The sequence below is a fragment of the Notolepis coatsorum genome (genome assembly GCF_963971535.1).
Source record: "Notolepis coatsorum genome assembly, chromosome: 16".
In the NCBI taxonomy this organism is placed as follows: domain Eukaryota; kingdom Metazoa; phylum Chordata; class Actinopteri; order Aulopiformes; family Paralepididae; genus Notolepis; species Notolepis coatsorum.
In genome coordinates, this window is record NC_140180.1 from 111,176,451 (window position 1) to 111,228,285 (window position 51,835).

At 44.6% G+C, this 51,835-nt stretch overlaps 1 protein-coding gene across 1 annotated transcript; it reads right to left on the reverse strand.

Moving 5' to 3' along the window:
• Positions 1-10,713: 10,713 nt before the first annotated feature.
• rnf103 (ring finger protein 103) lies at positions 10,714-51,419 on the reverse strand (the record flags this gene model as incomplete). The annotated part of the gene is made up of 7 exons (XM_084331223.1): positions 10,714-13,901; positions 15,019-15,105; positions 16,333-16,465; positions 24,227-24,649; positions 27,620-27,735; positions 33,609-33,769; positions 51,194-51,419. 7 exons carry the CDS (start codon positions 51,417-51,419, stop codon positions 12,819-12,821), a joined length of 2,229 nt encoding a protein of 742 aa, XP_084187349.1. The 3' UTR covers positions 10,714-12,818.
• Positions 51,420-51,835: the final 416 nt, after the last annotated feature.

The window sequence follows — 51,835 nt, forward strand, 5'->3', positions numbered from 1 at the left end:
TGGTAATAGGCCCTTCTGTTCCCGGGAGGACGACGACGACGGGGGCCATAGGCAGGCCCCCTCTCTGTCCAAACATGAGAAAGCTATGGCCCAAAGGAGGGGGCTATTCACACCACCCCACTTGATGACATCACACCAACTCCCCACCCGTGGGACAAGACCCAACCCCCAGAAGAGGATGCTGGATTGGATCAACCATGTGCTAATATTGGCTAGAAATAATAGGATATAAGGGGACACAAAGTGTTAGTCTGGAGCCCAGATTTCCACCCGAGATCTGCATGCTCCAACCGCTCTCCACCATCGAGAGACTACTGCTGTGCTGTTTTAATGTGAGTAAGCCGAAAATGGAACCACCCTGTTTGGTTAAGAATAGAATGTCTTAGAAACCAGGCTTACTTACATACAAAAAGGGCTTACAGTATTGTCAATGTATGTTCAAATTATGTTAACGAGTGACTGTTTCTGTACATATTGGGGTTTGAGATGCAAACCTGATTGTGATTTCTGTACACGGCAGCCCTGTTAATGTTTTCTGATAATCTTTTGTATGCAAAAGGCAACTTCTTATTCACCTTGGCCTCTGGCTCAAATAAATGTTGAGTTGAACTATAGTTCATGGGTTGTCTGGCTACACGTTTATTTCTTCATCTGCTTTAAGTCAGACGAAGAGACCAACAATTCTATCAATATGATCCCTTTCTCCTCCTTCCAGATAAGCAATCTCATTGTACTGTACTACAATAACCTTAGATTATTGTAGGATTCTGTAGGAATTTACTACAGTTACCTTAAGTGTTCAGGCGACCTGCGTGTTGCCGTTAAAAGGCATACTGGGACCCCGGTGGCAGTATCGAGAGTGCAGTAAACCCTGTTCCAGACCATGTGTTACATTTAAACCCCACCGGGCGGAGATTTTTAGTCCAGGGAAGCCTAGAGGTTCACTCGATCACATTGAAAGTGTCCAGGACACTCAATGCATGTGTTGTGCCGGATTATGTCGTGGACCAGATGGACACCAATACTGGAAATCGCGATCAAACAATTGGAATATTCTTTTTGGAATAGCCCCGATCAAAGGTAAGGACTATCTGACGTCAATTCCAGCTTGATCCTGCAATGATTTCATATCGATCCGGCTGATCAGCGTGTGAGGCAGGGACGTGCACAGGACTTTAGAGGGGCAGGTGCTCAAAGGCTGAAAAGGGCACTACACTTGTGTGTATATATTAACCGAGCGCGCGAGCGCGATTTTTAAGGGCCCTTTTCGGGCAGGGGGCCCCCTTTTTATGCTTTTTGGGGGGGTTGGTGATCAAATATTGAATATTGAACTATAATAATCAGTGCAGAAGCTCAATTATCCTTGAAAGACACTTTTATCACTGACTTAAAAGGCCCATACATCTCCATAAATGTTCAGGGGGGAGGAAATAAGTTCTTACCCTATACAGACCCCAAGAAGTGCTGTATATTCTGTATTGTTTAATATAAATGCATTTTTTATTCCAATCCCGATTTGTATTTGAGATTCCCAAATCCCATCGGACTTGACTTCTTCGTGTCCCTCAATGAGTGTAATACCAGCATTCAACTGTATGCGCCACAGCGGTTTCTATCATCATCATCATCACCACCCACGCTATGCATAAAATATATAGGTCTGCGGAGAGGCACGCTGAGGAGGCCGCGCAAACTGCAATGGAATATGGGGCATCGCTCTCTCTTTACCTAATATTTTGATTCTATCCTGACATTTTTCAGTTGGAAGGGCAGTCTATATGCGTAACGGTAAAAAAAAAAAAAAAAAAAAGAATATATATATTTTTTTATTCTTTTTTTCAAAAAGGGCACTTTTTTGATGAGGCTCAAAAAGGCAGGTGCTCAAGCACCCCTTGGCCTCTATGTGTGCACGTGCCTGGTGTGTGGTGTTCAAAACGAATGCCGTTACTGGCAATGAAAGCGTTAGAAACGACCCCCCCCCCCCCCCTTTCACGCATTCATGATGAAACACAATAGCTATTATATACATTTGATTTGGAAATAGTAGCGTGTCCAGGGATGAAACGCCAATGCTTTTAGTAAAATTCACGTAGCGCTCAGCTTTTCAGGAATTAGCCCGGATCACTCTGAAATTATACAATATTCACCGCGGGATAACATGCAAACGTATACATGATTTTTTTTTTAAATGTGCATGTTCGACGGAAGATACTGACTGTCAAATGACCATAGTATTGTCTCCATAGCTATAATATAGAATATAGATATAGCTCTACAAACAAGGTGACACACGCCTAAGGAAGTTCCAAGTCAGTCAGAAGATCCTTAGGAACTTCTACTCATGTACAATAGAGAGCATCCTGACCGGCAACATCACCTCCTGGTTTGGGAATAGCACTGCACAAGACCGTAGCAGACTACAAAGAGTGACACGTTCAGCCGAACGCACAATTAGAGGGGGGCTTCCCACCCTCCAGAACATTTACAACAAGCGGTGCAAGGGGAAGGCTAAGAGAATTATTAAGGACTCGAGCCACCCGAACAACTGCCTCTTTGAACTGCTGCCGTCAGGCAAGCGATACCGGAGTCTTATGGCGAGCACAGAAAGACTCAGAAGGAGCTTCTATCCCCAGGCCATCAGGCTGCTAAACGAACAATAATCGCTAAACGAACAATAATCACTATGCAACAACCATCAAATGCACACAGCACACACACCCACACGCACACACACACTCACTCAAACAAACAACACACTGCAGCACCCACTCTCCACACTTTAGATCACACAAACACACTTACACTTTATATTTATTGATAAAGGATTTGCACTACAACTCGTACACCTACTGTGAATTGTACCTAAACTGCACCTCGTCCATTTATGCCTTGCACTATATAGTATTGTATATTAGTACACTGCACAGTATTGTATATTGTATGGTAACTACGTCTACGAACATTGTACATATGTCTAAACTGAACACTGTGACCTCTTTTTTTTCTTCTAATTTTTACTATGTTTTTATTTCATACTTATCTTGTCATGCACAGTCTCTGGAGCGCAACAGTAAGAAGCATTTTGTACAAAAGTATTCTGTACTTCTGTATGACAACTATTAAAGAAACTTGAAACTTGAAACTATCTTTAAAGCGTGGCCTAGCTAGAACGGGATAAGGATAATGGCCGGCGCTGAATGAGTTAACAATTGTGTGTATTGAGCTGTACTGTACCCATTCTGCAATCTGTTCATTAAAAATGTCAATCAATCAAACCCCCCCCTATCTAATGTCCAGGTCCCATAATAACGCCCCCTATCTAATGTCCAGGTCCTATAACACCCCCCCCCCCCTATCTAATGTCCAGGTCCTATAACACCCCCCCCCCCCTATCTAATGTCCAGGTCCTATAACGCCCCCCCCCCCTATCTAATGTCCAGGTCCTATAACACCCCCCCCCCCCCCCTATCTAATGTCCAGGTCCTATAACGCCCCCCCCCCCCCTATCTAATGTCCAGGTCCTATAACGCCCCCCCCCCCCCCTATCTAATGTCCAGGTCCTATAACACCCCCCCCCCCCCTATCTAATGTCCAGGTCCTATAACACCCCCCCCCCTATCTAATGTCCAGGTCCTATAACACCCCCCCCCCCCTATCTAATGTCCAGGTCCTATAACGCCCCCCCCCCCCCTATCTAATGTCCAGGTCCTATAACGCCCCCCCCCCCCCCCCCTATCTAATGTCCAGGTCCTATAACACCCCCCCCCCCCTATCTAATGTCCAGGTCCTATAACACCCCCCCCCCCCTATCTAATGTCCAGGTCCTATAACACCCCCCCCCCCCTATCTAATGTCCAGGTCCTATAACGCCCCCCCCCCCCCCTATCTAATGTCCAGGTCCTATAACGCCCCCCCCCCCCCCCCTATCTAATGTCCAGGTCCTATAACGCCCCCCCCCCCCCCCTATCTAATGTCCAGGTTCTATAACGCCCCCCCCCCCCCTATCTAATGTCCAGGTCCTATAACGCCCCCCCCCCCCCCCCCCTATCTAATGTCCAGGTTCTATAACGCCCCCCCCCCCCCTATCTAATGTCCAGGTTCTATAACGCCCCCCCCCCCCTATCTAATGTCCAGGTCCTATAACGCCCCCTATCTAATGTCCAGATTATATAACGCCCCCCCCCCCCCCCCCTATCTAATGTCCAGATTATATAACGCCCCCCCCCCCCCCCTATCTAATGTCCAGGTTCTATAACGCCCCCCCCCCCCTATCTAATGTCCAGATTATATAACGCCCCCCTATCTAATGTCCAGATTATATAACGCCCCCTATCTAATGTCCAGATTATATAACGCCCCCTATCTAATGTCCAGATTATATAACGCCCCCTATCTAATGTCCAGATTATATAACGCCCCCTATCTAATGTCCAGATTATATAACGCCCCCTATCTAATGTCCAGATTATATAACGCCCCCTATCTAATGTCCAGATTATATAACGCCCCCTATCTAATGTCCAGATTATATAACGCCCCCTATCTAATGTCCAGGTCATATAACGCCCCATATCTAATGTCCAGGTCATATAACGCCCCCTATCTAATGTCCAGATTATATAACGCCCCCCTATCTAATGTCCAGATTATATAACGCCCCCCTATCTAATGTCCAGGTCATATAACGCCCCCTATCTAATGTCCAGATTATATAACGCCCCCCTATCTAATGTCCAGATTATATAACGCCCCCCTATCTAATGTCCAGGTCCCACAAAAACATGTTCTGTATAGTATAGGTATGTTGTATAGTAGTGTACATAGGACCCATTACCTTTTAATTAGTAAGCTTAGCATTGTATTTTATCTTTACTTTTTATCATGTCTATTTTATTATCTATTCTATTATTATATTGTACTTTTGCACAATCGAAGGCAGGCATGGCCACCTTCATTTCACTATATGTCTTGTGTATGTATGTGACGATTAAACCTCTTGAATCTTATTCTTGAATCACAATAACGCCTCCCTATCTAATGTCCAGAAACTCAAAGTTGAGAGCGATGCACTGCTCTGTTGTTCTATAAGGTAATTTAGAACTGAACTTTGTAAATAAACTCAGTTATGAGCGATGCTCCGTTGTAAATGTTATTGTATATTTCTATCGAACTATTTTATCACACTTTTTTACTCTGTCTATTCTATTTTATTATTTTTAGTATTGCCTATTTTTTAACTGAATCAAACCGCACTTTTTTACTGTCTATTCTATTTTATTTTGTATTAATGAATGAAACCGTAAACAGAGAGGCCTATTGGGATGTTAGATCCTAATGTGAAACACTGATTTACCTTACCTTGCTACCTCTCTATCTTTTTTATGCCCGCATTTATTACCGCTGTGAAGCACTTTGAACTGCAATTTCTGTATGAAAAGTGCTATACAAATAAAGATTATTATTAAAGCTACTATTCTATTCAAACTCCTCTCAGAATGAGACACTTTCATGTGTATTTCATGTGTACTACCAAAAACCAAAGCAGCAAAGAAAACTGTGTTATATAGAGCCATGTCATATTGGAATAAACTGCCAGTACATCTTACTCAGATAACCAGTAAGATAAGTTTACACTGTAAAGATATGACTGTCTGAGAGTTTAATCCCTTTTATTGTATTTTCTGTGATCTGATACTCTGTGTACTGTAATGCTATTTGGAATTATTTTTATATGTAGGAATATTGGAATATATTTTTTAATGTATGCTACTATAATGTTATGTATGTACTGTTTTTGTTGTGTGTGGACCCCAGGAAGACTAGTTGTTGCTGCGTGGTGATGACTAATGGGGATCCGTAATAAAGATAAAGGCATGCGTGTTCATTTCCCAGGCCTCAGAACGTGACTCGACACCCTGCTGTAATAAAAACACACCACATCCAAACACTTTGTTCCAAAACTCAAGTTTTTATTTTGGAGGATTTAATATGAGGTTACAGAATAGATCATCTCTCTTGACACAGAGGAGAGCTGGGGGGGGGGGGATGATGACTCCCACCGACGACAGTCCCGAACGTCATAAATAAAGTTAAAGAAATACAGTGAGACATGATTTCACTTCACCGGCTGCTCGAGACACAAAGCAGGGAGATTAGGTTCCATATTGGCGGTTCTGTTCGCTGAAAAACAGATCGTCGGCATTCAAAGCTCACTTCGCTTGAAATTAGCGCTACCCACTGGAGTGCCATCAACGTAAACACGTGTTTTTAGTAGGAATGGGTGAATAATCAATTATACCATTCTGTTCAGCTCCATAAACTTTCAAATTTGGATGTTGATTTTAGTTTTTTTTTTAATTCTTTCAGACTTCAAATGTATCTGGGTTGTTTTACTGGAAAGAAATGAATGCTTCCATGTTTCATGGTTATTAACGCTAATCGGATTCTTATACTGGTACTGTAGCCAGTCTAAACAACGATAATGAACACTGGCTGTGCTCATGTGATAACTATAAGACAAAATAACTACACACTGACCGACTACGAGAACACGGGGTTGTGCAGATCCCTGCTTTTAGTGTAGCTTCTAAACCACGGTATTGTTTTTGCCACAATATGCCCGGTGAAGGAAATATAATTGTCACTGTATCTCTTTAATTTGTCTTTATAAAACATCGACGAGACATGGACATGCTTAGACAAACGACATATTAGACACATTCAAGTTTTTTTTCTCCCCTTTGTCAGCAACAAACATCAGCTTGGTGGAGCTTTCAGCTCAAGTTGGTCGATTTAAAAGTGTAATCGTCAGCTAGCTAACGTTACGGCATCAAGAGCTATCGATAATTTTAGCTAACTGACTTGCAAAATTATCTTTTAAATTGACAAAACATCACGTGTGTAATTCATGGCACGATTAAAAACAGGATCAAAACAATTATTTGTCTCTCGCCGTCGACTGCCGTACATATCGTTAGTGAAACAAGGTCCCGTGGCAGACGGCGGAAGGGGGGGGGGGGGGGGGGGGTTTGGGGGGGGGACTTCGCCGCTCTTATTTCCCTCCGAATCAACCAGATGTAAATTCCTTACCGGACACCATCGGTGTGGCTGTGTGGGGTCAAGCTAAAGGCCACAGCAAACAATACTGGAGGCTAGGTCACCAGTAAGTCACCCAATGGGAGATGGGGTCTGTTCTGGTGGAGTATTGGGGGCGGGATCAAATAAACGCCCCGCCCCTTCTGCTGGACCACCACGGGAGCTTATTTGGAGTAGTCAACAGTGAGACAAAAAAAATGTTGACCTCATTTTTGCGTAATTGTCAACTAGTGAACGTTACGTTATAGCATCAAAAGGTATTGATAATGTTAGCCAACTTGCTCGTCAATCAACTTCCAAAACTATATTTTAAATTGACAAAAGTCACGTGTATTTCATGGCACAACTCCACAGGATCCAAGGGCTATTCGTCTCTCGCCATTGACTACCATCCTGTGGTGGTTAGTGGACAGGAAGACACCGTCTGCATGATTAACGCCTCGATCTTTTACACAACACAACGTGAAATGACAACAGTGAGTTAATGGGCAACAAAATTAAAGTTGCTCCATCGAGTGAAAGAAATTAATTGTACTTCAGTTCCTTCTAGCTTGCTGTGTTAACAACATTGATATCACTGTGTTAACAACATTGATATCACCATCGCTGTGTTAACATTGATATCACCATCACTGTGTTAACAACATTGATATCACCATCGCTGTGTTAACAACATTGATATCACCATCGCTGTGTTAACAACATTGATATGACCATCACTGTGTTAACAACATTGATATCACCATCGCTGTGTTAACAACATTGATATCACCATCGCTGTGTTAACAACATTGATATCACCATCGCTGTGTTAACAACATTGATATCACTGTTAACAACAATGATATGACCATCACTGTGTTAACAACATTGATATCACCATCACTGTGTTAACAACATTGATATCACCATCACTGTGTTAACAACATTGATATCACCATCACTGTGTTAACAACATTGATATCACCATCGCTGTGTTAACAACATTGATATCACCATCACTGTGTTAACAACATTGATATCACCATCACTGTGTTAACAACATTGATATCACCATCACTGTGTTAACAACATTGATATCACTGTGTTAACAACATTGATATCACCATCGCTGTGTTAACAACATTGATATCACCATCACTGTGTTAACAACATTGATATCACCATCACTGTGTTAACAACATTGATATCACCATCACTGTGTTAACAACATTGATATCACCATCGCTGTGTTAACAACATTGATATCACCATCACTGTGTTAACAACATTGATATCACCATCACTGTGTTAACAACATTGATATCACCATCACTGTGTTAACAACATTGATATCACCATCACTGTGTTAACAACATTGATATCACCATCGCTGTGTTAACAACATTGATATCACCATCGCTGTGTTAACAACATTGATATCACCATCACTGTGTTAACAACATTGATATCACCATCGCTGTGTTAACAACATTGATATCACCATCGCTGTGTTAACAACATTGATATCACCATCGCTGTGTTAACAACATTGATATCACCATCACTGTGTTAACAACATTGATATCACCATCACTGTGTTAACAACATTGATATCACCATCACTGACTCAAGACGGAACACCAGTGTTGGGGGTTACCGTTACAATAATTACATTCCAGCTACTGGTCTGACAAATAGGTTGTTCTGTTCCATACCTTATCACTCTCTCTGTATCGTTGTGGGTTCAAATAAATATAGTGATAATTGCCTCTTTATCTGGATAATAAGCATATCGAATAACTCTTCAAGCTTGCCTGTCCTCGTCCCCTGGCCTTCTTCCTGTCTGCTTCCTGTCTGCTTCCTGTCTGCTCCCTGTCTGCTTCCTGTCTGCTCCCTGTCTGCTTCCTGTCTGCTCCCTGTCTGCTTCCTGTCTGCTCCCTGCCTGCTGTAACATGGCTCAAGTTTAAAGCTGCAATAATTACTTTCCGACAGTATTTTTCAAAAACGTCTTATGACCACCTGCTATCAGAAGGCCTCATTGAGTCATGGTGTCCTACTCAAACAACCCTGAGCCACAAGCAGCCAGTCTGTTGTTATTCCATAATTTATTTTCTTTGTTGACAAAACCTGGACCATGTTTCAGCCTTGCATATCTTTCAATCGGAAGTATCCTTGTAGTTGATACACCTATAAAAGAAATAAAGATCTGTGAATGTCATCAATATTGTGCTGTCAACCAGTATTATGTTTGTAGGTTAAGTATTAAACCATAACTATTAGCCATTGTCACCTTCCTATTGAAGTTGATGAATCTAGTAATCTCTGAATTAATCTTTTTCGGCGAATCTCTTACAGCAAGATTGTGCTAGCAAGGCAGTGTTATGTTTATACAGGATGTATTTACAACACGCCTTTCCTTTTAGGAGAGTGGGAAGATGGGGTCCTTTGTTTATTTATGTGTCCTTGCTGCCCTCCAGTGGTCAGAAAACGATTATTGCACCTTTAAAGTTCACTGGCTGAGAGATGAGGAGAGACACCCTACATCTCCTTGCCCAATTGAGCAAAAACACATCGGAGGCGTTTTAGGGTCTAACGCAAAAGTAATGTAACAAGTAGTGTAACCAATTACGCTTTGCAGGGAGGGAGTAATACATAATTTGTTACGAGAAGAAACAAGAAAGCAAATTACTCATCTTGAGCAAACGACCCCAACACCTTACAGACAAAACAGACAACACCTTGGGGCTAGATCCACAAAGAATGGATTGCACGGTGCTAATTGCACCTTTACTTACAATTCATTATGAATTGAAAATGGGTGATGAATGATGGAGTGCCCTCAAAAAAGGGCCGGGAAAAAAGCTATAAAAAAAAAAGAAATAATAAAAAAAAAAAAAAATGAATTGAAAATGGGGGACCCTGATGTAAACAAGACGAAAGTCTTTCTCTGGTCTGCATCCCCTTAACAATTGTGTGTATTGAGCCGTACTGTATTGTACCCATTCTGCAATCTGTTAATAAAGTTTTCAATCAATCAATCAATCACTGTGCAGGTGATTTCATCTCGTTTACATCAGGGTCCCCCATTTTCAATTCATAATGAATTGTAAGTAAAGGTGCAATTAGCACCGTGCAATCCATTCTTTGTGGATCTAGCCCCTTGTCTCTTCAACAGTCAGCAGACATAGAAAACACCCTGGAACACAAACCTCTCCCCCCTGGAACACAAACCTCTCCCCCCTGAAACACACACCTATCTCACCCCTGGAACACACACCTATCTCCGCCCTGGAACACAAACCTCTCTCCCCCCTGGAACACACACCTCTCTCCCCCCCGGAACAAACACCTCTCTCCCCCCTGGAACACACACCTCTCTCCCCCCTGGAACACACACCTCTCTCCCCCCTGGAACACACACCTCGCTCCCCCCTGGAACACACACCTCGCTCCCCCCTGGAACACACACCTCTCTCCCCCCTGGAACACACACCTCTCTCCCCCCTGGAACACACACCTCTCTCCCCCCTGGAACACACACCTCTCTCCCCCCTGGAACACACACCTCTCTCCCCCCTGGGAGCTAAACTCCTCACCCTCCAGGAGGAGGTCAGACATGTAGAGAGGGTCTCAGTCATGTGGAGAGGGTCTCAGTCATGTAGAGAGGGTCTCAGTCATGTAGAGGGTCTCAGTCATGTGGAGAGGGTCTCAGTCATGTGGAGAGGGTCTCAGTCATGTAGAGAGGGTCTCAGTCATGTGGAGAGGGTCTCAGTCATGTGGAGAGGGTCTCAGTCATGTAGAGAGGGTCTCAGTCATGTGGAGAGGGTCTCAGTCATGTAGAGAGGGTCTCAGTCATGTGGAGAGGGGTCTCTGGTCCAGAGAGAAGGGCGATAGACTCTGAACTCTGCTCTAGGCAACTAGTTTATAGTCCGTCTCACTATCAGAATTAGTACACCTCCACTATCAACTATGAACTAACGGTGTGTGTGTGTATGCATGTATGTACTGTATGCGTGTATGTATATGTATGTGTGTATGTATATGTCTTTATGTGTGCAGGGTGGTAGGCAGGCCAGGTAACAACAAGACGGGTGGTCTCTTTAGGCTTGCCTTCTCTGCATTCTGCTCTTCTCCTCTCTGAAGGGATGTTCAGAGGTGGGAAATGAGGAACATATTAATGATAAGAATCCTTCATCTAGTGTCTCAATTGAAGAAGAAGAAATCCTTTCAGAACATGTAAAAAGACCCAGGACTAGCTTTAAAGAGAAATGGCCATAGTGTGTCCTAAATATCACGCCAGATCCGCCACAAAAGGTCTATGAAGTGACACAATAACAGAATAAGAGTTATTTGTTGATCATCCTGATTGGACCAAGACCAGTGCACTGTATTTTCTTAAAGTGAAAGAAATCTGCCAATGGGGTTAAGGTACTTTCACTTGTTCCAACACAAATAAACTGGTTTCAAGGATTTCCTAGAAAACCAGCAACATTATCCCGACGTGGACAGAACGACGTGCCTAACGTCGAGACACCTTCACTGTGAGTGCAATCGGAACAAGTGAAAGTCTCTCGCCCCGTTGTCGGATCCTTTCTGAAACGTACGTTTAAAACGACTTGTCCGGATGAAGATTTCGCGGGCGGGTTTCCCTCACCGACTTGCAGCGGCGTTGCCACTTGGCTGGTTTTGAAGCTGTTTCAGTTACAGATGCACAGATACCGATACCGGGCCGATACCGGGCTAAAATAGGGCACTGGGAGAATTTCACCAGAACTATAACTCAATACCAGGAGTGTAACAATGTCGGCCACTTGACTTTTCCTGAACTTTTGACACATTAGAAAGATCTATCTCAATTATTTTTGTCCAACGACATAGTCTAAGTCCACATTGTTCTAGAGAGACTAAGGGATCAGAACTTGGTATCGGACTTGTTTAGTACATGATCTGCAGACGAAGCGGTTCTTCCTGGATGTTCTGATCTGCAGAGACGATGCGTTTCTTCCTGGATGTTCCGATCTGCAGAGACGAAGCGTTTCTTCCTGGATGTTCTGATCTGCAGAGACGAAGCGTTTCTTCCTGGATGTTCTGATCTGCAGAGACGATGCGTTTCTTCCTGGATGTTCCGATCTGCAGAGACGAAGCGTTTCTTCCTGGATGTTCTGATCTGCAGAGACGAAGCGTTTCTTCCTGGATGTTCTGATCTGCAGACGAAGCGTTTCTTCCTGGATGTTCTGATTTGCAGACGAAGCGTTTCTTCCTGGATGTTCTGATTTGCAGACGAAGCGTTTCTTCCTGGATGTTCTGATCTGCAGAGACGAAGCGTTTCTTCCTGGATCTTCTGGAAGGAGTCTTACTGTGCTCCCGCCTCCCGGCCGTCTGGTCTAAACCTTCTATCCCTCGCTTCTCAGGAATTAAGCGCAGCCCACATCTGAGACAGGTGTCCGGGTTCTTTTGAAGTTCTCCAGTCGGTGCAGAATGAGGCCTCGGGATCAAAAGAACATCCTCGGCCCTTAAGAAGGACCGGCCGTCACCTCGAGTGAGAACGGGACCATCACTGACACGGGGCTATTTTCGTAACAACAGCAGGGATTTTAAAACCCCAAGTCCTCGCCGAGAGGAGAGGAGAGGAGCCGAGGAGGACAGAAGAGGCCAGACGAGGAGTTTAGGAGAGAAGGAGAAGGAGGAGTCAAACTAAAAGAGACAAGAGACAGTAGAGCGACGCGTCAAGCCATTCCGCGTCAGTCCTGCCCGGTGCCGTCGGCGGCGCCCCCTGCTGGCGGCTGCGGCGGCGGCTGCTCCGCTCGGTTCGGCCACTTCTTCTTCTTGTAGCTGGGCCAGCGGCAGACGGGGCAGCAGTGTTTGCTCTCCGTCAGCCAGACCACGATGCAGTGCTGGTGGAAGGCGTGGCCACACGGCAGGCCCATCAGGAGCTCCTCCGAGGCGAAGTTCTCCAGACACACCACGCACTCCGAGCAGTGCAGCACGCCGCACGGCCACACCGACCAGTCGGACTGCTGCTGCTGCTGCCGAGGCTCCTCCTCCTCCTCCTCCTCGCTCGGCGAGCAAGCTCCGTCTCCGCCGCGGCAACAGGATCGCGAAGAAGCGGCACCGCAGACCTCCTGTTCACTGTCGGAACTGCTTCGGCTCTGTATCACTTTTCTGCTAGTCTGGTCTGGCGGTGAATCGCTCTGTGTTCCGCTAGCCCGGTCTGGCGGTGAATCGCTCTGTGTTCCGCTAGCCCGGTCTGGCGGTGAATCGCTCTGAGTTCCGCTGGCCCGGTCTACAGGTGGCGACTTGCCGTGCGTTGTATTATCGGTGTCCGAGTCCGCGCTGTCCGTCCGTCCTTCACTCTCTCCCGCCGACTCCTCCCCTCCCTGGTGACCGACGGCTCTGAAGCTCCAGGTGGGCAGGGCTTTGATGTAGTCCACGGGCACCAGGGGGCGGAGCCACAGGTCGGGGAACGCCAGTCGCTCCAACAGGAAGTTAGGATCGTCGTCCCAATCCGATTGGTCGACCGGGATCTGCTGCAGCGAGGCGATTGGACGCAGTAGGTACGACGCGTACCAGTCCCAGAGGCTGGTCAGCCACTCCAGGTTGGTGCTGCTCTCCTCCTCGCTCCTCGCCGCGCCGCGACGCCTCTTCTCGAAGTAGTCGACCAGCAGGCCGTGGGCCAGGTACGTGGAGAGGAAGAGGGCGGGGTGGGACGAGTAGAACGTCCAATCGGCTCGGACCAGGCTGGCCAACGAGGTGGTGTCCGCGTAGCGTAGCATCTTCAAACTGTAACCATAGAAACGGTCCAGATAGGGCAGCTGCAGCAGCGCCTGCGGGGACAATCAATCAAGTCATTACGTTTATTAGTTAATAAATACATACATTAACCCTTTCACTACCACACTACAGACAGTTAACCCTTTCACTACCACACTACAGACAGTTAACCCTTTCACTACCACACTACAGACGGTTAACCCTTTCACTACCACACTAAGATAAGATAAGATATTCCTTTATTGATCCCCTTGGGGAAATTCAGGCATCATAGCAGCATGGGGGGGAGGGGGGGGGGTACAGGTAGTAAAACAGACGGTTAACCCTTTCACTACCACACTACAGACGATTAATGATTAATTAATAAGCGTTTAATCTCATTTTATAGGGACTGTTACCTTATCATTTCATTGAGCTGTAATTAACACAACACCTTGTTGATGAACACCGTTATGATGAATTGAAAATGGGGGACCCTGATGTAAACAAGACGAAAGTCTTTCTCTGGTCTGCATCCCCTTAACAATTGTATGTATTGAGCTGTACTGTATTGTACCCATTCTGCAATCTGTTAATAAAGTTTTCAATCAATCAAGTCAAGGGACTGCTACCTTATCATTTCATTGAGCTGTAATTAACACAACACAAGGATGCAATGTCCACGATGACATCACTGATGGTTAGGAGTGTAACGATGCAACGATTAATCGAAATGCATCGATTCTAACGTGTTCGATTCGATGCATCGATTTGAATATGTTAGAATAGATTATAATCGATATTAATTGAAATTAAAAAAAATTAAACATTTCTTTTATGTTTTTTGTTGCGTGTATTGTTTTTATTGACCTATAGTCCATTCATGCTGAGTGAATCAGTTCCCCCAGACACATTTGTGTATTCAAAATCTTTTGGGGAATTAACTGATTTAAATTTATCGAATCGAATCGTGGTCAAATGAATAGATTTCATGATGCATTGAATCGTTGCCTGAAGAATCGTAAACGAATCGAATCGTTGTGAGGTCGAATCGTTACACCCCTACTGGTGGTCATATTCAAACTCATTAACTGCCGTCTCCCAGTAACAAGTACCCCTTTAATGACTCCATTAACTTCTATAGTATCGTTCATTGAGTGTACGTGAAGGAGAGATGAAGGGTGTACGCACCAGCACCGGGAGCCAGGACACCAGCAGCAAGGAGTTGTATGTCCCCAGAGTTCTGATCAGAACCACAAACCTCTTCACCGTCGCTCCCTGACGACAACACAGTAAAAATAAGGTCAATCAATCCACACATCAGTGAAGTCGTACAATCGGTTATTCGTCAGTAAAGCCTGATGCTAACGGGCTCGCGACAGAGCAGCAGGCTAGAACGCAATGGTGACCGCCCTTTGACACAAGGTGACAACCATAGAATAAAAATAAATAAGAAAGGAGGTGCTATAGATAACATAGATGTCGCATTAGAGCATATCAAAAAGGTTGCAGACCCCGGATTAGACAATGTTGGAGATAGTAGTGCTTTTATTAAGGCTGTCAAAGTTAGCGCGTTATTAACGAGTTAACGCAAAATGATTTTAATGGCACTATTTTTTTGACACAAGATTAACGGGCTGTTTTTTTTTCTTTTTACCTTTATTTACCCAGGGTAGGTTCGATACTCTCATTGATACTATGGACGGGATCCACAAAGAATGGATTGCACGGTGCTAATTGCACCCTTCCTTACTTACAATTCATTATGAATTGAAAATGGGGGACCCTGATGTAAACAAGACGAAAGTCTCTCTCTGGTCTGCATCCCCTTAACAATTGTGTGTATTGAGCCGTACTGTATTGTACCCATTCTGCAATCTGTTGATAAAATATTCAATCAATCAATTACCAGCAGGCTTCTCAACTCATAAACCTAAATATTACACTCTGCATATCTGCCTACCTGCTGTCCACACATGGAAATGCACCATCAACTATGAGTGCTGCTATTGAACCTGGACCCAATATGCAATACTGAACCTGAACTGCTAAATATCCCATGTGCAATACTGTTGTATACACTTTTACACACAAATCCTCATTATTAATAATAATAACTTTATTTATATAGCACCTCTCATACATGGATTGCAGCTCAAAGTGCTTCACAGAAAATTGCATAAAATGAACATTAGGCATAAAATGAGCATACAGTTGACAGAATAAAAACAATGCATAAAGTGGACATAATAGATATAAAAAGACAATAAAAGTAGTGCAATGTAGAAAGTGCAGACATAAGAATATACAGTAGGCATAAAATAAGTATAATAAGTACAGTGTAATAATAATCATTATCATATATGATATACTCATTATACTGCATGTATATAGTGTTACATATTATTTATCTTTATACCACGTGTGTTCTCTATATTTTACTCGTGTTATTCCATGTTTATTTACCAAAAAAAGAAAGGTGAACTGGAACACGGCTGGACTGACCTGTGTGATGAATAGGTCCATCCAGGCCAGCAGGTTGACCAGGACCAGACTGAGAACAAAGAGGTCGTTGACCTCCGGCTGGACCGACCGCAGGAACGTATCCATCGCTGCTAGAGACAGAAACTCCCCAGTACTACACACACAGGAGAGGGGGAGAGGTGAGGAGAGAGGAGAGGGGGAGAGGGGAGGGGAGGAGAGGGGGAGAGGTGAGGAGAGGAGAGGGGGAGGAGAGGAGAGAGGAGAGGAGAGGGAGAGGAGAGGAGAGGAGAGGGGGAGAGGTGATGAGAGGAGAGGGGGAGGAGAGGAGAGAGGGAGAGGGGAGGGGAGGGGGAGAGAGGGAGAGGTGAGGAGAGGAGAGAGGAGAGGGAGAGAGGAGAGGAGAGGAGAGGAGAGGGGGAGGAGAGGAGAGGAGAGGGGGAGAGGTGATGAGAGGAGAGGGGGAGGAGAGGAGAGAGGAGAGAGGGAGAGGGGAGGGGAGGGGGAGAGAGGGAGAGGTGAGGAGAGGAGAGAGGAGAGGGGGAGAGGTGATGAGAGGAGAGGGGGAGGAGAGGAGAGAGGAGAGGGGGAGAGGTGAGGAGAGAGGAGAGGGGGAGAGGGGAGGGGAGGAGAGGAGAGGGGGAGAGAGGGAGAGGTGAGGAGAGGAGAGGGGGAGGAGAGGAGAGAGGAGAGGGGAGGGGAGGAGAGGAGAGGGGGAGAGAGGGAGAGGTGAGGAGAGGAGAGGGGGAGGAGAGGAGAGAGGAGAGGGGGAGAGGTGAGGAGAGGGGGAGGAGAGGAGAGAGGAGAGGAGATGAGAGGAGAGGGGGAGGAGAGGAGAGAGGAGAGAGGGAGAGGGGAGGGGAGGAGAGGGGGAGGAGAGGAGAGAGGAGAGGAGATGAGAGGAGAGGAGAGGAGAGGAGAGGGGGAGAGGTGAGGAGAGGAGAGGAGAGAGGAGAGGGGGAGACGAGAGGAGAGGGAGAGGAGAGGAGAGGGGGAGAGGTGATGAGAGGAGAGGGGGAGGAGAGGAGAGAGGAGAGGGGGAGACGAGAGGAGAGGGAGAGGAGAGGTGATGAGAGGAGAGGGGGAGGAGAGGAGAGGAGAGGGGGAGGAGAGGAGAGAGGAGAGGGGGAGAGGTGAGGAGAGAGGAGAGGTGATGAGGAGAGGTGAGGAGAGGAGAGGGGGAGAGGGGGAGGAGAGGAGAGGAGGAGGAGAGGAGAGGAGGAGAGGGGGGGGAGAGAGGAGATGAGGAGAGGGGGAGGAGAGAGGAGATGAGGAGAGGGGGAGGAGAGGAGAGGGGGAGGAGAGGAGGAGAGGAGGAGGAGAGGGGGAGGAGAGGAGAGGATTGTTACATTTTTCACACCATACTATTCTGTAATTAAATGCTTCTGTTCTGTATACAGTCTAACATAATGCACATAAAATAATACTAGGAGTGTAGGCACCATGGTGGTGTGAGTTGGCAGAAGTAAAATAATACTAAGAGTGTAGGCAGAAGTTAAAATAATACTAGGAGTGTAGGCAGAAGTTAAAATAATACTAAGAGTGTAGGCAGAAGTTAAAATAATACTAAGAGTGTAGGCAGAAGTTAAAATAATACTAAGAGTGTAGGCAGAAGTTAAAATAATACTAAGAGTGTAGGCAGAAGTTAAAATAATACTAAGAGTGTAGGCAGAAGTTAAAATAATACTAGGAGTGTAGGCAGAAGTTAAAATAATACTAGGAGTGTAGGCAGAAGTTAAAATAATACTAAGAGTGTAGGCAGAAGTTAAAATAATACTAAGAGTTGTGATGGGAAAGTTTAAAGGTTTCATGTGGTATTCTACATGGTGTATCATTCATCATTACATATATAATTGTCAGTGTGTTTCATAGTATCATTCATCATTACATATATAATTGTCAGTGTGGTTCATATGTATCATTCATTTATCATTACATATGTGATTACCAATATATATATTTCAGATGGACTATAATGTTTGATATCTGACTGTGTGATTATGTGGACGTGGCATTCGTGTGTGTTCAGATCCGAGAGCTGCAGGTCATGGTGAACTGTGTTCACAAATAGGCTGGGGGGGATCATCCGATTCCAGTTGATTGTTTACACACCACAGGATGAACTCCCTTTTCCTATAAAAGATCAGCCTTATGTATCTTTCTGTGTGCGTCGGTTCCCATGCTGTACACTCTTGGTATTTGATGGGAAACGATTCCACCATTCTGATCAGAATAAACCTCTGAACTAAGAAACCTTTGTGACAAAGTTTCCTTTTGTGCACACCCCGGATAAGACGTTTTAAGATTTCCATAACAAACAGAGTGTAGGCAGAAGTTAAAATAATACTAAGAGTGTAGGCAGAAGTTAAAATAATACTAAGAGTGTAGGCAGAAGTTAAAATAATACTAAGAGTGTAGGCAGAAGTTAAAATAATACTAAGAGTGTAGGCAGAAGTTAAAATAATACTAGGAGTGTAGGCACCATGGTGGTGTGAGTTGGGCTGGACGATTAATCCAGTTTAAATTATTCCCACGATCATGAAAACAAGATAATCGAGAGCTCAACCAGTAGTTCCATCTGGTGTTGAGAAGAAGGAGGAGCCACAGCGCGTTTCTACGGTTATTTTTTAAACGTCTTAATGGTAACTTGTGGAATATGACAGAAAGGCAGCCTTTGCTCGAGAAGAAAGGTAAAACAACTGCAGTCGTCGTCGTCGTCATATGATCTAAAATACTAAAATATCGACCGTGTTTTATAATTGTGATTTCAATATCAAATCACTAATGGTGATTATGTTTTTTTTCCATAACGGAGCAGCCCTAGTGTAGAGGCAGAGAGAAGACAAGTGTCTGTCCACTCCTAGTGTAGAGACAGAGAGAAGACCAGTGTCTCCTAGTGTAGAGACAGAGAGAAGACCAGTGTCTGTCCACTCCTAGTGTAGAGACAGAGAGAAGACCAGTGTCTGTCCACTCCTAGTGTAGAGACAGAGAGAAGACCAGCGTCTGTCCACTCCTAGTGTAGAGACAGAGAGAAGGCCAGTGTCTCCTAGTGTAGAGACAGAGAGATGACCAGTGTCTGTCCACTCCTAGTGTAGAGACAGAGAGAAGACCAGTATCTCCTAGTGTAGAGACAGAGAGAAGACCAGTGTCTGTCCACTCCTAGTGTAGAGACAGAGAGAAGACCAGTGTCTGTCCACTCCTAGTGTAGAGACAGAGAGAAGACCAGCGTCTGTCCACTCCTAGTGTAGAGACAGAGAGAAGACCAGTGTCTGTCCACTCCTAGTGTAGAGACAGAGAGAAGACCAGCGTCTGTCCACTCCTAGTGTAGAGACAGAGAGAAGACCAGTGTCTGTCCACTCCTAGTGTAGAGACAGAGAGAAGACCAGTGTCTGTCCACTCCTAGTGTAGAGACAGAGAGAAGACCAGTGTCTGTCCACTCCTAGTGTAGAGGCAGAGAGAAGGCCAGTGTCTCCTAGTGTAGAGACAGAGAGAAGGCCAGTGTCTCCTAGTGTAGAGACAGAGAGAAGACCAGTGTCTGTCCACTCCTAGTGTAGAGACAGAGAGAAGGCCAGTATCTCCTAGTGTAGAGACAGAGAGAAGGCCAGTGTCTGTCCACTCCTAGTGTAGAGGCAGAGAGAAGACCAGTGTCTGTCCACTCCTAGTGTAGAGACAGAGAGAAGACCAGTGTCTGTCCACTCCTAGTGTAGAGACAGAGAGAAGACCAGCGTCTGTCCACTCCTAGTGTAGAGGCAGAGAGAAGACCAGTGTCTGTCCACTCCTAGTGTAGAGACAGAGAGAAGACCAGTGTCTGTCCACTCCTAGTGTAGAGACAGAGAGAAGACCAGTGTCTGTCCACTCCTAGTGTAGAGGCAGAGAGAAGACCAGTGTCTGTCCACTCCTAGTGTAGAGACAGAGAGAAGACCAGTGTCTGTCCACTCCTAGTGTAGAGACAGAGAGAAGACCAGTGTCTGTCCACTCCTAGTGTAGAGGCAGAGAGAAGGCCAGTATCTGTCCACTCCTAGTGTAGAGACAGAGAGAAGGCCAGTGTCTGTCCACTCCTAGTGTAGAGACAGAGAGAAGGCCAGTGTCTGTCCACTCCTAGTGTAGAGACAGAGAGAAGACCAGTGTCTGTCCACTCCTAGTGTAGAGGCAGAGAGAAGGCCAGTGTCTGTCCACTCCTAGTGTAGAGGCAGAGAGAAGGCCAGTGTCTGTCCACTCCTAGTGTAGAGGCAGAGAGAAGGCCAGTGTCTGTCCACTCCTAGTGTAGAGACAGAGAGAAGACCAGTGTCTGTCCACTCCTAGTGTAGAGACAGAGAGAAGACCAGTGTCTGTCCACTCCTAGTGTAGAGACAGAGAGAAGACCAGTGTCTGTCCACTCCTAGTGTAGAGGCAGAGAGAAGACCAGTGTCTGTCCACTCCTAGTGTAGAGACAGAGAGAAGACCAGTGTCTGTCCACTCCTAGTGTAGAGACAGAGAGAAGACCAGTGTCTGTCCACTCCTAGTGTAGAGACAGAGAGAAGGCCAGTGTCTCCTAGTGTAGAGACAGAGAGAAGGCCAGTGTCTCCTAGTGTAGAGACAGAGAGAAGACCAGTGTCTCCTAGTGTAGAGACAGAGAGAAGACCAGTGTCTGTCCACTCCTAGTGTAGAGACAGAGAGAAGGCCAGTATCTCCTAGTGTAGAGACAGAGAGAAGGCCAGTGTCTCCTAGTGTAGAGACAGAGAGAAGACCAGTGTCTGTCCACTCCTAGTGTAGAGACAGAGAGAAGACCAGCGTCTGTCCACTCCTAGTGTAGAGACACAGAGAAGACCAGTGTCTGTCCACTCCTAGTGTAGAGACAGAGAGAAGACCAGTGTCTCCTAGTGTAGAGACACAGAGAAGACCAGTGTCTGTCCACTCCTAGTGTAGAGACAGAGAGAAGACCAGTGTCTCCTAGTGTAGAGACAGAGAGAAGACCAGTGTCTGTCCACTCCTAGTGTAGAGGCAGAGAGAAGACCAGTGTCTGTCCACTCCTAGTGTAGAGACAGAGAGAAGACCAGTGTCTGTCCACTCCTAGTGTAGAGACAGAGAGAAGACCAGTGTCTGTCCACTCCTAGTGTAGAGACAGAGAGAAGACCAGTGTCTGTCCACTCCTAGTGTAGAGACACAGAGAAGATCAGCGTCTGTCCACTCCTAGTGTAGAGACAGAGAGAAGACCAGCGTCTGTCCACTCCTAGTGTAGAGGCAGAGAGAAGACCAGCGTCTGTCCACTCCTAGTGTAGAGGCAGAGAGAAGACCAGTGTCTGTCCACTCCTAGTGTAGAGACAGAGAGAAGACCAGTGTCTGTCCACTCCTAGTGTAGAGACAGAGAGAAGACCAGTGTCTGTCCACTCCTAGTGTAGAGACACAGAGAAGACCAGCGTCTGTCCACTCCTAGTGTAGAGACAGAGAGAAGACCAGCGTCTGTCCACTCCTAGTGTAGAGACAGAGAGAAGACCAGTGTCTCCTAGTGTAGAGACAGAGAGAAGACCAGCGTCTGTCCACTCCTAGTGTAGAGACAGAGAGAAGACCAGTGTCTGTCCACTCCTAGTGTAGAGACAGAGAGAAGACCAGTGTCTGTCCACTCCTAGTGTAGAGGCAGAGAGAAGGCCAGTATCTGTCCACTCCTAGTGTAGAGACAGAGAGAAGGCCAGTGTCTGTCCACTCCTAGTGTAGAGACAGAGAGAAGGCCAGTGTCTGTCCACTCCTAGTGTAGAGACAGAGAGAAGACCAGTGTCTGTCCACTCCTAGTGTAGAGGCAGAGAGAAGACCAGTGTCTCCTAGTGTAGAGACAGAGAGATGACCAGTGTCTGTCCACTCCTAGTGTAGAGACAGAGAGAAGACCAGTGTCTGTCCACTCCTAGTGTAGAGACACAGAGAAGACTAGTGTCTGTCCACTCCTAGTGTAGAGACAGAGAGAAGACCAGTGTCTCCTAGTGTAGAGACAGAGAGAAGACCAGTGTCTGTCCACTCCTAGTGTAGAGGCAGAGAGAAGGCCAGTATCTCCTAGTGTAGAGACAGAGAGAAGACCAGTGTCTGTCCACTCCTAGTGTAGAGACAGAGAGAAGACCAGTGTCTGTCCACTCCTAGTGTAGAGACAGAGAGAAGACCAGCGTCTGTCCACTCCTAGTGTAGAGACAGAGAGAAGACCAGTGTCTGTCCACTCCTAGTGTAGAGACAGAGAGAAGACCAGTGTCTGTCCACTCCTAGTGTAGAGACAGAGAGAAGACCAGTGTCTGTCCACTCCTAGTGTAGAGGCAGAGAGAAGGCCAGTGTCTGTCCACTCCTAGTGTAGAGACAGAGAGAAGACCAGTGTCTCCTAGTGTAGAGACAGAGAGAAGACCAGTGTCTCCTAGTGTAGAGGCAGAGAGAAGGCCAGTATCTCCTAGTGTAGAGGCAGAGAGAAGGCCAGTATCTGTCCACTCCTAGTGTAGAGACAGAGAGAAGGCCAGTGTCTGTCCACTCCTAGTGTAGAGACAGAGAGAAGGCCAGTGTCTGTCCACTCCTAGTGTAGAGACAGAGAGAAGACCAGTGTCTGTCCACTCCTAGTGTAGAGGCAGAGAGAAGACCAGTGTCTCCTAGTGTAGAGACAGAGAGAAGACCAGTGTCTGTCCACTCCTAGTGTAGAGACACAGAGAAGACTAGTGTCTGTCCACTCCTAGTGTAGAGACAGAGAGAAGGCCAGTATCTCCTAGTGTAGAGGCAGAGAGAAGACCAGTATCTCCTAGTGTAGAGACAGAGAGAAGACCAGTGTCTGTCCACTCCTAGTGTAGAGGCAGAGAGAAGGCCAGTATCTCCTAGTGTAGAGACAGAGAGAAGACCAGTGTCTGTCCACTCCTAGTGTAGAGACAGAGAGAAGACCAGCGTCTGTCCACTCCTAGTGTAGAGACAGAGAGAAGGCCAGTGTCTGTCCACTCCTAGTGTAGAGACAGAGAGAAGACTAGTGTCTGTCCACTCCTAGTGTAGAGACAGAGAGAAGACCAGTGTCTGTCCACTCCTAGTGTAGAGACAGAGAGAAGGCCAGTGTCTGTCCACTCCTAGTGTAGAGACAGAGAGAAGACTAGTGTCTGTCCACTCCTAGTGTAGAGACAGAGAGAAGGCCAGTATCTCCTAGTGTAGAGACAGAGAGAAGGCCAGTATCTCCTAGTGTAGAGACAGAGAGAAGGCCAGTGTCTCCTAGTGTAGAGACAGAGAGAAGGCCAGTGTCTCCTAGTGTAGAGACAGAGAGAAGACCAGTATCTCCTAGTGTAGAGACAGAGAGAAGACCAGTATCCGTCCACTCCTAGTGTAGAGACAGAGAGAAGGCCAGTATCTCCTAGTGTAGAGACAGAGAGAAGGCCAGTGTCTCCTAGTGTAGAGACAGAGAGAAGGCCAGTATCTCCTAGTGTAGAGACAGAGAGAAGACCAGTATCCGTCCACTCCTAGTGTAGAGACAGAGAGAAGACCAGTGTCTCCTAGTGTAGAGACAGAGAGAAGACCAGTATCCGTCCACTCCTAGTGTAGAGACAGAGAGAAGACCAGTGTCTGTCCACTCCTAGTGTAGAGACAGAGAGAAGACCAGTGTCTGTCCACTCCTAGTGTAGAGGCAGAGAGAAGACCAGTGTCTGTCCACTCCTAGTGTAGAGACAGAGAGAAGACCAGTATCCGTCCACTCCTAGTGTAGAGACAGAGAGAAGGCCAGTGTCTCCTAGTGTAGAGACAGAGAGAAGACCAGTGTCTCCTAGTGTAGAGGCAGAGAGAAGGCCAGTGTCTGTCCACTCCTATGTCACACCTTTGAACAACACATCACCGTGAAATGGATTAATAATTAACTTGAAGAAGTCAGCCTTTACTTGGAATGTATTAAGCGTCGAGTTAACCAAAACCCATTATATATACACCATCGTTTAAATTATAATGCTACCTGTTGCCATAGCGATAGATCCCCTCAGGCATCTTGAGGATGTAGGCGGGGCCCTGCGTCACGCCGATCTCCGACAGGCTGCTGTGGTCGTCCCAGCGGCGTATGTCCACAAAGATGAACTCGATTCGCCCGGTGAATTTGACGGACAGCGAGGAGAAGAAAGCGGGGGGCTCCGGCAGACGGGCGAATAGGAACATCTTCATTGGGTGGGCGGGGTCAGGCTGCCATTCCTCTGCCAACTGGTCAGACCGGCGGAGTGTTTTGATTCGCTGAGCCACGTGCGACGTCATCCAGCGGAAGATGTGTTCCGTTTCTATGCGTCGGCCGTCGTATTCCTTCAGCATGACCTTCCCTTTGGAGGCGGAGGTCTGAGGAACGGACATGATCAGAGTGGAGCGATGCCAGCCGCGCTTGGCACACAGCCTGGAACACAACACAACATGATCAACTTTAACACACGACCTGGAACACAACACAACATGATCAACTTTAACACACAACCTGGAACACAACACAACATGATCAACTTTAACACACAGCCTGGAACACAACAACATGATCAACTTTAACACACAACCTGGAACACAACACAACATGATCAACTTTAACACACGACCTGGAACACAACAACAACATGATCAACTTTAACACACAACCTGGAACACAACACAACATGATCAACTTTAACACACAGCCTGGAACACAACACAACATGATCAACTTTAACACACAACCTGGAACACAACACAACATGATCAACTTTAACACACGACCTGGAACACAACACAACATGATCAACTTTAACACACAGCCTGGAACACAACACAACAACATGATCAACTTTAACACACAACCTGGAACACAACACAACATGATCAACTTTAACACACGACCTGGAACACAACACAACATGATCAACTTTAACACACGACCTGGAACACAACAACATGATCAACTTTAACACACAACCTGGAACACAACACAACATGATCAACTTTAACACACAACCTGGAACACAACAACAACATGATCAACTTTAACACACAACCTGGAACACAACACAACATGATCAACTTTAACACACAACCTGGAACACAACACAACATGATCAACTTTAACACACAACCTGGAACACAACATGATCAACTTTAACACACGACCTGGAACACAACAACATGATCAACTTTAACACACAACCTGGAACACAACACAACATGATCAACTTTAACACACGACCTGGAACACAACACAACATGATCAACTTTAACACACAACCTGGAACACAACACAACATGATCAACTTTAACACACAACCTGGAACACAACAACATGATCAACTTTAACACACGACCTGGAACACAACACAACATGATCAACTTTAACACACAACCTGGAACACAACACAACATGATCAACTTTAACACACGACCTGGAACACAACAACATGATCAACTTTAACACACAACCTGGAACACAACACAACATGATCAACTTTAACACACAGCCTGGAACACAACACAACAACATGATCAACTTTAACACACAACCTGGAACACAACACAACATGATCAACTTTAACACACGACCTGGAACACAACACAACATGATCAACTTTAACACACAACCTGGAACACAACACAACATGATCAACTTTAACACACGACCTGGAACACAACACAATAACATGATCAACTTTAACACACAGCCTGGAACACAACACAACATGATCAACTTTAACACACGACCTGGAACACAACACAACATGATCAACTTTAACACACAGCCTGGAACACAACACAACATGATCAACTTTAACACACAACCTGGAACACAACACAACATGATCAACTTTAACACACGACCTGGAACACAACACAACATGATCAACTTTAACACACAACCTGGAACACAACACAACATGATCAACTTTAACACACGACCTGGAACACAACACAACATGATCAACTTTAACACACAACCTGGAACACAACACAACATGATTAACTTTAACACACGACCTGGAACACAACACAACATGATCAACTTTAACACACAACCTGGAACACAACACAACATGATCAACTTTAACACACAACCTGGAACACAACACAACATGATCAACTTTAACACACGACCTGGAACACAACACAACATGATCAACTTTAACACACAGCCTGGAACACAACACAACATGATCAACTTTAACACACAACCTGGAACACAACACAACATGATCAACTTTAACACACAACCTGGAACACAACACAACATGATCAACTTTAACACACGACCTGGAACACAACACAACATGATCAACTTTAACACACAGCCTGGAACACAACACAACAACATGATCAACTTTAACACACGACCTGGAACACAACACAACATGATCAACTTTAACACACAACCTGGAACACAACATGATCAACTTTAACACACGACCTGGAACACAACAACATGATCAACTTTAACACACAACCTGGAACACAACACAACATGATCAACTTTAACACACAACCTGGAACACAACACAACATGATCAACTTTAACACACAACCTGGAACACAACACAACATGATCAACTTTAACACACAACCTGGAACACAACACAACATGATCAACTTTAACACACAACCTGGAACACAACACAACATGATCAACTTTAACACACAACCTGGAACACAACACAACATGATCAACTTTAACACACGACCTGGAACACAACACAACATGATCAACTTTAACACACAACCTGGAACACAACACAACATGATCAACTTTAACACACGACCTGGAACACAACATGATCAACTTTAACACACAACCTGGAACACAACACAACATGATCAACTTTAACACACGACCTGGAACACAACACAACATGATCAACTTTAACACACAACCTGGAACACAACACAACATGATCAACTTTAACACACAACCTGGAACACAACATGATCAACTTTAACACACGACCTGGAACACAACACAACATGATCAACTTTAACACACAGCCTGGAACACAACACAACATGATCAACTTTAACACACGACCTGGAACACAACACAACATGATCAACTTTAACACACAGCCTGGAACACAACACAACATGATCAACTTTAACACACAGCCTGGAACACAACACAACATGATCAACTTTAACACACAGGGGACTAACACGGCCAGGGTTAGGGTGCAGTGCTTGGTGGGTACAGCAGGGGACTAACACTGCCAGGGTTAGGGTGCAGTGCTTGGTGGGTACAGCAGGGGACTAACACTGCCAGGGTTAGGGTGCAGTGCTTGGTGGGTACAGCAGGGGACTAACAGATGAGGAACGCACGCTGAATGGCAGCGCTACACATGTAAATGCTGAGAAGAGAGAGACTGACCTGTAATATTGCGAGCAGTTGAAGGTTCCAGTCCTGATCCCAAATCGAGACACCTTCTGGACCATCTTCCCCCAGTTACTTTCACTGAGCAAGGCATCTCGGTCCTGGGCTATCACCTAGACACACACACAATATATCCTCTCATTAGTTAGTTATTTCTTTCTTTCTTAATCAACATATACAGTTTCCACATCAATGTAAATGTGCCAGAGTTAGCTGATGAGCTAGTTTTCATCTGTAGTTCCTGCCTAACATGCATGTCTTTATGGTGGGGGAGGAAACCAGAGTACCTGGAGGAAACCCACGTAAACACAGGGAGAACATGCTAACTCCACACAGAAAGGCCCCCTGCTGGGGGTCGAACCCAGGACCTTCTTGCTGTGAGGCAGCAGGGCTGACCACCGGTCCTGCCCATCACTTCAGCAACAGGTGGTTTCAATACTTGGAACAGACCTCCAGAGCAGGCACGTGCACACATAGAGGCCAAGGGGTGCCTGAGCACCTGCCTTTTTGAGCCTCATCAAAAAAGTGCCCTTTTTGAAAAAAAAAAAAAAAAAAAAAAAAAAATCTTTCTTTTTTTTACCATTACGCATATAGACTGCCCTTCCAACTGAAAAATGTCAGGATAGAATCAAAATATTAGGTAAAGAGAGAGAGATGCCCCATATTCCATTGCAGTTTGCACAGCCTCCTCAGCGTGCCTCTCCGCGGACCTATATATTTTATGCATAGCGTGGGTGGTGATGATGATGATGATAGAAACCGCTGTTGAATGCTGGTATTACACTCACTGAGGGACACGAAGAAGTCAAGTCCGATGGGATTTGGGAATTTCAAATACAAATCGGGATTGGAATAAAAAATGCATTTATATTAAACAATACAGAATATACAGCACTTCTTGGGGTCTGTAGGGTAAGCACTTATTCCCTCCTCCCTGAACATTTATGGAGATGTATGGGCCTTTTAAGTCAGTGATAAAAGTGTCTTTCAAGGATAAGTGAGCTCCTGCACTGATTATTATAGTTCAATATTCAATATTTGATCACCAAAACCCCCCAAAAAGCATAAAAAGGGGGCCCCCGCCTGAAAAGGGCCCTTAAAAATCGTGCTCGCGCGCTACGCGCGCTCGGTTAATATATACACACAAGTGTAGTGCCCTTTTCAGCCTTTGAGCACCTGCCCCTCTAAAGTCCTGTGCACGTCCCTGCTCCAGAGTTATCCAACACGTCCACTAGAGGGCAGACCTCCAGAGTTATCCAACACGTCCACTAGAGGGCAGACCTCCAGAGTTATCCAACACGTCCACTAGAGGACAGACCTCCAGAGTTATCCAACACGTCCACTAGAGGACAGACCTCCAGAGTTATCCAACACGTCCACTAGAGGACAGACCTCCAGAGTTATCCAACACGTCCACTAGAGGGCAGACCTCCAGAGTTATCCAACACGTCCACTAGAGGGCAGACCTCCAGAGTTATCCAACACGTCCACTAGAGGGCAGACCTCCAGAGTTATCCAACACGTCCACTAGAGGACAGACCTCCAGAGTTATCCAACACGTCCACTAGAGGGCTGGACCTCCAGAGTTATCCAACACGTCCACTAGAGGGCTGGACCTCCAGAGTTATCCAACACGTCCACTAGAGGACAGACCTCCAGAGTTATCCAACACGTCCACTAGAGGGCAGACCTCCAGAGTTATCCAACACGTCCACTAGAGGACAGACCTCCAGAGTTATCCAACACGTCCACTAGAGGGCTGGACCTCCAGAGTTATCCAACACGTCCACTAGAGGGCAGACCTCCAGAGTTATCCAACACGTCCACTAGAGGGCTGGACCTCCAGAGTTATCCAACATGTCCACTAGAGGACAGACCTCCAGAGTTATCCAACACGTCCACTAGAGGACAGACCTCCAGAGTTATCCAACACGTCCACTAGAGGACAGACCTCCAGAGTTATCCAACACGTCCACTAGAGGGCAGACCTCCAGAGTTATCCAACACGTCCACTAGAGGACAGACCTCCAGAGTTATCCAACACGTCCACTAAAGGGCTGGACCTCCAGAGTTATCCAACACGTCCACTAGAGGGCAGACCTCCAGAGTTATCCAACACGTCCACTAGAGGGCAGACCTCCAGAGTTATCCAACATGTCCACTAGAGGACAGACCTCCAGAGTTATCCAACACGTCCACTAGAGGGCAGACCTCCAGAGTTGTCCAACACGTCCACTAGAGGACAGACCTCCAGAGTTATCCAACATGTCCACTAGAGGACAGACCTCCAGAGTTATCCAACACGTCCACTAGAGGGCAGACCTCCAGAGTTATCCAACATGTCCACTAGAGGACAGACCTCCAGAGTTATCCAACATGTCCACTAGAGGACAGACCTCCAGAGTTATCCAACACGTCCACTAGAGGGCAGACCTCCAGAGTTATCCAACACGTCCACTAGAGGGCAGACCTCCAGAGTTATCCAACACGTCCACTAGAGGGCAGACCTCCAGAGTTATCCAACACGTCCACTAGAGGACAGACCTCCAGAGTTATCCAACACGTCCACTAGAGGACAGACCTCCAGAGTTATCCAACACGTCCACTAGAGGACAGACCTCCAGAGTTATCCAACACGTCCACTAGAGGGCAGACCTCCAGAGTTATCCAACACGTCCACTAGAGGGCAGACCTCCAGAGTTATCCAACACGTCCACTAGAGGGCAGACCTCCAGAGTTATCCAACACGTCCACTAGAGGACAGACCTCCAGAGTTATCCAACACGTCCACTAGAGGGCTGGACCTCCAGAGTTATCCAACACGTCCACTAGAGGGCTGGACCTCCAGAGTTATCCAACACGTCCACTAGAGGACAGACCTCCAGAGTTATCCAACACGTCCACTAGAGGGCAGACCTCCAGAGTTATCCAACACGTCCACTAGAGGACAGACCTCCAGAGTTATCCAACACGTCCACTAGAGGGCTGGACCTCCAGAGTTATCCAACACGTCCACTAGAGGGCAGACCTCCAGAGTTATCCAACACGTCCACTAGAGGGCTGGACCTCCAGAGTTATCCAACATGTCCACTAGAGGACAGACCTCCAGAGTTATCCAACACGTCCACTAGAGGACAGACCTCCAGAGTTATCCAACACGTCCACTAGAGGACAGACCTCCAGAGTTATCCAACACGTCCACTAGAGGGCAGACCTCCAGAGTTATCCAACACGTCCACTAGAGGACAGACCTCCAGAGTTATCCAACACGTCCACTAGAGGGCAGACCTCCAGAGTTATCCAACACGTCCACTAGAGGGCAGACCTCCAGAGTTATCCAACACGTCCACTAGAGGGCAGACCTCCAGAGTTATCCAACACGTCCACTAGAGGGCAGACCTCCAGAGTTATCCAACATGTCCACTAGAGGACAGACCTCCAGAGTTATCCAACACGTCCACTAGAGGGCAGACCTCCAGAGTTGTCCAACACGTCCACTAGAGGACAGACCTCCAGAGTTATCCAACATGTCCACTAGAGGACAGACCTCCAGAGTTATCCAACACGTCCACTAGAGGGCAGACCTCCAGAGTTATCCAACATGTCCACTAGAGGACAGACCTCCAGAGTTATCCAACATGTCCACTAGAGGACAGACCTCCAGAGTTATCCAACACGTCCACTAGAGGGCAGACCTCCAGAGTTATCCAACACGTCCACTAGAGGACAGACCTCCAGAGTTATCCAACACGTCCACTAGAGGACAGACCTCCAGAGTTATCCAACATGTCCACTAGAGGACAGACCTCCAGAGTTATCCAACACGTCCACTAGAGCAGTGATTCCCAACCTGGGGTCCGCGGACCCCCTGGGGGTCCGCCAGGGGGCGCAGGGGGTCCGCCAGAACACAGATGATTTGAGTTTTTTTTTTTATTATTAATTTTTTTTTTTTTTTTTTTTTTTTTTCAGAGAAATATTTAATTAGCATATTTTTATCATCAGAAGCATGAATAGTCTCTCCACTACAATAAAAAATAAAGATAAATAAATAAACATCTAGACATGATTTTTGAACGTTAACAGTAGGCTACCGGGTAGCCGCTAAAACGCGAATCAGTTGACTGTATCACTTTCTGTAGCTAGCCTAGCACGCTAGTTAACTTTCTCGGCTCGTCTGCAGTCAGCCGCCAGAGGCGAAAATGTGTGACAAACGAAAAGGAGATGACGGCAGCTCATCTGCAAAAAAAGTTAGGACCTACAGCAATCGCGAAAATTACATCACCATGGGCTTCACTGAGGGACCAGACAAACTACCTGAGTGTGTGATTTGTGGAGAAAAGTTGGCAAACTCGAGCCTGAAGCCCAGCAAGCTGAAGAGACATCAGGCGTCTAAGCACCCAGAAACCGTTGGGAAGGATCCAGACTTTTTTCGGAGGAAAGAACAGTCTCTCAAGGCGAACAAGCCTGTTGATGTTAGAGTAGCGTGGAGCAGGGGTGGCAGTGATTTACAGAAGGCTACCGAAGCCTCCTTTGAGTGTTCGCTTTTAATTGCAAAAGCAAAGAAACCGCACAATATTGGCGAGCAGCTCATCAAACCAGCCTGCATCAAAATGGTTTAGAAACTGTGCGGCCCACAGGTGGCGGATAAACTAAAATCAGTACCACTCTCGAACAATGTAGTGAAAGACCGAATTGATAAGATGTCAAGTGATTGCGAGCAGCAGCTGTCAGAAAAGCTTAGAAAGGGTCCATTTGCCATACAACTTGATGAAACTACAACTGTCGCAGACGAGGCTGTGCTCATCGTTTATGTGCAATATATCGAAAATGAGGATCTGAAGCAGGACATTCTCATGTCAGTCAACCTTACTACCACCACTCGAGGTGAGGATATTTTTACTGCAGTGGATTCTTACTTCATTCAACATAAATGCAAACCGTTCACCATTAGGGCCTGATTTGAGAGGATGAATACAGGATTTGAATATTGGCCAAAATTTTGAAATACATATGGTGCAAGATTAGATTTGTTGATTGAAGGCACAAGTCAAAGAAGCATAGTGGGTCTAATTATGATGCATATGCCTGTGTATAAGCAGTTTGTTATTAAAATGACCAAAAAAAAGGTATTAAACCCAGCTAGGACAGATTCTCTCTGCTACTGATTGGAATTTCCTGTCTCATATTTAGTTTAATTTGTTGCATTGATTTGTTCCATAAATGCAAACCGTTCACCATTAGGGACTGATTTGAGAGGATGAATACAGGATTTGAATATTGGCTAGGGCTGGGCGATATGGAAAAAAATCATATCGCGATAACGATATGATAATTTTATTTTATTTCTCGATATCGATAATTATCGAATTGTTATAAGTATAAAAAAAATTAAAAAAAAAAAAAAATTTAACAACATATGTATGTTTATTTTGCAGCAATTCTTTGTCATTGCCGCCATCTTTAGTGTTACATCCCCTCACACTCCAGTTCTCAGGCTGCAGCTGGTTTAAAAGCTAAAGTAAACCGGCTTCTCTGCTGGCTGTGGCTCCAGAAGAGTTGAACAGTTCTGGCTCTGCTAGTTTATTTTCGATCTTTTGGCGCTTTTTTGGTGGACAAACCACCGCACATGTGCACCGTGACTCGTGACTGGAGTCTAGTTCTGCTAGCACACATAGCCTACTGTGTACAGACGGTTTCAATGTATTTTAAATTAGAAAGCAAACAAAATAAATGGACAAGAGAAAAAGAAATCTGATCAGTATTGTCATTTGGACAAGCAAAGCCATTACTTTAAGTTGCAGGCAAGAAAGACAAGTCTGTCCACTGTCTCTGGTTTTAAAACTGCCCTGTTGCAGGTAAAAAAAAAAAAAAAAAAAAAAAAAAAAAAAAAACGACCTCCAGAGTTATCCAACACGTCCACTACAGGCTACACAGAGGGCTGGACCTTCAGTCCGTTCCCAGCCCTAATCTAAATGGTGTACTGTACCTGAACCAGCCATACTCCATCTTTAGTGTCCTCCACCAGCTCATAGAAGTGCATCTCCCCGCTGAAGGAGGTGCTGAAGGAGCTGCTGCTGGCGTCTCCTCCTTCAGTCTGCTCCTTCTCCCTCTTTATGGCCGAGTACAACTCCCCCTGCATCAGCTCTCCTGTTGGGGAAGAAGACAGTCAGTCGTCCCGTCAGATATAGCTGCAGGCAGTCAGTCAGTCTCGTTCAGCACTTGCTCGTCAAGTACAACAGGTCATACAGCTAGTAGCACTGAACAACATGACAACAGGTCATACAGCTAGTAGCACTGAACATGGTGACAACAGGTCATACAGCTAGTAGCACTGAACAACATGACAACAGGTCATACAGCTAGTAGCACTGAACATGGTGACAACAGGTCATACAGCTAGTAGCGCTGAACAACATGACAACAGGTCATACAGCTAGTAGCACTGAACATGGTGACAACAGGTCATACAGCTAGTAGCACTGAACAACATGACAACAGGTCATACAGCTAGTAGCGCTGAACATGGTGACAACAGGTCATACAGCTAGTAGCGCTGAACATGGTGACAACAGGTCATACAGCTAGTAGCGCTGAACATGGTGACAACAGGTCATACAGCTAGTAGCACTGAACAACATGACAACAGGTCATACAGCTAGTAGCACTGAACAACATGACAACAGGTCATACAGCTAGTAGCGCTGAACAACATGACAACAGGTCATACAGCTAGTAGCGCTGAACAACATGACAACAGGTCATACAGCTAGTAGCGCTGAACAACATGACAACAGGTCATACAGCTAGTAGCACTGAACATGGTGACAACAGGTCATACAGCTAGTAGCACTGAACATGGTGACAACAGGTCATACAGCTAGTAGCACTGAACAACATGACAACAGGTCATACAGCTAGTAGCGCTGAACATGGTGACAACAGGTCATACAGCTAGTAGCACTGAACAACATGACAACAGGTCATACAGCTAGTAGCACTGAACAACATGACAACAGGTCATACAGCTAGTAGCGCTGAACATGGTGACAACAGGTCATACAGCTAGTAGCACTGAACATGGTGACAACAGGTCATACAGCTAGTAGCACTGAACATGGTGACAACAGGTCATACAGCTAGTAGCGCTGAACATGGTGACAACAGGTCATACAGCTAGTAGCGCTGAACATGGTGACAACAGGTCATACAGCTAGTAGCGCTGAACAACATGACAACAGGTCATACAGCTAGTAGCGCTGAACAACATGACAACAGGTCATACAGCTAGTAGCGCTGAACATGGTGACAACAGGTCATACAGCTAGTAGCGCTGAACAACATGACAACAGGTCATACAGCTAGTAGCGCTGAACAACATGACAACAGGTCATACAGCTAGTAGCACTGAACAACATGACAACAGGTCATACAGCTAGTAGCGCTGAACAACATGACAACAGGTCATACAGCTAGTAGCGCTGAACATGGTGACAACAGGTCATACAGCTAGTAGCACTGAACAACATGACAACAGGTCATACAGCTAGTAGCACTGAACAACATGACAACAGGTCATACAGCTAGTAGCGCTGAACAACATGACAACAGGTCATACAGCTAGTAGCACTGAACAACATGACAACAGGTCATACAGCTAGTAGCACTGAACATGGTGACAACAGGTCATACAGCTAGTAGCACTGAACATGGTGACAACAGGTCATACAGCTAGTAGCGCTGAACAACATGACAACAGGTCATACAGCTAGTAGCACTGAACAACATGACAACAGGTCATACAGCTAGTAGCGCTGAACAACATGACAACAGGTCATACAGCTAGTAGCACTGAACAACATGACAACAGGTCATACAGCTAGTAGCGCTGAACAACATGACAACAGGTCATACAGCTAGTAGCACTGAACATGGTGACAACAGGTCATACAGCTAGTAGGACTGAACAACATGGGAGAAATAAGCAGCACAGAGGAAAGAGGCGAGGAGGATATAGCAGCAGCCTTATCGTAAGTTCCTTTGTCTCGCTTGTGTTTAACTTGGCCCCTCCCACATACAGTAAGGTCCATAAGTATTTGAACATCAACACAATGTTAATCCTTTTGGCTCTGTACACCAACACAATGGATTTGAAATTAAACAATCAAGATATGCGCTCTAAGTGCAGACGTTACGCTTTATCTGAGGGTATCATTTACATCCAAGTCAGGTGAACGGTGTAGGAATTACAACAAATTATATGTGTGCCCCACCCCCCCCCCCCTTTTTTTTTTTAAAGGGACCAAATTAATTGGACTGCTCAGTTGTTCAATGGTCAGGTGTGTTATTCCCTCATTAGTTTATTTACACAGAGCAGATAAAAGGTCTAGAGTTCATTTAAAGTGTGTTATTTGCATTTGGAATATTGTTGTTGCAGTCAGAATGTTGTTGCCGTCAACTCTCAATATGAGGTCCAAAGAGCCGTCACTATCAGTGAAGCAAGCCATCATTAGGCTGAAAAACAAAACAAAAACATTCTTAACACTATGATCGCCGGGGACGAGTTAAGACATCATTCCTAGCCATGCTCATTCTGCCGAAGACGCCGTAGCTCGTCTTTGATGTCAATATTTCAAAAATCTGTGACCGAAATCATATTTCCCCTCCGGAGCCCTGAGACACACTGCAAAGCTCCACTCAACTCTCTAGCGGTTCAAGAGCGCCATCTGGTGGCCGATCGCCAACCGGAAATGAGCCTTTGAACCGGTAGTGCTCATCCATATGTGGTCCGGGCACTCGCTATCGTTAGAGAGACTCCGTCTTGACACAGTGAACATCGATCGGTGCAAATAAGTCGAAAAAACAACATGATTTGGACGTATATACTATTATACAACCTGGAAATGGATCGGGCATTTCTCCATCCCATAATAGAAAAAATTCTGTTCCACGCTCATCTGCCAGCGGCGCGAGGAAGCCACGGTAAGATTCAGCGTTATATTCTTTTTTGTATTTTATTTTTTTATTATTTTTTAAACAAACATATAAACAAACATGACAACACACGATAAGATATACAAGCATTAATTGTCAGGGCACATCCAATGAGATCACCTTTTGGTTAGTTGTTTTATATAAGATATACCCATAATACCTGTTATCTAAAAAAAAAACCTACACACATATGCTCAGCTCGAACCCCCCCCTCCCGGACCCCACCTTGAGAAGTACCTCCACTATCCCTCGCACCTAACCAGACACTACCATTATAAGCTAGCTTTTATTCTCTCCACCACTTCTAACCACATTGACATTTTGGATTCATTGAGACCCAGATTTCTTGCTGTAGATATTTCATGGTAAATTACATCGAGATATGTAAGAAACCAAACTTTACGGCACATTTTTTCCGGTTGAAACCAGCGTGATGCGATCAGCTTTTTGGCTACTGTGATACCCGATAAAACCAATCTCTTTAGCTGTGGATTCACTGCAAACTCAAAAACATCATTCAACAGCAATACCGAGGGGTGTACAGGTATATTCCAAGATACGAGTTTTGATATTTGTTGGGTCACATCTTTCCAGAATGCCTTAACTGGTGAGCAGTCCCAATACATGTGCATAAATGTCCCTTCGTCCCCATTTGTACATTGGGTGCATTTGGAATCTTGTTTGAGCCCCATTCGGCACAGTCTTATAGGAGTCAAGTATGTCCTGTGAATATAGTTAAGATTGATTTGTTGATGATCCGGGTTCCTTGATGTAAGTCGGACATTTGCCCAGGCTCCTTGCCAATCAAAGTCATTTTCCAGGTCTGGTATATCCCTCCTCCAGACAGAGTCAAGTTGGAGGGTTTCATACGAGGACGTTAGTAATTGATGATAAAATTCTGAAACAAAACCTCTCGATGTCTCTCTTGAGTAGAAGAATTTGTGGTATCTGTGGTGTTCAATTGGTCTGTCTAATGGAACACCGTGAGACTTCAAACATAGCTCTAACTGTTTGTGAAAAAGCCATGTGGACTTGGTGAGATTAAATTTTTTGCGTATTTCTTTATCACTACAAAAACCCTGTTTGTTAAAAACATCCCCTAATGAGTGTATGCCTTGCTCTTCCCATATAGGGAATCTTATAGGTCGTTTCCCAATTAAGAGAGCATTGTTATTGAATAAGGGAGTATGATTGTGCCATTCTTGTGGGTTAGGATTTTTTTTTTGTGATTCACGCCATATCCGGATCGCATGAGTAATTATGGGGCCAAATTTTCGTTCACAGTGCTTGATTGGTAGTTTAGTGTATGCTATGTCCTTCAGTCTATGTGGGGCTACTATGTTTTCTTCTATTTTTCTCCAAGATGCTAATGCTTGGGAGTCAAACCATGTTGTCAATGGACTTAATGAGTACGCCTTAAAATATAGGAAAAAATCTGGAAATGCCATGCCACCATCTGCTTTATTTCTCTGTGCGGTGGATCTTTTTATACGTGGTGGTTTGTTATTCCAAATAAATTTGTATGTGGAGGAGTGTAATCTTTTCCAGTAACCCTCTGGAGGGGGTAGCGGTAGCATTGAACAGAAGAAGTTGATTTTAGGTAGTACATCCATCTTAACTATTGATATCCGTGCTTGTACTGTGTTCTTAAGTTTTGCCCATCTATCAAGGTCGTCTTTGATTTTGTTTTGGATTTTTGTGTAGTTGTGCTTCACCGTTTGTCTTATGGTAGGGAATATTTCCACTCCCAAGCATCTGAAATGTTTTACCATCGGTATCTGTCCTGGGAGGGTTGTATCTTTTTTTGCAGGGGTGTTAAGTGGAAGGAAAGCCGACTTCGGCCAATTTATCTTAAATCCCGATAAATCACCAAAGTCCTCAATCAACTTGAGCAGATGAGGCAATGTGGTGTTGGGGTTTTTCATGAACAATATTACATCGTCCGCATATAAACACATTTTTTGTTGTGTGCCCTTGATTACGATAGGTTCTATGGATTGGGATTGTCTTATATATTGTGCTAAAGGCTCTAATGATAGATTGAACAGTCCGGGACTAAGAGGACAACCCTGTCTGGCAGAGCGTGATACCGGAAATATTTCAGAGATGATTGTGCCTGTTGTAATCATGGCCGATGGGTCTTTGTATAATACTTTAATCATATCGATGAATCCTTTTCCTAACCCCATCCTTTCTAGCACTGCCCACAGATACGACCATTCCAGCCTGTCAAAGGCCTTCATAGCATCCAGGGACAGCATCGCCTTAGGTATGGTGTCCTCCTTGTCGGCATCAAGTACGTGCAGTATACGTCTTATGTTCTCAGTGATCAGGCGGCCTCCTATGAAGCCAGTTTGGTCCGGGTGAACTAAAGACGTCATATGCTTTTGTAATCTGATGGCTAATATCTTAGAGTACAGTTTGATATCTGTTCCGAGGAGGCTTACAGGTCTATAACTACCGCACTCGTTGGGGTCTTTGTCTTTTTTAAGGAGGACTGTTATGAGTGCAATATTGTCAATTTTATGGAAGTTCCCCTCCTTGACTGAGTATAAGATCATATTTAGTAATAAGGGACCAATTATGTCCCAACAAGAAAGGTACATTTCTGATGGGAAACCGTCTCTTCCTGGAGCCTTACCACTTTTCATTGCGGTTATGGCCTTCTTGAGTTCCTCTAGTGTGATCGGTATTTCTAACTGTTTAGCGTCATCCTCTGAAAGTTTAGGGAGAATAATTTGATTAAGAAATGTGTCCATTTTGTTTTGATCGAAGGTCATTTCTGATTTATATAAATCGGAGTAGAATACTTTGAATGTATCGTTTATTTTTACAGGATCTGTTACAAGTACTTGTTGTGCTCTAATGGTAGTTATATCTGCAAATGTTGCATTAATTCTTAATCGCATGGCTAATAGGTGGCTGGGTTTGGAACCATGGGAGTACTGCTGTTGTCTTGTGCTGCGTATTTGTATTTCCGATTGTTGTCTGTATATGGCATTGATCTCTATTTTTAGTACGTTAACTTGGTTTTCTAGTCGAGTTGAGTTGTTGTATTTCAGAGAATTAAATAACGTTGAGTAAAGCGTTTCCAGCTCATCCAGTTTTGTGCTTTGATTCTTGCGCATTTTGGAGGAAAAGCTATCCGTGAAGTCTTTGATCATTCCCTTTACCGACATCCATATTATTCTGGGGTCTTGCACCGAGTTTGCATTCTCCCGTTGGAATACTATAAGAGCTTCTTTGAGTTGTGTAATGAATTCCTTGTTGTTAAGCAGCAACGAGTTAAATCGATATCTTGGGGCTCGGGAGGATAGTATACCAAATGTACCTTTAAGGAGTAAATAACAGTGATCTGATAGTGCGTTGGGTATCATTTCCACTTCATAATTATCAAATAGTCTCTGTGATGCAAAGACATAATCTATTCTGGATAGTGTCTTATGTCTCGCAGATCGACAAGAGTACTTTCGGGTCGTGGGATTAAGTAACCGCCATAAGTCCTTTACACCTGTAATCTTTGACCAATCCTTTAATGCCTTCGATGAATTCTTTTGTTCGCTGGAAAAGGCGAGGTAAGATTTGTCTATCCTTGGGTTCCAGATGGCATTAAAATCCACTCCTATTATAAATGAGTAATCGGGAATGTCTAACATTGCATTGGTTAGTGTAGTGAAGAAATCTTCTTCGTACAAATTTGGGGCGTATACCGCTATCAACGCTATTTTCCTGTTCTTATGTTCAATCTTAGCTATAGTTATCCGACCTTCTACATCAGACCATACTCCCTTTAGTACAATATTCAACTTACGTTTAACGACTATTGCTACACCCCGAGTTCTCGTACCAATAGAGGAGTGACTGATATTATGGTATATGTTGTCCGCTAATTTACCTATGTCTTTCCCTAGAATGTGTGTTTCGCTTAGCAGAGCAATGTCCACATGTTCTTTTTTCATCAGTGTGAGCACGCTTTTGCGTTTGAGTTGGTTATTTATTCCCCCGGTGTTCCATATCATTATATTCAAACTAGCCATAGTCTATACATGTTGCATTGTAATTTTTGGTAATGCTTCTGGAGTGCGAGGCAATAATAGATATACATCCCACTAGTGAGGTCCCGTTGAGAGCCGAGCTTAAAAACATACATATATACAAATAAAAATCCCCTACCCTTCCCTCCCACCGAGAGTCGTACAGGATTGTGTTCCATGAACACAACCTTTGCGTATGACTCTCTCCCTTGCACCACCGGATATCCCAGAATGATCCAATTATCCTTAACATTCCTATGTATACCATAGGATCTAACACTCTAAATTCTACCATAAGTAGAATGTCGACTGTGGCTTGGCCACTTACCCGTAAAAAATAAATAAATAAAAATTTAAATGAGATAAACTAAAAATAAAGACCAAAAATAAGCTTCAATTGTCATGTCTTAATCACTTACATTTTATATGAACTTGTAATTTATAGTAATTTATAGTAACTCATGAATAATATGAAGGTATTGAACTGAAGAGAGAGCAAGTAAAAGGAATAGAACATTAACTTAGATCTTAAAAGAGCATTGCTATGCTTAAACATCTAAAGTATTAATTGGAGAAGTAGTGAAATTATTTCCCATTAATAAAAAACAATTTTTAAATACGTATATGCAGCATTTCCCCCGACCGGGGTGGGCGATGATCGTTGTGTAGAGTGATCTTTCAGCCGGCCGGCTATGATGGCTCTGTGGTTCTGCATCTAGATAGCTGTTGATTATTCCCCCGAGGGGCTTCTGGTAGAATGAATGACCACGTATTGCTGATATTCCAGAATGCTCCATATATCAAAGAATGCTTCGATGTTCTAGATTATTCCAATATGTCATTTTTACATTGTCTGAATGTTCCAGTATGTTCTGGAGTGTTCCAATCTTAAATCCAATATGTCCGCAATAATATAAACACGTCGGGGGAAGCATTCAAAAACTCTGAGCACGTAGGTCTCTCTGTCCCAAATCCTCGGTTATTAAAGGTTGTACTATATGGTGACCTTGCATAACTGAAATTTAAAAGGCCATTTATACACTATTCTGCTCCTGTTCAGACAGGAATTTGGCTGCATCTTCAGGCGAGTTGAGGAGAACCTTTGCTCCTTGTTTGTCAACGACGCGAAGTATTGCAGGGTATATTAGTAGGGGTCTGTATTTCCCCAGGTATAGTTGAGACATCACCGTCTTGAACTTGGCACGCAGTTCCACTACCTCACGACAATAATCTTCAAAGCAGTGTATTGGTACCTCCATGTATTTCAGATTGCCTTTCATCCTGCGAGTTTCACGCATAATCATTTCTTTTATTCTGACTTGGCGCAGTACAACTAATATCACTCTGGGCTTAGCGTTATTGCCAATGGAGCGGGGACCCAATCTGAAGCACTCATCCACCTCCGGTATTTTAGGAAGGATTCCTGTTCCCAAGATTTTCTGTAATTCTGTGGCAAACTCTTCAGGGTTTTCACATCTCACTGATTCGTCCAGACCGACAATACGAATATTCAGCCTGCGTTTTTGATATTCCATCTCGAATATTTTGGCTTTCTGTTCTTTATTGATTCGCGTGAGCTCCAACGTTATTCCGCTGAGCTCCGTCTTGATTTCATTGTAGTTCCCCTTCATCTCAGCAGTTAGGTTAACTGTGTTAGCCTCTACTTCCTTGTAGATGTGAGTGAAATTGATTTCGTGGGTTTCCACTACTTTCTCCAGAGCCTCGGTGCGTTTATTCTGTGCGTCGGCGTCCGCTCTCAGCGCATCAATTTTGCCTTCAATAGATTCTTTAATAGCATCTACTTTTTGAGTTATTATCTTCTCCGACAGTTGTGATTGGTGGATCATTTCCTTCATTATTGTCTTCCCCATTTCATCCATTTTCCGGATGATATGTTCGGTATCTGTGGAGGTGTTTGATGGGGATGAACTTGAAGCGGCCTCTGTCAAGTCAATATTTTCTGCTGTCCGCTGTACGAGATTCAGCGTTATATTCTAACGTGTTCCATATAAACTGCTATGATGAACATATGACCCACTCTGGATGAATCATCTAACGCTGCCCACGGAATTATAAACGATCCCCCGCCCATCCGGTCATCATCAGATGATATGTAGTAACTCCTAGTAGCACATCCAGTTGAAATTTTTTATCTCGCACAGATTCCTACCAAACTGTATTTGATCATCAATATAATGCATTTAGGGCTATAAATCACGTTCTGAAGAAAGCTGCAGAAAACGATAAAAACACTTATACTTTAGACCATATTTTAGTATGAATATGTGAATGAAAAAGTTTAACGTTGCTACACCCTGAACAATACATGTAGGACATTGAATGGGCCATAATAATGGCAATTTAGCAATAGAATTTAAAAAGTTATAGCCCTGCAAAGAAGGGGAACTTCTCCATAGACAAATAGAGATGGTGAGGGATGGTAAATTATGAATTTAACCCATGGCGATCAAAGTGTTAAAAAAATTTAATTCATTCATTCATAAAAATGAAGAACACAGTAAACACACTGGTGAGCTCAGCAAAACCGAAAGACCCGGAAGACCACGGAAAACTGTGGTGGATGACAGAAGAATTATTTCCCTGGTGAAGAAAAAAAAAGTCCAACAGTTGGCCAGATCAAGAACGCTCTCCGGGAGGTAGGCGTATCTGTGTCAAAGTCAGCAAATCAAGAGAAGACTTCACCAGGGTGAATAAAGAGGGTCCACCACAAGATGTAAACCATTGGTGAGCCACAAAAACATTAAGACCAGATTAGAGTTTGCAAAAAAAATAACATCTTAAAAAAAGCCTGCACAGTTCTGGAACAACATCCTATGGACAGATGAGACGAAGATCAACTTGTAGGCTAGAATGATGGGAAGAGAAGAGTAAGGAGAATAGGGTTGGGTACTGTTCACATTTGAACTGATACTGGTACCTGGGAATCAACACCGCCGGTACCCAATGGTGCCTTTTTCTATACTTTACTGTCTCTATAATAACAACAATGTTATTTCAGTCGTCCAACCTTGCACGGTTGCCATGAATGGGTAAAATGTGAGGAACAAATTGGAAAGCCTGCCTCCCTCCCTCCCTCTCCCAAACTGTTCCTAAAAAGCTTTTTCTTTTTTAACATTGCATGATCATGTATACATTTATCATAATAATTAGTTTTATGTTTAAATATCAACATTATCTGACCATCTTCAGTAAATACTATCAAACTCCTCTGATCTCATCTGGTCTTTCCAAAGACCCAAGAGATGGGATAGTAATATGTATATTAGACACAGAGAGAAAGGGAGAATGGCTTATAGCAGACTTAATATAATATTTCAGTTAATAAAGTGAAATATTTATTATCATCAACTATCCAGTTCATTTTTATAGTGTAACATTTGGCTACTAATAATTTAATGTAGAGAGAAAGACGGGTTCAGCCCCTCCCATTCGCCCAGAGTATTTCTCAGCAAAACATTTATTTAAGTATTTAAGAGTATTTCTCCACTGAGAGCGTATTTTCTACCTGGGAGGGTTATAATCTATCTGCTCTCAAGGTACCGAAATGTGGCACCAATTGATTTAACGTGAATCAGTACTCGGTAGGGCTGATGTAATTCGGTCAGTACCCTAAAAGTACAGAGTTCGTCGCCAAACATAATGGAGAAGGAAGGTGGTGGTGGTGTGTACGGCTGCCAATGGAACAGGCTCCCTTGTATTTATTGATGATGCGACTGCTGAGAAAAGCAGCAGGATGAATTCTGAAGTATTTTGGGCAAAATTATCTGCTCATATTCAGCCAAATGCTTCAGAACTCATTGGACGGCGCTTCACAGTGGTGCAGATGGTGGACAATGACCCGAAGCATATTGCGAAAACAAACAGTTTTTTTTAAAGGCAAAGAAGTGGAATGTTACGCAATGGCCCAGTCAATCACCTGACCTGAATCCAGTTGAGCGTGCATTTCACTTGCTGAAGACATAACTGAAGGGAAAATGTGCCAAGAACAAGCAGGAACTAAGGGCGCTCCAGTAGCACACCACATAGCGCGCTGAGTTGCGAAGCGGTCGTCCCGGGTTCGTTTCCCAGTCCCGGCAACCATTTGCCGCATGTCTTCCCTACCTCTCCTCCCGTTCTCCCTCTATCGGTCCTGCGCGGCCAGAAAAAGCTGAAAATGCTATAAATAAAAGTTAAAAAAATTTAAAAAAATAAAGCAGGAACTAGAGACAGCTGCAGTAGAGGCCTGGCAGCGCATCACCAGGGAGGGACAACCCCCAGCGTCTGGTGATGTCTATGGGTTTCACACCTCAGGCTGTAATCAAGTATTTATGTAGAAACGGTTGTAATTAATTACTACACTGTAGTGTTCACCTGATTTGGATGTAAGTACCCTCAAATTAAAGCTGAAAGGTTGCACTTGAATCGCACCGTGTTTCATTTCAAGTCCATTGTGGTGGTGTGCAGAGCCAGAATTGTGAAAATTGTGTCAATGTCTAAATATTTATGCCCGAGTATGTTACTCTTATATATAGCAGTTATAGTCCCTAGACCCAGCTCATCACAGCTGCACCAGGGGCTAGCCCTTATTGTCGAGTTCTGTTTCAACACTTCAACCAATTGGTTAATAAAAGGAAAAGAGAAAATCACTTATGTTCACAACTAAACATGACTAACCAACATCCCGTTTGTTCCATTAAAAGTCAGTTATGGCAATAACATTAATGTTAAGGAACACAGCAACAGTATGGGAAATACACGTACCATGTTCTCCAGAGTCAGACAAGAAGATATAGGCTATATTCTGTGTGTTCAATAGAAAGCTATCCAGCTGCAAGGATAAAAAATCCAGGTGAGGTGTTTTTGGTCAACAGCTAGGCCAGCTGGTCCAGTGGTCCAGTGGTGGTGCCACCGGTACCACGCCGTCCCAGCACTTTTCTGAGCAGAAGTACGGGCACGGATGTGCACGCACGCGCACACAAAAATGCGTTCACAACTTTCACTCGACTCGTCGTCCGTATTTAACACTTTCAGTGCCCATCACGTCATATCACGTTTTATCAGACCAATGCCTGAATGCCCACAACGTTTATTAGCGTTTTATTTTTTTTATTAGCGATCTGAATTCATATTTCATCAACCGAGTCTCCCGTTGGTATGAAGCCCCTGTAGGAGCTCAGATGTGGAAAAAACCGCCCCCTATCGTCTCCCAGATGGTAATGCACCCCTTTGGAATGGACTCAATGAAAATGGATGAGAAAAGAAAAATCCGGAATCCACATTTTACTTCTCAGGCATGTAACCCGAGCCGATCGGATTCATTGTGGACCCTCAGAACAGCCTGGAATATATATATATTCACAGTAGCCAATCGATAGTAGACAGTAGTGATCGATTTTTGGAATGGCGATCAGGAATTGGAATGATCTTTTTGGAGAACATCTGATCTGAGGTAAGGAATCTATTTTACCAGTCTTGGGATAATCAGAGTTGTATTCGCTGAGATATCAACGTGTCCCCTATGTGTGTGTGTGTGTGTGTGTGTGTGCGCGCGCGATCGCTGATGAGGAACTCAGATAATCGATTTTCAGCTCACGGCCCCAGCGTGCATACGTACACATATACTATCGATAATCTAGCGTTTATTTGAAAACGATTCATAAATAGGCCGAAAAATTACAACGTTTTTGTGTATTCTAGAATATTCCAGTAAACATCTTTTATCATGGAATCTTTTTTCCTTGAAAACGAGGGCTTTTCAAAATGCTATAAAACGAAAATGAACCGATAAAAAAACAATCCGCTTCAACAATGTTGACTGGAAAACGAGTCATTGATAAGCGACGGGCAGATTAGACACATAGCCATCATTTTAAACATAGATTAGGCGTTATTAACGCTAACATTGAAGTGGGTGGTGGGCATTCAAGCACTAAATCGTGCGCCCCCTGCTGGCACTGAAAGTGTTAAGTACCGGTACTCAGCTATCACCTAGTCTTTGCATAATAGCATACCGATAGCATAACAAAGAACGAGAAGTGCAAAACCAAAATACAAGCCCTGTACCAATTGGTGGGGGTTTGCTTGAGCTGTGGAACCAAACGGTCCCGACTGGAAGGATAATAATAATAATAATAATAATAATAATAATAATAATAATAATAATAATAATAATAATAATAATAATAATAATAATAATAATAATAGATTGGATTTATATAGCGCTCTTCTCTGACTCAGAGCGCTTCACAGAGTCCATTATTCGTTCATACACAGTCATACCGGTGGTGGTAAGCTACAATTGCAGCCAGAGCTGCCCTGAGGCAGACTCACAGAAGTGTGGCGAATAATCATCGCCTACGGCCCCTCCGACCACCACCAACATTCATTCACATGCAGCATACACATTCATACGAGGCAAGTAGGTTAAGTGTCTTGCCCAAGGACACAACGGCAATGGGATGGACATGGGCTTGAGCGGGATTCGAACCACCAACCCTTCGATCATTGGACGCCCCGCTCTACCCCTGAGCCAAAGCCGCCCCACAGGATGAGACATTTCGTTGTGCTTCAGAAGGAAACTGTCTGTTACATTGTTAATTTAGTTTGTATTTACTTTTCTAGTTTAAGTTAATTCAATTAAAGAAATTGTAACTACAATTACATTTAAAACATTGTTATGCATAATAATCATCTGTTTTGTGCGCAACCGAGGGAACATGTATGCGCGTGCGCGGGAGCGTGCGTGCACGTGGCGTGTGGGCAGTTCCCATATTACGACTGCATCACTGGTCACACTACCTCTCCTAGATCCTTCCCTTGCTGTGCAGGTGCCCCGACCGAACTGTAGGAGTCGCTGTTTACAACGACCCGGACCCACCCTTGCCGGGTTTCCCACCCTCTAACACGGCCAATTGTGTTAGTATGGACGGTCAGCCAACCCGGAAGCACCACAGCTGGATTACATTTAAAACATTGTTTGTTTTTCAACCATATCTGTTGACAATATAATTTCTTTATATATTGAAGGCTACATCCTGCTACCTTTTTCAGCTTCTCTATTTCAAGGCAATATTTACAAAAACTAAACTAAAACTAGTAATTTCCTATACAAACATGTTTCCTACTATTTATTCATAATAATCATCTGTTCTGTGCGCACGCGAGGGAACATGTATGCGCGGGGAGCGTGCGTGCACGTGGCGTCATTTAAACAGAGTACAGGCACTTCTGATATTACGACTGCACCCCTGAGCTGGTCCATATTCGCTTCCGTTAATTTTGTGCTAAGCTAGGCTAGCTTGCAGCCAGATAGCTTTCTACTGACCGCACAGAGAGGAAATTGGTATCCATCTTCTTGTCCGACCCTGAAGAAGACGTGTATATCCCATAATGTTGCCGTGTTCCTTTAAGATACATTTGGACATATCAGTGCAGCTGAAACTTTTAACTGAGGTTGCCCGTTCAAAAAGCCACATGTGTACAATAGCAGTCAGCACAAAACTGTCAGGCTATTTCGCCTCTAAAAGCCCTCCAGTGTTTCCTATACATAGTTGTTATTTGTGATGGCCCACCGGGAATAGTTTCCCCCAATTCTTGCCTGCCACCACCGCAAATAACCCAAGAACATGTAGGTGAACAAACATGGACTTCTTACAACTTGGGTGTTTTTTTCTTGTTAAAAGTCACTAATGGCACCCAGAGTAGGCTATAAAGTCGAGAATGTTTGCTTGATTGATTGAAAACTTTATTAACAGATTGCAGAATGGGTACAATACAGTACGGCTCAATACAAACAAACAATTGTTAAGGGGATGCAGACCAGAGAAAGACTTTCGTCTTGTTTACATCAGCTCAAAGCAAGACCATTGGTTCCTAAAGAACCCATCCTGGGGCTCAAAGGTTTTGAAGGTGAAAAGTGCCCTAATGGAGAGAGAGAGGATCGCTCTGCTACCTTGGAACTAGGACACATTGGGTATGTGTTTATATGGGACACATTGTGAAATTGCCTAATCTTTGTCTGGGTACGTCAATCTAAGATAATATTTAGAATTAGAATGTTGTTTGTATTGAAACATTATATATACACTGTCACGGTTTCATCTTGAAAACAACAACAGTCTAAAATAGACCCACATTAGTTCCTGTTGCAGGGTTAGCTAATAATACCATTAACTTGACACTACAGTTAGTAAATACACTGGGGTCCAAACTATTCCCTAGCAACATCTCTTATCTAGGTCGTCCTCGGACGGGCCCTCCATCGGTGCTTCCAGTCATCCCGATCCTCCATGCATCTGGCTAGCTCGCCAGTACATTCTGTTCCCGCATCTCTCCTGAGTACGTCCACGTAGGTTAACGTGGGACGTCCTCGTGATCGATGCCCGTGTGTTGGTTCCCACAGCACAAGTTTGCTGGTTGGCATCTCATGATGTCTCTGGCAGTGACCTGCCAGCCTCATTCTCCTGACTGCCACTTTCTCGCTCACCCTTAGCACCCCCCCATACAAGTTTGCATTAGTGACATGCTCATCCCTGTTGATGTTGAGCACCACACGCATCATTCTGGTGTAGCACCCATCCAAGGACTTCTGCAGGGTGGGCTTCAAGGTCCAGCATTCACTGCCATACAAAAGGACAGACTCAACTGTTGCATGAAAGAAGTTGAGCTTGATTTGACGGGGGAGGTTGGATTTCCACACACTGGTCATGCCGTTCAGAGCCCTCCACGCAAGCGCCTTCCTCACTTTAAGGTCTTGCTCAGACGAGTTGACCCACGAGCCCAGGTATTTGAAATCAGAGTTCGAGTGAAACGGTCTAGTATAAGGGGGTTAGACAGGCGTTTAAAGAAAACCCTCATGTTGTGTTAGGAATTGGCACCACTGACCGTTGTTAGCGGGTCAATGTTGACCCGGGGTCTAACTCAGTCCTGACCACTAAAAAGAAAGGAGTATCACTCAATATAGTTAATACTACATCCTAACTAACATTATATGCATTCATAACCATATAATCCCATTGTAATTTGATTTTATGGCCCCCGAGACACATCATGTCCCTTATTTTTAAGATGAAAATGAGGTTGTTCAATCATAATATACTAAATGTGAAACCCATAGATGTTTTCTGACTATAATAGAACAATATTAGAATATAACTTCTGAAAAAAAGTTCAGTATATTTATTATTATTTTATTTATATTTAGTATTTTTATAGTATAGTTTTACCTTGCCGGGTCAAGAATGACCCTAACACCACAGTCGTACCGTTTTTTCTGCAGATACCTTCAGAATTTTCAAAATGGTGAAACATAGTTTTGCTGTGCTTATATATGTGTTGTGGAGGATATCATAAAGCCTTGTTCTAATACAATCAACTACATGGTAGTTATTACATATTATAACCTTGAAACGGGTCGCTGGAGACCCTGATTGATTGATTGATTGAAAACTTTATTAACAGATTGCAGAATGGGTACAATACAGTACAGCTCAATACACACAATTGTTAAGGGGATGCAGACCAGAGAAAGACTTTCGCCTTGTTTACATCAGGGTCGCCCATCTTCAATTCATCAGGACATATATGACATACATGACATACAGATAGACAGTACTGCTACATCTATACATTTATGACATGCCAGATTTGCAAATACAGTACTGTTTGTGATACAAAAAGAGTCCAGAAAAGAGAGTATATACATTTGATGTAAAAACTATACATTGGAGGTGGTTGGGTAGGAGGGGTGGGTGGGGAACACTGTACAAGTGTACAAGCAAAACTGTAGAATATTGACAAAACCATACTTGGTCATTTACTGTACATTGGGTTGGGTTAGGACATTTACAGGGGCGAGTTTCGAATTGCAGTCTCCCATAGGTGTTCTTTGAGAGTGGTTTTGAAAGTGGGTAGTGATTCACATTCCTTTACAGCTTTGGGTGGGGCGTTCCACATTGATGTGGCATAATTGTCCCTTGTTTGAGCCGAATCTGGGTTTAACATGATTTGTGGAGCTCCCTCTGGTGTTGTGGTCGTGGTATTCACTGACCTTTGGGAAGTATTTTGACATGTACATGGGTACCTTGGTCGTGTAGTGCATCTTGTAGACCAGGCCCATTGCAAGTTGCTGTACTCTGTCGTCTACTCTAAGCCATCCTAGGTAGTCAAAGTGGGCAGGGGTGAGGTGGGTTCTAGAAGTAAGGTCAAGCAGTAGTCTGACCAGTTTGTTTTGAGATGTTTGTAATTTTGTTTTTAGCGCCTTTGAGGTGCTTTGGTACCATGAGGTGCAAGCATAGTCGTAGTACCCTTGAATGAGTGCTCCTGCCAGAGTCTTCAGGGTATTCTTGTTTACCAGAGAGGAGATCCGGTACAAGAATCTAGTTCGTTGGTTGACCTTTTTAATTTACATTGGATGCCATTTTGTCACAGGAAAGATTAGCCTCTAGGATGGAACCCAGGTAGGTAATTTCATCTTTCCTTGTGACAAAACACCAACCCTAACACCACATAAGGGTTAAAGAACAACAGGATTGTCAAGATCTCCCACCTGAGTTCTCCACCAGCTGGCTGACCTCCCTCTTCTCTGCCAGGCCGGAGTAGCCCAGGCCTCTGCCCTCCAGGATGGTCCTCAGCTTCGAGAAGCTCAGCGTCACCGGGTCCACCAGCTGGGTGGCGAACAAGCCCGTCTCATACCACACCACCGCCTCGAAGAACCGAGCCAACACCAACAACAACAGGAAATACAGGAGCAGGAAGAACAGTTTTAACCACATTTTGTTTGATCGTTTTGGTTAAAAGGCGGTTAGAGATCCGGGGGGAGCCTATAGGTGATGATCCGGGGGGGGGGGGCTATAGGTGATGATCCGGGGGGGATATAGGTGATGATCCGGGGGGGGGCTATAGGTGATGATCCGGGGGGGGGGGGGGCTATAGGTGATGATCCGGGGGGGCTATAGGTGATGATGCGACCTCCAGGTGTTTGTCAAGACAGTGGAGACGTGGTGGTGGTGATGGTGTCTCGCTCTACAGGGCCATCTCGATCTAACAATAACAGTACAAAAAAAAGAAGAATGTTTAAAGTTGAATCAGTCAGTCAAGCCTTCCCCGTTGGTCTTGTTCGGGCTGTGTGTCTCCAGACTGACCGGCCACCATGTTCACCAGCAGGTTAGCTTAGCTCAGGGCCCTGAAC